The following is a 68,564-nucleotide window of genomic DNA, read 5'->3' as shown; positions in this document are numbered from 1 at the left end:
GTGCTGCATGTGAATTATCTCACTGAATCCTCATGATGCCACGAGCCTGCTGCTGCTAGTCACATTTCACAGGCGAGGAAATAAAAGTACGATAATGTTAGTGTATTGTTAAGTTCAAATAGGTATTGATTGCTAAAAATGAAAACAATCTAGCACTAAAATTCCATGTAGGATCAACATGGGAGGTTTGAGGGAGATGTGGAGAGTGGACAAGAGCAACATTATGTGATGGGTCTCATCTTGTTTGGAGAGTATCTTGATGCTGACAAATTCTTGACACTGTCGGAAAAATAGATGCTTAAGTGGCTATTTTCTAAATCTATAGGTAATCAAAAGGAATTGGAAATAGAATGTAACTATTTCAAAGACAGGTGAGGAGAAATGGAATAAAATAAACCTAATATCTAAAATAAGATGAGAAAGGGGAAAAACAAAAAACCCCAGGAAATACAAAGTAAGATTTTATTTGATCAGAAATCATAATAAATGTCAGTGGGCTAAACACATGTGTTAAAAGACAGAGACTCTCAGATTGAACAGAAACAAATAACAAATTCTAGCTGAAATGTTGCTTACAAAAGACATACTTAAAGTAACCTAGAAAGTTAAAAATTAAAGGCATAAAAAAGTCTATCAAAAATGCCAAAAAATGCAAGCAGTCCTAGCAATATTTATATAATATAAGATAAAATTTAAGGCAAAATGTTTAAAAGGGACAAAAGGGGATATTTCGTATTGACAAATGGAACAACTCATAAAGAATACATGAGGCCAAACGCAGTGGCTCATGCCTGTAATCCCAGCACTTTGGGAGGCCAAGGCAGGCAGATCCCCTGAGGTCAGGAGTTCGAGACCAGCCTGGCCAACATGATGAAACCCTGTCTCTACTAAAAATACAAAAATTAGCCAGCATGGTGGTACACACCTGTAGTACCAGCTATGTGGGATGCTGAGGTAGGAGAATTGCTTGAATCCAGGAGGCGGAGGCTGCAGTGAGCCAAGATCATGCCACTTGCGCACTAGCCTGGGTGACACAGTGAGACTCTGTCTCAAAGAAAAAAAAAAGAAAAGAAGAAGAGTCCATGAGGGTCATAAACTGAAATATATAACGAAAAAATACATTAGGCAGAAAAAGAAAATTATGAATCCATAGTCATGGTGAGAGACCTACCCCAGAAACTGAAGAATTTAATAGACTATAAATAAATATAAGCAATTAAAGCTAATACACACATAGAAATACATATTCAACAAATAAAAAAATTTTTTTTAGCACATCAAGAACATTAAAAAAAGTGTACTAGATGACTAAGAGAATTTTGACAATTTAAAAATTAACATGTAAGGCTAACTTCAGCAACCACAAAGCAATAATATTAGAAATCAATGGCAAAAAGAAAGTCCATCAAAATGTGTATAGCTGGAAATACACTGCTAGTTATTTTAGCAGGTGTTAAAGTAAAAATAGAAACTGTTAACTATCTGTAGCCAAATGGCTATGAGAACATTTCATGTCAAAACCTGTGGGATATGGCCAAAATGTTATCAAGAGGAAAATGTGTAGACTTAAATTGATTCATTAAAATTGAATATGAATAGGTTAAGATTTTAAACTGAAGAAGTTGGAAAAGCAACAGAATAAGCTCAGAGAAATAACGTGTTAATCATAAGGGGGCATGATCATCATAAAGACAGCCATGGGATCACAGAAAAAGGGAGACACTGTTGACCATGCCCTTCCCAGCACTGTCCAGGGAGAGGGAGCCACTGTTTTAGACATCAAGTGCCTGTAGTCACCTGGACAGGTGTATGTTATTGGGAGACGCAAGGCAGCTCCTCTTAGCTTGAGATCATTATAATGAAATAATCTTATTCCCCATCTGATTCCATGTTCTCTAGATGACTTCTAATGGTGCCTTCCCAGATAGCATTGCTGACAGCAAATGCAGTTTGAGTAGGGATGTTGGTGTTCTAGTCTTGTAAACAGTAACTTCTCAGGGTAAATCAGCACATCAACATTCTGATTTCCTATATCAGTGATCACCTTGCCAGAATCAGGCTGCTGGTATTTTCCAAAATATGGCTGTAAGGATTTGTTAATCATTCTTCACCCTTCATCTCTCCACTGACCAGTCCACCTACCCACCTACTCACACATTCATCAGTGTGTGAGTAATAAATCAATACATTTATTTATCCTTCATCCTTCATCCTCCCTGCCACCCTCCCATCCATCCATCCATCCAAACACCCATACATCCCTCCATCCACTTATCCATCCATCCATCCACTCAAACATCCACCAACCCACCCATCCATTCATCCATCCACCCACCCACTCATTCACTCATTCATCCATTGATCCACCTACCCATCCACCTACCCATCCACTCATCCATTCATCCACCTACCCATCCATCTACCCACCCACACATCCATCCACCCAACCATCCATCCACTCATCCATCTACCCACCCACACATCCATCCAATCCATCCATCCACCCAACCATCCATCCATCCATCCATTCATTTATCCATCCATCCATCCATACATCCACCCACCCCTTTATCCACCCACTCACTCATTCGTCCATTCATCTAACTACACATCCATCTACCCATAAATTCATCTATTTATCCACCCAAACGTTCATCCACACAACCATCCATCTATCCACCCATCCATCTCTCCATCCACCCAAACATCCAACCACCCATCCATCCACCCAAACATCCATCCATCCATTCATCCACCCACCCAAACATCCATCCATCCATGTATCTATCCATGCCTCCATCCATCCATCTATCCATCCATCCACCCATCTATCTATCCACCCCTCCATCCACCCACCCACTTATTCATGCATCCATCCATGCATCCATCTACCCACCCACTCGTCCATCCACCCATCCATTCATCCATTCATCCAACCAGTCACCTACCCACCCTCTCATCCATTTATCACTCTCCTACTGATGTATGAATTCATTTATTCATCCTCTTATCCCCCATGCAGCCAACCACCCTCCATCCATTCACCGCTCTGCAGGGGCCTTCATTTGGCAGTTCTTCTGGAGTGGTTGGCACCACTCATTTCTCTCCCATGCACGGAGGACTCCGTTGTGTCCTGCTCAGGTGGAGTGCAGTAAGTGAGATGAGGAACAGTGCCCCTCAGTCATCTTTCAGAGGGAGAGCAGTCTTCTTTATATGATCTTATGTTTGCCCTCAGTAGGAGCCAGGAAAATGGGGTGAAACATGAAGACATTAGATCTTTTGTGGTTTGCTTTCTGAATCTCCACTGACCCCTTCCCAGCCCCGATGTTTTTCAGCCTTGCTTCTTCCTCCAGCCACGTCCCTCTTCCCCTTCGACCAGAGGCCTTGCAGCGCCATCCATGGGCCCTGCCTCGAGTCCTAGGGCACTGCCTGCTGGCCTGGCTGTTCTACCTGATCCACAGCTTCCCTCACATGGGATGTGGTGGGGGTGAGGAAGTGCCTGCTGAGGAGACTCTTTCTGGAGTGTTCTATTTATACCCTCCTGCTTTAGAGAAGTTCCAGGTGCACCTGGGCCCTTTACTATGTATTTCTGGACTCTTTCCCACACCTGGCCAAAGCCAGCTGTCCTGGATCCTTCCAGGCCTCAGGCAACAGGACAGACAGGCCCTGACTGGGAGCTGGCAGGAAGGAGAAAAGCAAAGCATCCCTGAGGTAGGGGCGGCCCTGCAGCAGAGGACAAGGATAGGAGGGAGCTCTGCAGCCTGGGGGTCAGTGGGGGGAGCCATACCACCCCTGAAGTTCCAGGTGGACATCCCCTCCATAGAGGGAGCTGGGAGTGTCCTCCCCTAGCCCCAGTGATAGTGGCTGGAGCACAGCGTCTCTCTTCCCTCACACATGTATGCACATGGTAGTCACAAGCTGGTGAGGCTGTGGAGAAATAGGAACACTTTTACACTGTTGGTGGGAGTGTAAATTAGTTCAACCATTGTGGAAGACAGTGTGGTGATTCCTCAGGGATCTAGAATCAGAAATACCATTGGACCCAGCAATCCCATTACTGGGTATATACCCAAAGGATTGTAAATCATTCTATTATAAAGACACATGCACACATATGTTTATTGCAGCACTATTTACAATAGCAAAGACTTGGAACCAACTCAAATGCCCATCAGTGATAGACTGGATTAAGAAAATGTGGCACATACACACCATGGAATACCATGCAGTGATAAAGAAGACTGAGTTCATGTCCTTTGCAGGGACATGGATGAAGCTGGAAACCATCATCCTCAGCAAACTAACACAGGAACAGAAAACCAAACACCAGATGTTCTCACTCATAAGTGGGAGGTGAACAATGAGAACATATGGACACAGGGAGGGGAACATCACACACTGGGGCCTGTTGGGGGGTGGGGGGTAAGGGGAGGGAGAGCATTAGGACAAATACCTAATGCATGAGGGGCTTAAAACCTGGATGATGGGTTGATAGGTGCAGCAAACCACCATGGCACATGTATACGTATGTAACAAACCTGCACGTTCTGCACGTGTATCCCAGAACTTAAAGTAAAATAATAAAAAGAATTATATCAAAAAAGATGAAATGAATAGCCAATGTCCATATGAAAAAATGTGCTATTTGTATAATACACCAAAGACAAAAGGAAGAGCAGTTCCAGAAGCAAATCCACTTATATGTGAATTTAAAATATTTTAAAGTTAAAATTTTTAAAAAGTAAAAGAAGTTCAATATACAATTGCCACCAATATAAGAGGAAAAAGTTGATCACCTTTCACAATATCCAAAACATTGAATTGAAAATTATTTAAGCTTTAAAAGAGATTTTGTAAATAGCAAAAGTATTAAATTTTTAGACTATAAAAAATAAAATGGGATAATACAAACACATGACTTTACAATTTGCTTTTTTAAATATAGCACTAGACAGATAATCCTTCAAGCCAATACTCACAGACATGACTCCTGTTTAATAGCTCAAAGCTTTCCATTATAAGGAGGTGCCAGAATTTATTAAATTGCTCCCTGGTTTATAAACATTCTTGTTGTTTTCCATTTTTGGCTAGTACAAACCGTTGTAATAAACATTCATGTACACATGTCCTTATGAAATGAGGCTTTTCTGTTGAGCTCCTGTGTTTCAGAAGTGGTGGATCTGGGTCAAAGCATGTGCTGCGATCTTAGCTTCTACTGACTGTGCCAGTTCCCGCCAGAAGATCGTGGGGCTCCCTCCTCCCTGGGGTCCCCAGCTTTGGCAGGCCAGGAGTGGGCATTATCAGCCTTTTAAAGCTTTGGGATTTAATTTTGGAGGCAGCCTGCATCCAATGATGGGTCAGTGTGGGGGTACAAAAGTCCAGCTCCTGCTACTCTGTGGGGCCGCTCTGAAGGGGATTGCCTCTGTGTCACTGAGCATTTCTTCTTTGGCCCAGTCCTGCTGCTCTTGGTGGCTCACCGGTGTTTCTCCTGAGAGGAACCCGCACACTCAGTCCTCCTGTCTACAAACCTCGAGGTCCAGCATCTGTTCTCCTAAACTAGGGGTGGTCCTAGGAAGCAGACACACATGGGATTTGGGGCTAGACTAACCACTGGCAGTCACTGGATGTGGCCCCTGTTGCTGTGGCTGGTGCAGAAGTGATAGCCCTGCCGTGTCAGGGACCTTCTCACCATGGTGCCCCAGGAGGTGCTGTATTGGGTAGGGGAGGAACTGCACTGGTTGGTGCCTTATCTTAGAAGCATGAGAGGTGGAGGCAACGTAGGAATCACAGAGCCATGGATCAGATGGCTGTTGCTGGGTGCTACAAATTCCTGGAGAAAGATGATGGGAGCCGAGCTCGACTCATCTCCACTCAAGGCTGGGTGTAGAGGCAGTGGGCCTGCTTGGCAGCCTGTCCAGAGAGTCTCATCCCGTACCGTTGGAGGCAGGGACAGTTGGGGGTCCAGCCCAGGGCTTAATTCTAAGGGCAATATAGCTCCTGAGGTGATGGGACTCTCAGCCTTGGCAAGGCTGCCATGCCGACCTCAGGCCTCCATGGTGGGCCCTTTTAGGAGAGAACTTATTCCCCAAACTGCCATATGAACTGCCCTCGATGGCTCCTGGCTGCCAGCCTCTTCTGACGCTGCCTCATCCCAGGTCACTCCCTGTCCCAGGCCAGCTGCTTCCAGTGACTGATCAACATGTGCTTACAAAGGCCCAAGGCCCTTGACCCTGTGAGACTGTGTCTTGGCCAGCAGCCCCTCTGCCCTCTCCTGTTTTTGTCTTTTCTTCCCCATCTGTGCTCACAGAATCCTTCCAACAAACCTCTCTGGGTACTTCTCCACCTTAGAGTCTGCTTTCTAGGGAACCCCACCTGTGATGACATGCTCAGAGGTTGGGGCTCTCCCGTGCCTTCTGGAAGCCTCTGGGCCCACAGAAGGGGCTTGCTCCTCCCTGTCAGATACAGGCACTTCCTTGTGTATGAGTTTTCTGGGACTGCTGAGTCTAAGTGCCATAGATGGGGCAGCTTAAGCAACATTTATTTTCTCACAGTTCTGGAGGCTGGGAGTCCAATATCCAGGTGCCAGCATCTGCTGAGGGCCTTCTTGCTATGTCATCTCATGGTGAGGGCAGAAGGGCAGGAGAGCCTACACATGCAAGAGAAAGAGGGGTTCAATTCTTTCTTTATAGGGAATCCATTTCCAAGGTAAATAACCCACTTTCCCAATAACGGCAATAATCCATTAATGAGCCCTCCTGACCTAGTCACCTCTTGAAGGTCCCACCTCTCAGCACTGTCACACTGGGGACTGAATTTCCAACATATGAATTTTGGGGGACACATTAAAACCCTAGCTGGAAGCATCATCCCAATCTCCGCCTGCATCTTCTCATGGTGTTCTACTTCAATGCATATCTGTCACCAAGTTTTTTACGAGGTCATCAATTCCATTGGCTGAGGGCCCACCCTACTGACCTTCTTTTAACTTCATTACCTCTGTAAAGACCCTGTCTCCAAATAAGACCACATTATAACCTGCTGAGGGTCCAGACTTCAACATGTCTTTGTTGGGGTCACAGTCAACCCATAACACCTGTTGGAAGATGATTCACAGGTTTGCTTTGCAAGGAGAATGCATGGCCTCTAAGGAGGGGCTACTCCATCTCTCCTGCTGGTGACCAACGTCAAAGAATGAGCTCTGTTGAGAGAGGGAGGCCAGCATGCCCTGACGGCTCTGCAGGATCTGAAGACCATGTACCAACAGGCGGCAGGGATATGTGTGTGCCTGGACCAGAGCATGCTGGATCGGGGCAGGGGAGTAGAACATAAATGTTGGGTAAGAAAGAATTTATCCAGAAGGTAGAGGTGTCCTGGAATACAAAGGTTTAACACCAGGCAAGAGTCCTGGGAGGCAGGGCTAACTTGTTCCTAGGATGGTGGGGCAGACAGAATAATGCCCCGAAGATGTCCACATCCCAATTCCTGCAACCCATGAGTATGTTACCTTTTATGGAAAAAGGGACTCCGTGCATGTGATTAAGGTTGAGGACCTCAGGTTGCGGGGCATCCTGGATTTTCCAGATGGGTCTAATGTCAACATAGAGAGTCTTCTAGCTGCAGAGACCAGAGGGGTGGAGCATGAGAAGGGCTGGACTGGTGTTACTGGCTTTGAAGATGGAGCAAGGAGGCCAGTAGCCAAGGAACGCAGAAACCTCTAGAAACTGAAAAGGCGAGGAAACAGATTCTCCCCTGAAGCCTCCAGAGGGAACAAAGCCCTGCAGATGCCTTGATTTTAGACTTCTGACCCTGGGATGTTCTCATCTCCCAGAACTGTCAGATAATCCATTTGTGCCGTTGTGGCAATTTGTTGCAGCAGTGACAGAAAGCTCATCTAAGTGGCTCTAAGAAGCTTGGAAAGTGGATGCCCAACCCTGTAAAATAGAACAGCCAGGACAGATGGCGGGAGAGGGGGCAAGGACTCAGGGACAGGGGTGTGCTCAAGTGTCCTTGCTACAAAGGCTGCAGCACCCACCGAGGCCGCATTCCTGGGTGGATGCAGGGTGGCTGCAGAGGAGTCTCCATTTACCAGAGCAAGAAAGTTGCACTGGGGAGGGGGCAGAATCACTGAGAAGCTCAGCGGGATGATGGTCGGAGCTGTCGTCACAGGACTGGGTGCCCTGAGAACAATGCGGCTGGTGGGATCCCCAGATAAGACAGACCAGGTGGTGCCACCTAATCGTCGGGAGCAAGGTGAGCTCAGGTATCCTAATGAGCAGCAAAGTCAAAGAAGGAGCCAGTATGTCCTGACCAACAGAAAGTGGAGGAGATGGACAACAGGACTGGACATCCCTGGAGGAAAGGCAGAGGCATCGCTCACTCTGGTGCACTTGACACCATCATAGGACGTGAAGGGGAACCATCCTAAGGGCAGCCTGACAGGAGGCGTCATGACACCTGGCCCAGTTTCTGGACCTAAGCCAGGTTTTAGATCCAGAACAAAATTAACTTGCAAATTATAATATTTTTATAGAGTATCTTGAGATTTCTAGGTATAGAATCATATTATCCTCCAATAAAGATAGTTTTGCCTCTTTGTTTCCATAGTTATACTGCTTATTTTATCTTCTTGTCTTGGTTCATTAGGTATAATTGCCCCCAAAATGGCCAATAATAGTTGCAACAGTGAGCGTTCCTGTGTTGTTCCTGATTTGAACGGGTGCAGATGTATAATGTGGTTTAAGGTAGTCTTGACCACATTTAGGTATTTTTATTTTACATAGAGGTTTTTTTTTTTTAAATCAGGAGTGGATATTCAATGATAGGAAGTGCATTTTGATATTCCTTGATACAAAAAGGTGGGTTTGCCTCCTTTATTTGTTGATGTAGCATATCATTGATAGATTTCCTAAAGCAAAGCTATTCTCTCATTTGCAGACTAAAGTCTACCCATTCATGTTTTCTTACTTTCTTAATACATTGGGTTGTGTTCAATGTGCCAATATTTTATCTGAAAGTGTTCTGCATCCATATTTGTACATGAAATTTCCTATTTCTTTCTTTCCCCCACAATTTTGATAAGATTTTGGTATTAATGTAATGTTGGCTTTTAAAAGTGAATTTTGGAGTTTTCCATATTTTCTGTAGATTGGAATTTCTTCAATAAAGAGATGGTTAATTTTATGTGTTAACTTGGCTGGGCCAAGGTGCCAGGTATGTGGCCAAACATTATTCTGGATGTTCCTGTGGGGGTATTTTTGGACAAGGTTAACATTTAAATGGTGAACTTTGAGTAAAGCAGATTGCCCGCCATAATGTGGATGGGTGTCTTAGTCAGTTTTCTGTTGCTAAAACTGAATACTAGAGACTGGGTAATCTATAAAGGAAAGACGTTTATTTCTCACAGTGCTGGAGGCTGGGAAGTCCAAGGTTGAGGTGCTGCATCTGGTGAGGACCTTCTTGCTGGTGGAAACTCCCTGCAGAGTCCCAAGGTGGTGCAGGGCATCCATGGTGGGGAGGCTGAGTGTGCCAGCTCATCTCTCTTCCTCTTGTTATAAAGCCATCAGTCCCAGTCCTGGGACAACCCATTAATCCATTAGGCCACTAATCCATGAAAAGATTCATCTATTCATAAGGACAGGACCAAATCACCTCCTAAAGGCCCCACTGTCACATTGGGGATTAAGTTTCTACATGAATTTCAGAAGAGACAAACATTCAAACTATAGCAGTGACCTCATCCAACCAGTTGAAGGCCTGAATAGAACCAAAGACTGACCCCACCTCCCAATCCCCCTCCCCCTACCAGGAAGAGGGAATTCTGCAGCCACCACATTGAACCACAACATTGAATTTCCTGGGTCTCCAGCCTGCTGGCCCACCCTGCAGATTTGAGACTTACCAGTCACCAAAATCACATGAGCCAATTCTTTAAAATAAATCTCTTTCTTTCTCTCTTTCTCCATCTTATTGGTTCTGTTTCTCTGGAGAACCCTGACTAATACAAACAAGATAAGTCTTTGATTTTTGAAGGTTAAATAGAACTAATCACAGACATGCCAGAGTCTCGCACCTTTGACCTTTGAAAACGGCAGATACTAATCATCTTTCCAACCTAGTCTGCGGTTTCCAGTGCTGGCGGTTCCCTGTCGGTTGTCATGGTCTCCTTCATGTTGGCCAGAGTCTAGAAGTGTAACACCCCCAGATGTGTTCAAATTGGTCAAACTGCTGGATAATGAGTGGATGGGACTTCCACTCTTGCCCTAGTTAGGGGAGGGGGTGAATTTCCTGAGTGAGCTCCCTTTGGGGAGAATTGGGGATACTCCAAGAGTAGTAAAAACCCTGAGTGGATTCTCCAAGAGAAGAGTGGCCGTTGCTGACCTCGTGGCTGGCCTTCAAGGCCTGACTTTAAAGTGACTGCAAAATGAAATGCAATCCACAGAAGAGAAGTTGCAAATGGTAGCAAGCGTAAGAAGATATGCTCAGCCTCATGATGCCAAAGCAAGTCCAAGTTTACACAGCAACAAGCACATTCTGTGGAAACCGGCAGGATTTGAATACAACTGCTGTTTCTCAGCTGGGGAGGGGAGGGGGTCTACAACCCAGATATGAGGGTAAATTTGAACAACATTTTTATTTTTTATTTTTATTTTTATTTTTTTTGAGACTGAGTCTCGCTCTGTCACCCAAGCTGGAGTGCAGTGGTGCGATCTTGGCTCACTACAACCTCTGCCTCCCGGGTTCAAGCGATTCTCCTGTCTCGCCCTCCCGAGTAGCTGGGACTACAGGCACCCGCCACCACACCTGGCTGATTTTTTTTTTATTTTTAGTAGAGACGGGATTTCACCATGTTAGCCAGGATGGTCTCGATCTCCCGACCTCGTGATCCGCCCGCCTCGGCCTCCCAAAGTGCTGGGATTACAGGCGTGAGCCACCGCGCCCAGCTGAATAACATTTTTAAAGCCGGTTTGGCAATTTTTGTCAACATTTTAAATGTGCATACCCCATGACCCAGCAATTCCTCTTCTAAGAGTTTCTCTTATAAAAATGCCTGTGCAAGCACACAAACATATGTGTACAAGGATGTTCAAATGACAGCATTTGAGACAGGAAAAACTGGAGACACAAAACATCCACCTTAAGAGGAATAGTTATGCAAATTGTGGAATCATCATTATAATGGAGTCTTATGCAGTTATTAAAAAGAACAAAATAGGTGTATGTGTAGGCAGGGAATAATCTCCTTGACATTTTGTTGAATAAAAGAATCAGCCTTCAAAAAACTATGTATAGTATGAAGCATTTTTGTTAATTGTGTGTGTGTGTGCTTATGTGCTCAGCAAAATGTCTAGAAAAATAGATGCCAGGCTATTAAAGTTGTCACCCCTGGTAGTGTGATGGGGTAGGGGAGGGGGATGAGGAGAAGGCTTTCTATTTTATTGTATACATATCTCTATTACTTGACTTAAGAAATGAGCATATATTACTTAGCCAATAAAACAAAAAGATTTTTTAGTGCTTGCAACAAAAATGCCGATGTAATTTTAAACCAGGAGGAGCAATGTTAGGGCTTCCTCACTCTGGGAATTGGACTAAAGGTGACTTAGTCTTAAAGGCAACTAGAAAAGGCATTAATTCTATTAATTAATGCCTCAGCGATTTCCATCTCTGCAAAGATGTCTTAATGAGGCGCTGGGGCACCCATTATTTATCTTACAAATGCAGCTCCAGGGTCCTGCCCGTGTCAGGCAGTGTAACACACGTCCCCGCGGAGGGCTGGGGCTGCAGAAGCTCCCGGTCCACCCCCTCCTGCCCACACCTGGCCTCACCCTCCCCATCTCTTCGAGGATGACCTCTGTCCCAGTCCCTTGGACCCCGACTCCTCCACGATCTGGCCCCTCCCCTCATACATTGCATTCCGGGACCCCCGCAAAGGAATCACTTCAGCCTGGACTGCAAGCTGCACTCCTACACCTCACTATGGGCACCTTGGGGGTGTCCTCCAACACCCCCCGCCCCACCCGCTCTCTCCTGGCCTCCTTTCTTTCGAGCTGATGAGGAACTGGGGACGCAGAGTCGGCCTGTGTGAGGCCCGTACAGGTGGCTCCCGCAGTCTTTAGCGGCACAGGGTCGGTCTCCCCAGGCCGACCTGCTAAAATTCCCGCATGTCCCGCAGGCCGCCCTTCTCTGGCTTGGCCAGGACCAGCCCCTGGACCCCGGGCTCCTAGCCCGCGCGCACCAGGAGCTGTCCGCGGTGCTGACCGCAGGCACTTCCCGTGCTCTGCCGATGCGCACGCGTCCCGGGAGGGGCGCGCCGGACCCGCCGGCGCCGCCACTGCGCAGCCTCCCGCGGCCTCCCCGCTCGGCGCAGCTCCCCGCGGCCTCCCCGCCGCCGCTCTCGCCCGGGCCGGCCATGGCGCTCAACAATTTCCTTTTCGCGCAATGCGCCTGCTACTTCTTGGCCTTCCTGTTCAGCTTCGTGGTGGTGGTCCCGCTGTCCGAGAATGGCCACGACTTCCGCGGCCGCTGCCTGCTCTTCACCGAGGGCATGTGGCTGAGCGCCAACCTCACGGTGCAGGAGCGCGAGCGCTTCACGGTGCAGGAGTGGGGCCCGCCCGCCGCCTGCCGCTTCAGCCTGCTCGCCAGCCTCCTGTCTCTGCTGCTGGCCGCCGCGCACGCCTGGCGCACGCTCTTCTTCCTCTGCAAGGGACACGAGGGGTAAGTGGGGGCCGCTCCCGGCGCGGCGCCCCTTCCATGCCCACAGCGCCCCCAGACCCGCCTCCCCAGGGAGGCGCGCGAGTCCCTCCGTCTCTCCGGCAGCTCCGAGGCCCTCAAATGTCACCAATCGGCCCTCACCCCCTCCACGCAGACTGCCCTTTGTCCACACACACATCCAGGGACCATGACGACCACCGGTCCTGCGTACAAGGCCAGTGCCTCCCCTCTCCAAGTGCGCATCACCTCCCGCTTCCGGGCATCTGCCCCCTTGGGTTGCAGATGTTGCACCGTCATCACCCAGCAGGCCTGGACCTTCCTGGGTCGGCTCAGCCAGGGCACACTCGCCAGGACCGGCGACAACTCCCAGCCCAGTCTAGGGCTTGCACTGGGCTCTCCAGGCCCCAGTGACAGGGCGTACTGGGGAGCCCCACCCAGCACCATCGCCCTGGGAAAGGGACGGCAGACGGCTGTCTGGAGGGGAGCCACCCAGGCCCACCTCGAGCTCAGGCCTTGGATGGGGAGCGTGGAGAGAGACTGCAGGGCCAGGGCTGTGCCTTGTGGACTCAGCGCCTTCCTCCTCCTGGCCTGCATTTTCCTCTTTCTCTTTCCTGCTCCGGCTGGATACTGGAGCCCATACAACCTGGTTCACCTGGGGTGCGGTGACACCCTTAGCCAGTGGCGCCCTGGGGGCCCTCTGGGGGCCCCCCCACTCCCTCTGCAGGCGCTCTCTGTGAATCCACCCACCCCCTCTGTGAATCCACCCACCCCCTCTGTGAATCCACCCACCCCTCTGTGAATCCACCCACCCCCTCTGTGAATCCACCCACCCCCTCTGTGAGCCCACCCACCCCCTCTGTGAATCCACCCACCCCCTCTGTGAACCCTCCCACCCCCTCTGTGAACCCACCCACCCCCTCTGTGAATCCACCCACCCCCTCTGTGAACCCACCCACCCCTCTGTGAATCCACCCACCCCCTCTGTGGATCCACCCACCCCCTCTGTGGATCCACCCACCCCCTCTGTGGATCCACCCACCCCCTCTGTGGATCCACCCACCCCCTCTGTGGGCCCTCCCACCCCCTCTGTGAATCCACCCACCCCCTCTGTGGGCCCACCCACTCCCCTGGCTGAGGCCTGCTGTGCCCAGGAGCAGCCCGAGGTCCTGCAGAGGTTCCGGGAGAGCACTCATGAAACCCAGGCTCCTCCCAAACTCTGCCCTCACCGCCATCCTTTGTTGTAGGTTTTCACTTCCTGCTGCAGGTGGGAGATGAGAAGAGCTCAGAGGGGTGCGGGTGGCAGGAGTGGGAAGGCCCTCCTGTTGCCCACCCCCTGTGAGCCCACCGCTTGGTTTTGGCTGAGAGAGGGGCCAGAGAGGGGCCAGAGAGGGGAAGAAGAGGGGCTTCAGGGAGAAGGGAGGGAGCCAGGACTATGCCAAGTGGGGCTGCAAAATCTGGAGGAGGGGTGAGAATCCCAGCGCCTGTGGGTAGGAGTGCCCTGGGGCTGCTGCAGCACAGTTGCACCAAATGGACTTAAACCCACTTGTCCCACCACCCTCTGCCTCTGTCCTCACAGGGCGTCTTCTCTCTGCTTCTCTGTCCTCCCTCTGCTTCTCTGTCCTCCCTCTTTTTACAGGGACACCAGTCACTGGATTCAGGCCCACTCTAAACTCAGGGAGATATCCTGAGATCCAGAGCTTAATTACACCTTCAAAGATGCTATTTCCAAATAAAGTCACAGTCACGGGTACCAGGGGTGGGACTTGGGCATATCTTTCGGGGGACACCATTCAACCCACAACACTAAGGTTCTGGATGGGGGTCAGTAGCAAGCTGGCTGTCAGCCTGGGAGGACCCAGGTACCGTGGGGCCATGGGTCCAAATTGTGTGGCTGGAGTCCTGCTCACGATGGGGTCAGGCCGGGCGCAGGGTGGTGTCCTGCTCATTTGCAGCCGTCCTCCTTCCCTCAGCTCACTCCAGGGCTGGTGTCCCAAGAAGAGGCTTGAGATGTCATCTGCACCCATGTTGCCAAACCCGAGAGTTGCCCAGTCCATGCTGTGCATGCAGGGCAGGCGGGTGGAAGCCTCCCTGAATGAGACAGGTGTGAAGAGGGAGTGGGACAGCCAGCAAGTAGGGTCAGCCTCCCAACGCTTGAGGTCCCTTTAGTCTGGGAAGCTGAGGGTGAAGGGTGCAGGCCAGGTGGGGCCACAGTTGGTTCATTGCTCATGCACATCTTCCCCGCCTTCTGGGTGTCCCTCAGGGTGCCTGTGGTCCAGCTGGGGCTGACAGAGGGTGGCTCTCTAGATAGGACCCAGCTATGTTGTCAGAGTGATGCGAGATTTTATAGGGGGTTCCACCAGAAGCTGGGGGACAGGGAGAGGGGAGAAAAGAGCCCAGAGCTTGCAAGACAGGAGTCCAGGTCGCACAGGGTATGGTCTATTTCGCACACACTGGGCAGCAGACCCAGGGACGCCGTAACAGCAGCTCTGCCTCTCGCCGTCTCACGGAAGGTGTCTGTCTGTCAGCCGTGGCAAACTGCCAGCACCGTCTCCTTCCAAAGGCAGAAAACAGATTCCTGGGGAGTCTGCAGGCCTTCCCAGCACTCTTGGTGGTGTTCCATCCTCCCAAGGGGTGGAGCCGGCTGGGATGCAGGCCGGCTGTGTAGCCTCTGCTGCAGCCCTGCTGACCGGCCCATATGGGATTTAGGAAGCCTTAGATGACCTGGTGTGCTCAGGGCCTGTGGGGGTTAGGATGAGGGTTAGGGTTGTCGAGGGGGGCTGCATTGTGGAGGCTCATCATGGCCTTGACCCCACTGGAGGTCAGGTCCGGGCAGCTCCTGCTGTCAGGGAGGGGCCTGTGGTGGAGCACTTCAGGTTCAGCCCCTTTGCTTCAGTTCAGGGGTTCACCAATCCTCCCACCACTGACCTCCGCCCAGCCTGCTCTTTTCCAGGGACATCTGGTGCCCGTGTCCTTCTTGACCATCAGGAATCAGTGGCTCAGTTCACATGGTCATGTGGCCACCTGTCCCCAACCTCATGCACTGCACAGTCCATTGGCAGACAGCTTGTGCGTTGACATCTGTCAATCATGTCAGCACTCCATTGAGTTCTGATTGTAGGTGAAGGTTAACGCTCTCAAGAGCCATCTCAGGCCATGGGTCCCCACCCTAGCGGACCCTACCCTAGGGGACCCATGGCTGGGTGAAGCCAAGGCAGACATGCACCTTATTCATCTCTGTGTCATTAGGGTTGAGCACAGGGGATGGTGCATAGGAGTCCCCAGATAATGTTTGTTGAATGACTGACAGAAAGATGCCTGGGGCCTGAGGCCTGCTGCCTTGTGGTCACTCACCTGGCCCTGCTACCTGTGGAGACTCAGTTATCTGGCCAACGGGTCCACCCTTCAGACTTGCCATGTCAGGAAGTTCTGGACCCCTGGGAAGATTGGGTCTGCAGGGTCCAGCGATAGAGCAGCCAATTCCAACTCAATTGTTGGTCCAGCTGCATAGACTAGGTGAGCAAGTGCCGGGTAGGTAAAGGGGACTCAGGACCAGCCAAGGGGCTGAGACAGGCCTTTACGGGGAGCTCATGTGGTGGACAAGGGCTCCCAGGGCCATCGACGGCCACTGGACGTCCAGCCCATGGAGGATCCCGCTGACCCCATCAGACTCTGGCTGCTAGAGGTCTGGGCCTGGTTAGGACAGCACATGCTCTAATCCTCTAAAGGGGACTCCACCTTCAGGGGCCACCCAGCTGCTCTCCCACCAGTGTGAGGGCAGGGCCTGTTTGAGGTCTGCTTGAGGGGCACATGGCAGGTCCAGAGCCTGTGGAGCAGAGGCCGTGTGTCTCAGGTGCCAGCTTCCTCTTCCTACAGGGGTGTCTTTCGTGCAGAGTCCGGGCCCTGAGAGCTCGTGCCCAGAAGTGTGAAAATTAGTCTGGGGGGTAGCTTTTTGCAGAGGGGTGTCATCTTGATGCTCCATTATTGGCTGCTGAGTGAATGAGTGAATGAATGAATGAATGAATGAATGGATGAATGAATGAATGGATGAATGAATGAATGGAATGGCACCTGTGCTTCAGAAGGGCTTGCCATTTCGGGGCAGAAGCTTTTGCTGAGGCAGCCGTGGGCCTGGGGCAGCTGTACCGAGGGAGCATTGAGCACGTGGGCTGGCAGCAGTTTGTGGTTGGCGGGCCAGAGGGGTGCTGCGTTAAACGCATCTGCCTGCCCGTGCCGGCGCTGAGCCTTCACATTGCTGGGCTTTCCAGGACAGCGGTCACCATGGAGATGGCACATCCTGGCAGGGCACCCTGAGCGGCAGTGAAGAGAGACAGGGTTAACCCTGTGTGTGCCGAGCTCCTGTTCCTTACCACTGGCCTGGCCTGGCCTTGGTGAGGGAGGGGCTGGGTGGCCCTGTGACCTCTGGGGAGCTGGATCCGGGGATGCTCTGGACACATCCAATTCTTCAACGACCTGGACAGCCTGGGCAGGATCCCTGGAAACCGACCAGAAAGGAATGAGAGGAGCAGACCGAGGCTGTCAGCTGGCAGCGGCCCCAGCCTGGGGTCCCTTCCCTATCTCGTGGGGAACCCCTCGATCTGGTCATGGGAGAAGACTCCAAAATCGGGCCCATTTCATAGGGATGAGGCTGGATGTTTGAAGTCTCCAGATAATTGGCTTTTCTGTCTGTTGGAGGTTGTGTTGTGGCCCACACTAAGCAGTGGGAAGGGGACAGTGGGTCACCTGGGCCCAGAGCCTCTGCCGTATCTCAGGTGCACTGGGCCAGGTATTTGCAGGCACCAGGGTCTTTCGGGGAGACCTTGCCCTTAGGGAGCCCGGCCACACAGGGAAGCTTAGGCCGTGCACGTGCCTGTCTAGAATTCGGTATACTATAGATGTGGAGGGTGCTGCCCCACCCTCCCGAGGGGGATTAGGATGTGGCACTGGGTAACGGGCCCTAGCCCAGCCTCCTCTCTGCACTGTGGTCAGCCTGGCCCTCCAGGGAGGTCTCTGGGATGGCCTGTCAGGGAAGTCTAGGAATGCCAGGTGCCGGAGGGTGCTCCTGCCAGACCGGGTCCCTGGGAGGACCGCAGGAGGGTTGTCCAGCAGGTGGAGGGGTGGATGTGCCCCGTGGGAGCCTGGCAAGGGGCTGTCCCCTGCCCCTACTCCAGCACCATCCAGTGGGCCAGGTTTGGTGAGTCTCAGAGCTGTCATACATGGCACTGGCTCCATCCACCCTGCCCAAGCCTGAATCATCGTGTGCTAGTGTCTCCCGCCTGCTCTTCAGAGTGCATCTCCTTCTCCATTCTCTGTCTGGAGGCTGAAAGGGGTGGACCATGGCAATGGCCCCTTGCTTCCTTGCCTCTGGCTGTGGAGCTGACCCTGGCCACGCCTCACCACCACTTCCTCCTTGGCTGGGGCGGAGCAGCTGGTCCAAGACTGCAGAGGTGGGGCGGGCTTACTGTGCTCCGCTCTGTGGCTATAGGCCCCTGGCCCCTCATTTGTACCCCCAGGCCAGATGGATTTTGGGGTTCAGAACTGTGTCCTCAGGGTCCCAGCAGCAGCAGATGGCTCACCCAAGGAAGGGTAATTGAAGGAGGGCTGGTTGACAACAGATGAAGTTGTGGGGTTCCTGGGGTCAGTGGAGGTGGTGCTGTTCCCATCCCTGGCTAACGGGACCTGGACGGGTGGGTCACCTGGAGAGGAGCAGTGACTTTCAGTGGAGGGACCTGGTAGCAAATCCCTACCTTGCTGTCTCGCCCTCCCACCCCATTGCCCAAACCCAGCCGGAAGCCAGAGGGCATGGGGTCATTGGCATGGTCCACCCCTTTCAGCCTCCAGACAGAGAATGGAGAAGGAGACGCACTCTGAAGAGCAGGCGGGAGACACTGGCACACGGTGATTCAGGCTTGGGCAGGGCGGATGGAGCCAGTCCCATGTATGGCAGCTCTGAGACTCACAGCACACTGGGCCGGAGAGGGACTGAGAATGGCCCCACGCCCATCCGGGCAAACTTTTGCCGCTGCTCTTTCTGTCTTCAGAGAGCTTTGGATGTGGCACTGAGATGGGGGTTGTGGCTTGTCTACTGGCACACGGTACCCACCCTCCAGCCATCTTTGGCCATGAGGCCTGGGCAGAGGCTCGGTCACCCCCCACGCGTACGTGTGTGAGTCCTGCTGGTCCCGCCCTCGTTGTTGTGATTGTTGGGATCACAGCCTATGGCTTTAAGAGTGTCCCTGTGTCCTCTCCCCTTGTCTGGGACTCCTTGGGGTGGCTCAAGCCCTCCCGTTCCTGGGGGGTCGTTCTGCTGTCAGCCCAGCAGTCACCAACACAGTGTGGCCGGGACTGGGGCCAGTGGACGGGTTCCTTGGAGGCACCAGATGTTACAAAGCAGCCTGGTGCCACCTGCTCTGAGTTGGGCGCTGTGGCCTGGGTTTATCCTCAGCGCGTTGGCTGGGGCACCTCCCGGGGCCAGGACTTTGTCTTTTGTATCACTCTGCCCTCTGTGCCCAGCACAGGGTGAGCAGGTGCTCAGAAAGTGCCTGCTGAATGAATGAACAGACAATGCGCTGGCCTCCACTTTGCCTCATCAGCAGCTGCCAAGTTCGGATGATGGTGGCGTTGATGTTTTCTTGGCTGAGATTCCAGGGAGACCTTGTTTATTAAATGATCACTGTGAAGCTGTTTCCGTGGGTCACCTCCCTTAGATCCAGTGTGCTGACAGCACGCAGGCTAACATCAAGCCTGCTGGCAGGTGAGAGGCGGGAGCAGCCCCTTCTCAGCCATCCTGCTAGTGCTGGTGTCTGCCCGTGAGGGAGTCCCCCCTCGGGGCTCCCACTGGAGGGACAGTCCCTATCCCTACTCCCTGTCCCTACCCCCCGGAGCCTCTGTGTGCATTCTAGGCTGAGCCCACCCCAGGCCCATTCGAGGGACTTTGAATCTTGATGGAGCAATTCAGAGATGGTGGATGTTTGCAGGCCAGGCAGGAGGGCCAGGTGGGGTGGGTGTCCCGACCACGTGCCCGGTATCCTCAGAAGAGGAAACACGAGCATCCTCTGAAAGCCATGGCCGTGTGTGCCCTGGCAGAGGCCTCAGACCCCTGGGGCAGTGTGGCCCAGCCCGAAGCGAGATCCTTCCTCATGGCCCTGCCTCCTGTGCTCCCCATGCTCTGGCCCTGGTTGGATGGGCCCAGTCACAGCCTGGCCTTTTAAGTTTAAATGGATGAACCAGAGCCGGCCCATCAAGCAAGCCCTACCAGGGGTCCAGGCCACGCGCTGATGACCTGCGGGTGAATGGATGCTCTCGGCACCACAGGCTGGGGGCTTGTAAACAACGGGCATTTACTGCTCACACTTCTGGAGGCTGGAGGTCTGGGATCCAGGCTGGGATCCAGGTTCGATGCCTGCTGAGGGCCCGTTCCTCTTGCTGTGTCCTTATCTTCTGGGAGCTCGGTGGGGTCTCTTCTAGGAGGGCACTCATTTCATTCATGAGGCTTCACCCTCATGACCTCCTCTCATCCCAGAGGCCCCCCTTTCTAACCCCTCAGCAGACTGCAACATATGGATTTGGGGGGACACAAGCACCTGGGCCAGAGCTGCTGGTGACTGTGGCTGGGCGGCTTTGGAAGGATGTCATTCATTTCCACCCTGGGTGCAGCCTCTTTTATGAAATGGTGGGGACCAGGGTTCCAGGTCCTGGGTCTTTGGGAAGGTGTGACCTGCAGCCCAGGGGGGCACACGGAGCTGCCCTAGGGACCACAGGAAGGGGGAACAACTCCTTGAGGCCCCACAGGGCCCAACCCAGGAATCCTGAGGGTCTGGGGGGTGCTGCTGGTGGGGGTCGCCCGGGAGGTGGTGTCCAGTGAGCCTGCCCCTCCTGTCTCTGGCTGCAGCTTGGTGGAGGTCGCCCAGGAGGTGGCATCCAGTGAGCCTGCCCCTCCTGTTTCTGGCTGCAGCCTGGGGGCGGGGGTCGCCTGGTAGGTGGTGTCCAGTGAGCCTGCCCCTCCTGTCTCTGGCTGCAGCTTTGTTGGGGGGTCGCCTAGGAGATGGTGTCCAGTGAGCCTGCCCCTCTTGTCTCTGGCTGCAGCTCCTTCTTCTCCGCCTTCCTGAACCTCCTGGTGAGCGCCTTCGTGGTCTTCGTGGTCTTCATTGCCAGCACCATCGTGAGTGTGGGCTTCACCATGTGGTGCGACACCATCACCGAGAAGGGCACCGTGCCCCACAGGTGTGCCCGCCCCACCCACCTCGGCCTCGGCCCACCTCCCCGGAAGATCCCTTGACACCCTGCCCTGCTCTGGGTGATCTTCCCACCTGCTCTGGGTGACTTCCAGGAGTCTGCGGTCCCTGGTCCCACTGTGCCCCTGCCTGTGCATACCTGGGCAGCCCCTTCCCTGAGACCCACCCCGCAATGTCAGACACCTTCCCGCTCTAGGAGCCAGCAGCATCACACGTCACACACGAGCGATCATCCCTAGGGCTGGATACGGCTGGGGGTGGCTCCAGGTGGTCAGACTCCAGATGCCCTGTCCTTGCCACCAGGGCTTGGATGACAGATCCCATGCAGCATGGCCCCGGGCCATGGTGGGGGGCTCGGTGTGGCCACACGGCTGGAGACCCTAGGGCTCTGTCCTGTGCTGGCTGCATGGGAGAGCCCAGGGAGCATTAGGCTCAGGGCTTTGGTTCCTATGGTGGGGGGTTTGGAAGATGGTGGAGGGGACGGGGATGGTGAAGAACAAGAGCAGAGGAAGCTTCTGGTAGGGTGAGGGTCAGCTCCCAGGCGGGTTGGGGATGGAGGCCTTTGAGCCATGGTGGTCCCTCTGGGATCTTAGCAGGGGCATCATCTGGCTTGTGGAGGGCCCCAGAGTGGAGCACGGTGACTGCCTGCCCCCCACAGTGGGATGCCCAGCCCTGAGGGGCACCATCCAGTGCCCCAGGCCAAAACCCTGGAAGACAGGAACCCTCCAGAGTTTCCACGTTCTTCCTTTAAGCAAACCCAGACCTGAAACCCCAGCATCTGCAATAGATGCAGCAAAGCCGAAGGGGCTCCCTGCCTGTCTGTTCCGTGCCTCCACCCTGGGGTACCTGGAGCACAAACCAGAGGAAAGCAGGAGCACCTGGGTGTGTGGCCCTGCAGGGCCTCCTGTGCTGGGCTGTGCCCTGTGCCTCATCCTGCACTGTCCCAGTTCTGCCTGCTGGCTCGGGCCACCTTCTTCCCGAGAGTATGGGCAACCCCTCGTACACACGCAAAGTTTCCTTGGCCTCATGGACACTGTTTCCAGCCCTTCAGCCCCTCCAGGGATTTGGGGCCGCTGGGCCCCCTCTTTCTGGCACCCTGCTCCTGTCAATGTGTCCTGGTTTCATGTTTTATGTTGGGGGTGCAGGACACCTACCGGGAGCCCAGGCCTGGCTCACTCCCAGGCCCTCCAATGCCCACTGCTTCCTCAGATGCCTCTGTGATGGGGGCAGAGCTTCTGGGCAGCGTTGGTGGGGACGCCACCTCCATCTCTGTCTGGCTGAGGCAGCCGTGCATCTCCTACCTCTGAGACCCCGTGATCCTCAGAGTGTGAAGCATGGGGGGCAGAGGGTCTAGGAGGGCAGAGGCGGAGCTGGCATCTTCCGGTCGTCCAGGGCCAGGACAGGGAGGGGCCTGGAGGTTTCCTTCCCCCAAGGCTGTCCTGCTCCATGGAGGAGGCATCGAGGCTAACCCTCTGTGCTGTCCCCAGAGACTCCTTGCTGCCCCCCAACCATTGTAGGGCAAAGCTCGTGGCTCTCTGGCCAGCGGCTCAGCCATGTCCTGCACTGGCTGTCCTGGTGGTCACCTTCCACCCTACGTCCTTCTGTTTTAGCTGTGAAGAGCTCCAGGACATCGACTTGGAGCTGGGCGTGGACAACTCTGCCTTCTATGATCAGTTTGCAATTGCCCAGGTAGGGGGCTCTGGGCAAGAAGGGAGGCTTGCAGTGCTGGGAGGGGGCCATTTACTGCTGGACGTTTGCTGAGCTCTCCCCCATCCAGAGGAGGAGGCAGGCTCCTGTGTAGATAAGGTAGTTAGCAACGGGACTAGGCAGTGGGAGCAGTCGGGAAGGCTTCCTGCAGGAGGTGGGGGAGAGCTGGGCTTTTGTAGGTGGGTTTGGGGAGGAGATGGCCACAGTGAGTTAGAATCAGGAAGTGGCAAGGCCCTGGGGTCTGGGGTGGGAAGTGTGGGGGTGTGGGGGGAGGTGGTGCTAGAAACGAAACCAGGAATCAGATCCCGGGGGTCCAGTGTAGGGACAAGGGCTTTGGACTTTGGTGCTGGTGCTAGGTGGGCCTGTTCAGATCAGTGCTGGAGGTTTAGAGATGTCCCCTAGCCAGGGGGAAGCTGATACAGAGTCCAAGGAAGGAGGCAGAGGATCCCACTTGTGAATTCAGATTTGCCACCCTGCCCTTGTATAAGCTGCTTCCCCCGCCCCCCAGGAGACTTGGTGGGGGGCCATGGTGGCCCCCACTCTGAGGGACGCTATTAGCTGAAATGCAGACATGTGGGGACACATCAGTGGTCTGTGAGGGCTGCAGGGGGAACCCTGGAATTGGGTTTGCCCCTTGAAATCTGCAGGTTTGCCCCAGACGGAGATGATGCAGATGAGGGGTGCCGGGTAGGGGTGGCTGAGACCAGACACCTGGCTCCTGCCAGCACTGATCAGGGCCTGCCAGCTTCAGGTCCAATTCTGGACCCCAGACTGGCCTCTGAAGGCCCTTGCTGGCCGTGGCTGGCCTGAGAACGCTTCTCCTGGCCAGGAGCCCTCCAAGGGTGCTGGACATGGGTGGGCCTGAATGCTCTTTGCCGAGATGAACTGGATCTGTCAAAGACACCTTCGTGCAAATTTAGTGAGTGGAAGAGGCCTCAGGCCTAATTTGTGCCAGTTGGATTAAGATGTGAGTGCAGTCTGATGACAAACACGCTCAAATGAGAATCAGCTTAATGTGGCTCAGGCCTGGTTCTGATTAAATTGTTTCTCCTTCAACTGTTTGGAAACAGCGGCTAAAGGTCAATTTATTCCGGTGGTTGGAGGAGCCTCCGCTGTTTACCTGCCCTCCTTAGAGCCGACAGGCCCGAGCTGCTGGAGGAGAAAGCACTCGCCACTGGCCACTGCCCCTCCCCAGGGCCTCTGGCCGGCCTGGAGTGAGGGTCGGTCTGAGTGCCCGGGGCTTTTGCACCAGAGTGGGTTCCGGGAGGGCCACAGGTGCTGGAAAACGATGCTGGCTGCAGGAAGGAACTCAGAAGCTTGATCTTGGGCAGGGTCTTCAGGAGCTGGCCCTGCCCCGTGTCCCCGGCCTCCTCCTTCCTCTGAGTCCCGTCCTTTCCCTGCAGAGCAGAGCTTGGAGGCCGGTGGGAGGGGGTTGTGCTGACAGTGGCCCCCCAACGGCCTCTGACCCTGCCCCTGCCCTCTGTGCAGTTTGGCCTGTGGGCCTCATGGCTGGCCTGGCTGGCCATCACCACGCTGGCCTTCCTGAAGGTCTACCACAACTACCGTCAGGAGGACCTGCTGGACAGCCTGATCCACGAGAAGGAGCTGCTGCTGGCCCGGCCGTCCCCACGCACCTCCTTCCAAGAGGAGAAGAGCGCCGTCATTTAGGCACAGCGCAGGCAGGGGGAGCTGGCCCCTGACCTCCCTGCTGCGCTTGGGGGCACGGGCCTGCCTGGGGAAGCAGCTGGGGGGCTCTGCCTGGGCCCTGACCACATGCAGCCCTGCGTGTGTCCCCTCGACACCACGTGTAGTGAGGTGAGCGCCCCAGTGCCCACCTGTGAGCCTAGCAGTGGACTGGGTGAGTGCCGGCTCCCTGATGAGGATGGTGCAGAGAGACTATGGGTGTGGGGCGGAGGAGGGGGGCACCTCCAGGCCTCACACAGGGCCCCATGGCTGTCCCAGTAGGACCTGACTGGCCAGCCTATGTGGAGGGCATCCAGATTATCTCCCCCAACCCTGGCCGGATGCTGTCTCCATGCCAGCTGGCCCAGGGGTGGCCAGACGTCACTCAGCCCTGAACGAATTCTGCATGAATTCTGCCATCCAGGCAGAGGCTACGTGTGGGGAGAAGCTCACGGCGCCTTCCAGCCTCTGGCCCCAGGTTGGCCCCCTTCCCAGCTGAGTCCCCCTCCTGGATGGGTGCCATAGGACTGGGAGACCCTGTGGCCAGGCTCAGGGAGGCTTCTGAGGCCTGTGAGCTCACCCCACTGTGTGTGGGTCCTGTCTGTGCTTCGCTGAGGGTCAGGAAAGTGGTCATCTGGGCTCCACAGAGTCGGGGGTATCATCTGGTTGGGGATTTTGGGGGCACACGTACAACACAGAGGATTGGGCCAGGAGCCATGGCAGGGGTCTGTGTGTGGGTGAGTATGGGAGGATGTGATTGTGAGTGCCTTTGTGCATGGGAGGGTGTGATTGTGTATGTGAGAGATGTGACTGAGTGTGCATGTGCAGGTGTGACTGAGTGCATGTGAGAGTGTGTGCATGTGAGGGTGTGACTGTGTGCATGTGAGAGTGACTGTGCATGTGAGGGTGTGACTGTGCATGTGAGGGTGTGACTGAGTGTGCATGTGCAGGTGTGACTGAGTGCATGTGAGAGTGACTGTGGGCATGTGAGGGTGTGACAGAGTGTGCATGTGAGGGTGTGACTGTGCATGTGAGGGTGTGACTGAGTGTGCATGTGAGGGTGTGACTGAGTGTGCATGTGAGGGTGTGAGTGCATGTGAGGGTGTGACTGTGCATGTGAGGGTGTGACTGAGTGTGCATGTGAGGGTGTGACTGAGTGTGCATGTGAGGGTGTGACTGTGCATGTGAAGGTGTGACTGACTCTGCATGTGAAGGTGTGACTGCATGTGAGGGTGTGACTGAGTGTGCATGTGAAGGTGTGACTGAGTGTGCATGTGAGGGTGTGAGTGTGCATGTGAGGGTGTGACTGTGCATGTGAGGGTGTGACTGAGTGTGCATGTGAGGGTGTGACTGAGTGTGCATGTGAGGGTGTGACTGTGTGCATGTGAGGGTGTGACTGAGTGTGCATGTGCGGGTGTGACTGAGTGTGCATGTGAGGGTGTGACTGAGTGTGCATGTGAGGGTGTGACTGTGTGCATGTGAGGGTGTGACTGAGTGTGCATGTGCGGGTGTGACTGAGTGCATGTGAGGGTGTGACTGTGCATGTGAGGGTGTGACTGTGCATGTGAGGGTGTGACTGAGTGTGCATGTGAAGGTGTGACTGTGTGCATGTGAGGGTGTGACTGAGTATGCATGTGCGGGTGTGACTGAGTGCATGTGAGGGTGTGACTGTGCATGTGAGGGTGTGACTGCATGTGAGGGTGTGACTGAGTGTGCATGTGAAGGTGTGACTGTGTGCATGTGAGGGTGTGAGTGTGCATGTGAGGGTGTGACTGTGCATGTGAGGGTGTGACTGAGTGTGCATGTGAAGGTGTGACTGTGTGCATGTGAGGGTGTGACTGAGTGTGCATGTGAGGGTGTGACTGTGCATGTGAGGGTGTGACTGAGTGTGCATGTGAGGGTGTGACTGTGCATGTGAGGGTGTGACTGAGTGTGCATGTGAGGGTGTGACTGAGTGTGCATGTGAGGGTGTGACTGTGTGCATGTGAGGGTGTGACTGAGTGTGCATGTGCGGGTGTGACTGAGTGTGCATGTGAGGGTGTGACTGAGTGTGCATGTGAGGGTGTGACTGTGTGCATGTGAGGGTGTGACTGAGTGTGCATGTGCGGGTGTGACTGAGTGCATGTGAGGGTGTGACTGTGCATGTGAGGGTGTGACTGTGCATGTGAGGGTGTGACTGAGTGTGCATGTGAAGGTGTGACTGTGTGCATGTGAGGGTGTGACTGAGTATGCATGTGCGGGTGTGACTGAGTGCATGTGAGGGTGTGACTGTGCATGTGAGGGTGTGACTGCATGTGAGGGTGTGACTGAGTGTGCATGTGAAGGTGTGACTGTGTGCATGTGAGGGTGTGAGTGTGCATGTGAGGGTGTGACTGTGCATGTGAGGGTGTGACTGAGTGTGCATGTGAAGGTGTGACTGTGTGCATGTGAGGGTGTGACTGAGTGTGCATGTGAGGGTGTGACTGTGCATGTGAGGGTGTGACTGAGTGTGCATGTGAGGGTGTGACTGTGCATGTGAGGGTGTGACTGAGTGTGCATGTGAGGGTGTAACTGAGTGTGCATGTGAGGGTGTGACTGTTGTGCATGTGAAGGCTTGATTGTGAGTGTGCCTGGGAGGATGTGAGTGAGTGTGAGGGTGTGACTGCCTGTGACATGAGCATGCATGTATGTGAGTGTGAGGAGGAATGTGTAGGTGTGAGGGCCTAGGCAGGTGTGTCTGCAGTTTGTGCAGCATGTGGGTGTGTAAGTGCATGTGAATGTGCATTTGTTGCATGTGAGCATGTGCACGCCTGTGCGTGTGCATGTGCGTGTGAGCATTGTGTGCATGATGGGTGCCTTGGGTGCTGTGTGGACAGCCCCTCTGCCCCTCCCATGGGCTCCCGCGCCCAGCATTTACCTGAGAGAGGAGGGAGCTGCCTTCCCATTCTGCAGAGTCTGTGTGCTGAGGCCCCACAGAGGCAAGTGGAGGAGCTGGGATGTGAACCTGGGACGCCAGGGTAGGGGGCTGCTTGGCTGTGGACCCTGCCCCTCAGGAAAGCCCAGGGTACACCTCCAGAGGACTCGTTCCGGGGCGGGGGCAGGGGCGGGGGGCCTCCCCACCCAGGGCTCGATGAGGGGCTGTCCGTTTCTTGGCTCGAGTGCTGCCAAGTGCTCCCTGCTGCTGCGCTCACCTTCCCAGGGAGAGGCGAGCCCCTGGCTCCCTGTGTTTGTGACCCACCCTGTCCACCATCAGCAGCTGGCTTGTGTCACTGGGTGGCTGGGCACCAGCCTCCTGGAGGCCACGTGCCTGGGTCCACATGGAGGGTCCTGGTGGGGGCATCATCCTGGGTCCCGGGAGTGAGGCTGGCAGGTGACCAGTCAGGCTGTGGCGAGGGCAGGTGCCCATCAGGGGTGTCAAGGCCAGGGGGATCGAGGCTCTGGAAGCTCAAGGGGGCTCTGGCCTTGGGGACCAGCTGAATTTCCAGCTGGCAGCCAGGTCCTTGAGGGAAGGAGTTTGGACAGAATCCGAGGCCCCTTAAGCTGATGGGGTCCCCTGTCTCCCCTGCCAGCCCTGACCCACTGGACATGGGGACTCTTTCCAGTCCGAAGAGCTCCTTGTCTGTGTCCCCAGCAGAAGGTGGGGTGGCTCCTGCCTCACCCTCTGCCCAGCCCTGATCCAGGCCACAGCCATCTAGGGCCCTGGAAGGAGGGGCAGGAGGCAGGGGTGGCTTCTGGAACCTGAGGGTTGGCCCCGGTTGGGTCTGTCCTTGGGGGCTGCACTGCTGGATCCCAGGAGCTGGTCTGGAACAGCCCCATGGCCAGGGTGACGGAAATCCTCGTGCGGCATGCAGACACAGACCCACCCCGGACTGGGCTGTCCCCGGAGCCCAGACACATCGCTCTGGGAAGGGGCAGCTGGGCCTGGAGTGTGCTGGGCAGGGGCTGCGGGCCCTGATCGTGGGCTCTCCAGGGTCCCTCAGGGGGTTGGGCCTCTCCCCAGGCAGGAAGGTGGGAAGTGCAGGCATGACCCGGGGTTCCTGAGGCATGTCCACCAAGTTGCTTCTGAGACGCCTTCGCTTCTCTCCTGGTTGTCTGTTAATGATATCCCTGTTCTAATTCCACGCTGGCTAAACTGAAAGTAAAGATCCTTAAGCTTACGTGTGTCTATTCCTCAAAATCAAAATAAAAACAAAAGCACCCGAGTCTCCAACAGGGATGAGGAGGAGCGTGTGGGGCTTCTGTCTGCTCTCTCTGCCGTCGGCTGGCCTGGCTCGTGGTTCTAACTGTCTGTAATTTGTGGGTCACACACAGTGCGCTCAGGCTTTGAGCCTTTCATGTCCGAAGCTTTTAGGAATTAGAAGTTGGCCTTCCCAAGATTCTGCCTTCCTCTCTGTACATTTTCTAGTGGCTTTGAGTCTCACTGCTTCCCACGCAGCTTCCCCAGGCGGGAGGATCCGTTTTGAAGGATTTCTTGGGGTTGTGGTGCCCATCTTTGAGCAACGTTTATTCAAAAACACCTGAGGTCGTAGCGTGGGACCCTGCAAAGCCAGGCACGTCCTTGCGTTGCCTTTGCTGTGGACAGGCAGCAGCGGCTGGGGGAGATCGGCCTGGGCTGCATCCCCGGTCAGAACCAAGGCTGGAGGGGTGGCCCAAGCGCACAGAGGGCTGAGCCTGCACCTATGACTGCCCTGAGAGACTCAAACTCTGGGAGGCGCTGCTTCTGCATCCAGAATATGGGGCAGGAACCTGCCCATCCTCCTTCCTGGGGTGGGGTGGGATGGGCTGGGCCTGGGTGGGTGGGGCTTGGTGACCATGGGGAGAGATGCTAGAAGGTCCCCTGGGGAGCCCTTACCATGGTCCCTTCTGGGCCACTTCTGGAAACAGCCCCTTTTGTTACCTCCACCCGCAACTCTGGGCTCCCTGGATTCCAAAGCTGGAAGCGACCCTGGAGACCACTTTGCCTGTTCCCTGGCACCTGGAGCTGTGGGGACACACCCTGACTGCAGGGCGAAGGGAGCCGGCCGGGCATCCCTCAAGACCTGCTTGGTCAGCCCCCTGCCTGAGCGGACACATCCACTCCCAGGCCTGCAGGAGACGGGGAGGTTCCAGGCGCCCAGGACATCCACTCTGGCCACTGAGGCCGATTCCTTAGCAAATCGGTTCTGGCTTCTCTAGTTTCTATAAAAACACCAAGACTGAAGGAAGCCACGGTGTGTTTTAATAGAACAGTGTCTCCCAGTTAAGTGGTGGGACAAACAGAGAGGAACCACCAGCTGGATCGTCGGCCGTGCCCCCCCGCCTCAGGCTAGCCTCGAGGACACTGGTCTGATTGTCCCTGTGTCTCTCCTGGGCAGTTCTGCCTGGTGTCTAACTGTGGGCCTCCCTGCTTTGTTCACCCCTCCCCCCACGTAGGGTCTGGAGAGGCCCCTGGTGTTTGTCACCCACAGGGCTCCCTTCAGCTCTGCAATCTGGTGACAAAGCCACAACCACAGACGGTCTCCGGGACCCACAGGCCCCAGCTGGTGGGTGGTGCTGGCTGGCCCCGGGCTTGGCTGGGCGCGCCTGGCCTGCAGAGCTGGGCACAGATGGCTGTTCTGAAGGCCGGGGGTGTCTGGGCCCCTTGCTGTCCCCTCGGCTTCTACACCTGAAGCCGCCCCCGATGAGGGGTCCTTCCCTGGGGCCTCTCCAGACTCATGGGGCTGGGTAGGGGGTCAGACCTGGGCTCAGAGGATGGCACCTCACATCAAAGGGACCCACCTTGACAACCAGACCCTTCCCTCCCCATGGGGTTTTGAGGTCTGGATTCCCCACAAGCCATAATCGCAAAAGGCTGGGTCTTCCTCCGCCGAGCAGCCCCTCGAACACAGGCCGTGTGTCTCCCTCCTCAAGAGGGTGCACACGGCGATGGCCGGGCCAGACCCTAGCAGCAGCAGGAGTTCCTGCTGGGACGAGGGAGGGGTCTTTGGGTGAGCCTGGGGAGCCCCAACTGTTAGTAGTCGAATCCTCTTTCTAATAAAATCTCACACGGACCCAACACAGGAGACAGGAGGGCTGTGCTGACTAGTGTGGCAGGGCCGCCCGCTGTGCCCCCCATGTCCGGTCTCACGCCACGGGGTCCCCCTTTTCCTAGTCAGCCCTCAGGCAGCAGCCCCTCTTGGTCCCCATGATTCACCAAGCAGCAGGGCCAGGGCTCAGGCTGTCTCGGAGCCCCCAGAGTGCTTGAGCTCTCCTGGAAGCCCTGCCCTTCCTGCCGTCAGAGCCGCAGGAGGCCGCGCCAGCAGGTGAGGGCCACGTGCCGCAGGTGCAGGACAAGGCCGAGGAGCCAGGCCCGCAGGTCCTCCAGTGCCGTTGCCACGGGCTTGGCCCGGCCGCAGTATAGGCCCAGGGTCAGCACGAGCAGGACGCACACACACAGCTGCAGGAGCAGGGAGCCGCCGTGTGGCCTGGGCCGGCCGGGCACTGCGGCCAGAGGGCAGGCAGGGTCAGCGCCAGCCAGCGCGACCCTTCCCTGGAGGACTGGGGCTGGTGGGGAAGGGATGGGGAGATTCCACCCTGTCCCTGCCCATGGCCCCTCTCTAGCCTCTTGGGGTCTTCTTGCAACAAGAGCCCCCCAACTGGGGACTCCTTAGAGGCCCTGGCCCTGTGACACCTCCCTCGGGGAGGGAGTGAGGGTGGGTGCACCCACGGAGGGGGCAGTGGGGTACAGGGATGTGGGCTCAGAACTCACCCCTGGCAGTGGCCGTGGCGTTCCTGTCCGCAATGTCTGGGAAAGAGAATGGAGAGTCGGCTGGGGGCGCCCGCCTCAGTCCATCGGGCGCCCCCGCCCTCTCGCCTCACCCTGCACCACCGAAGGACCCTGAAACTATTCATCAGTGAGAGACCCCGGCCCAGCTGAGTCCTGACACTTCCTCAAGGGGACAATCATGATTTGAGAATCTGCCCTCACGTTTTCCTCCAGTTGCTGTTTCACGGACCGGGACTGTGTGTCCAGATGACCCCAGGGGCCCAGGTCTTACTGGGGTTCTGCCACTGTAGACAGGTGGCCATGGCCCCCCCATGTCCTGGGCCCTGCCAGAGCAGTGTGGGTGTGGCCGGAGTCCCCGCCTCCCTCTGCCTGACCCCACCCTCTCCCAGTTGCTTGCTGCAGGTGCCCTCTTACAGTGGACGGTCACCGCTGGGGGTTCTCGGAACCGCACGCGCCTCGAGGTCCTCTGGGGCTTGGCCTCTGGGCGGTGGTGCTCCGGCCGGCTGCATTTCAGGATGGAGGGGGGGCACTTCCTGTTGTCCTCCTGGGGCGGAGGCGGGAAGCAGACTGGTGAGTCCCTGGCAGGAGGCTGGCTGGGACCCAGGTCTGAGCCGTGTGGGGCCCAGCAGCGCCGTCCTGGAACCTGTACCCTGTCCTGGCTGGTGCGCCATGCTGGGCCTGTCACTTGCTGTAGGGTGAGGGGCAGCTCCTGGACAGGGACTGCCGGGCAGCCAGACTCAGCCTCAGGGGCCCAGGCAAGACAGGAGCCCCTCCTGCCCCCGTCTCTTCACGCAAGGCCCCACCGAGCCTCTCTTCCTCTGCCCGCTGTCTTGGATTCAGGCTGCTGGACAGGGTCCCCAGGACGTGTGGACAGCAGGAGGGGGCTGCAATGGCAGAGGGGCTCTGGCTAAGGGACCAGAGTTTGCAAGCTCCATGGGGCAGGGGCAGGGGCCGGGCCAGGGCCATGAGGAGGGCTGGTTGGCGGCCTCGGTCTCCTTTTCCCTGGGGCTGAGCCTCCCAGGCTGCAGGCGGGGGCAGCTCCTGCACATTCGCCTACCTGGGCCCTTTCCGTGCTGTTCTGCTCACGTGTATGGGCCCAGCCTGAGTCTGGAAGATGGAGCGAGAGTTTTGGGCTGCTGTGAACCTCAGCATCCTTGTCTGTGACATGGTGACAACTGGGGCTGAGGCACCCTGGGAGCCAGGCCAGCTCTGAGGTTGTTCCTGGCTGGGGCATTGCTCGCTGCACACAGCCTGCTGCTCGGCGTCTGGCGAGGCTGCCCTGCGAGGGCGTGAGGCCTGCCCATTCTTAGCCTGGCCCAGCTCCTGCTGTGCTTGTGGCCTGCCCCAGCCTGGCAGTGCCTCAGAGGCTGGATGGAGCCTCAGGGTCTGAGGTCTGGGCCCCTAACCCTAACACTGACCCTTGGTGAGAGTCTTGACCTGTCCTCTCTCCACCCTCTTCCCTCCTCCAACACCCTTTTCCCTGGGCTGCCTCTTCCACAGCCCTCCATGGCTCCCACTTCCTCTGCCAAGCTGTGCCCCATCTGGGGGCCTCCAACCCCCTCTGCCAGACCAAATCCTTCAAGGCACCCATTGCCCTCCGCTGCTCCCCCCAGCCCTCAGTGATCCCGCTGCCCTCCTCCTATCACCCCGATTCCTGGGGTGGAGGACGGCCTTTCCACCTCTGCTGCTCCCTGCCCCCTCCAGCCCCCAGTGGAAGGCCAGCTTGCAGAACCTGCGTCCCAGCGGCCCGCCTTACCCTCTCTGCCCTGCACACCCGCGGGCCCCACGCGGCCTCCTCATTCTTTCTGGTCTGATGTCGTGTCTCTGGCCGGGAGTCAGGGCTCACGGCTCCTGCTGCAGTCCTCATTTACTGGAACATGGTCCTAAGATAAGCAGAGACGTTATTTGTTATTTACTGCACAAGTGGCACTCCGAGGAATGAAAATAAGAGGAGGAGAAAATTCTTCCCTGGAAGCCAGGCTGGCTTCCTGGGCCTGTGACCGGCTACGCTGTTGAGCAGACACCACTTTTCCTCTGTGGTGTCCCCAGCGCAGGTAAATCCTGTTCCCTGCTCGTTCAGAAATGCCATTGCAAGCAATTTCCTTTGCTGCCATGGTCTTCATAATTATCGTCTTTAATGGCTGCATAATATTCCACTGGGCCGAGGTCCTGTCACTGAAAGTCACCCTCGATGATTGGGTATTCATGAGGGTTTCATTTTAGTGTTGTCATTTGCAGTGTTTGGAGGTCATGAATAAGGCGGCAAGAAACATCTTCGCTTTGTCTCCTTTCGGTAGCGGGAAGCCCTGCTGGGGCTGGGGACTGGGAGTTGTCAGGCCTCTGAGGCTGGGCCCACAGAAAGGCTTCCCAGAGGGTCATGCCCACCTTTTTGGGCTGGGGCTTGTGGGGCACCCCTGGGCTCCTGGGGGCCCACCCCTCAGCATGGCTCACACTCCCTCTCTGTGTCTCTCTCTGCACCCCCCGCCCCGATTCTGTGTCTCTATCTCTCTGTCTCCATCTCTCTGTTCCTCTGCCTCTCTCTCATTCTCTCTCTCTCTCTCTACCTCTATCTCTGTCTGTCTGTCCCCTCCTCTGTTGCGCTGGTTGCTTCCTAGCTGTTAATGGCACCTCCTCACCTCCACCCCCGTGTCTTTGGCGGCAGAAGCTGTGCTCTCCTCATTCTTGCTCACCGGTGGAGCCCCCCAAGTGTGAATTTTCTCTCACAGCCTTGGCAGGGCTCTTGACTTTTGGGCACTCCTCCCTACAGAAGGGTGCAGTGCCTACCGGGCATCTGTGCAGGTGCACGTGTCTGTCTTTCAAGGGCTCTGGGGGTGATAAGCCTGCCTCTCTTGCTGCAGGTGGGGAAACTGAGGCCAGAAGGGGCTGGGGCTTCCCTGGGAGCTGATGCCAGGCCAGGTCTTCCCTGCCCTGCTCCCAGCTGGATAGGGGGCAGTGTGGGGGCCTCCTGCTACCCTTCAGGTTCTCCCCTGCTCTGGGGTCCTTGGAAGGTACTGCTGCCCCTGCCCCTCACAGGGCAGGTGTTTGCATTTCCTGAGGTGCTTCCTGGCTCCCCGTGGTCCTCCAAGGACCCTGCGCCTAAGGGCTGAGAAGGGGGAGGGTGAGAGTGAGGGGCCTACATGGTCCTCAAGGACAACTCCTCCAGGGTCCCCCAAAGGGATAGATGCCTCAGAGGTGCAGGGCAGGCCTGTGGGAGGAGCTGGTTTGGGTGGATAGTGCAGTGACTCCAGCAGCCGTGTGCCGTCCTCTACAGGAGATAACAGGGTGGCCGTGACTGCATCCCCAAGTGGGCATAAATACTGCAGACAAGCAGAGTGCCCTGTTAATGATGTCTGGGAGGACACTGTCTGGACGGGTTCAATTATTTCAAAAGAGAGCAATTTTCTGCTATCTCAGGATCAGGTTTTTATTGCAAATAGGGTTGTGGCAAGAGCCGGCTGTCCAGGGGGATGGCGGGAGGGGCGGCTTATCTTCAGGACCTGCTCTCAGAGAGTGGCTGTGGTAGAGGCTGTGCTTGCAGGCCCAGCCGAGCTGGGGCCCTGTCTCCTGGGGCCAGGTCACCTGAAATGTGGGCTCTGCGTGGTCCCCAGGGTTAGGGAAGCTGCAGAGTGCCAGGCCTGTCCTGGTGTTTTGGGGATGCTGCCTGGCAGGGCAACCTTGACCGCCTGTCCATAGCAGGGCTGGGGCTGGAAGGGCTCTCTGGATGCCCTTGACTCAGTTTCCACCCTGGGTGGGACAGAAACTCTGCTAAAGCCTGGGGTGGGGTTGGGGGTGGAGCAGAGCCCCACTGTGACCTCTTGGACCCAGAGCCTGGGCTCTCCCACTGCCCGGCAGAAGGAGGCTTGTGCATTCGGGGTCATTTCCTGGGGCTGCACAGCCTGGGGCTGGCTGGTGTGCCCGGGGCCACAGCCCCTTGCCAGGCGACCCTGCAGCAGCATTCCAGGGGGCCCAGCCAGGTTCACTCCTCATGGGGAAACAGGCCTGGAGAGGCTTGGGCCAACGGAGTCACGCAGGGATGCAGGGCTGGACGCAGTCTCCCCCAGCTCCTGCCAGCAGCAATCGCTATTCACCCCTCCCTGGCCTGGGGTCTGTCCAAGGGATGGTGGGACAACAACGTGTGTGTGCACATGTGTGTGAGTGAGTGCACACATGTGTGAGTATGCCCCTGAGTGTGCAAGTGTGTTTGCATGCAACAGAGTGTGCATGCATGTGTGAACATGCACATGTGTGAGTGTGCAAGTATGAGAGTGGGCACGTGTGTCAGAGGGCGTGAGTGTGCACGTGTGGGTGTCTGTGTGTGCGAATGTGTGCATGGAGGCGTGGCTATGTGTGCGTATGTGTACTTATATTTGTGTGCATGCATGTGAATGTACGTGTGTGTGGGTGCCCATGCATGTGCCCGTGTGCATGTGTGTGTGAGTGTATCTGCATATGTGTGGGTGAATGTGTGTGTGTTTGTGTAGCGTGTATGTGAATGTACATGCGTGGGCAGTGTGTTTGTGAGGGTGCCTGGCTGTGGCATTAACCGTCTGTTGCTGAGCAGCATAACTTGGAGAGGACGCGACTTCGCCTTCTGGGGCACAGAGTTCTGCCAGAGTGTGGACAATCAGGACTTCCTATGGGACAGCACCTCCCCCTCTTCTGGTGCAGGCTCCAGAGCACCTTGTGTGACCATGTGTGACCTTAGGCAAGTCTCCTAATCTGCCTGGGCCTTGGTCTGCTCAGCTGTGAAATGGGGGTGAGGAGAGCAGCAGCCTCTGCGGGCTCGCGTGAGGGTGGGAGTCAGTGCGCAGACCCGAGTCCGCACCATGCCTGTGTTCTGTGCCATCTGCCACTGTTGGCATCACTTGGAGAGGGGATGTGCCCAGGAACAGAGCTCAGGTGGCTCTGGCTGTGTCTGGACAGTCAGGACTTCCTATGGGATGATACCTCCCCTCCGGGAGCCCTGGGGCCCTCTCCAGAGATGCACCTTCCCTTGGGACACGCTCTGCTCCCAGGCAGCCTCCCTGAGCCCTGCGGTCCCCTCTCCAGAGATGCACCTTCACGTGGGCCACGCTCTGCTCCCAGACAGCCTCCCTGAGCCCTGCCATCCCCTCCCTAACTGGGCTTCACGCTTCCCCTTCTGGAAGGGAGGCCTGGCTCAAGTCCTGGGCTCTGTCCTTCTTTGGCTCTGTGACCTCGGGTAAGTGGTGTGACCTCCCTGGGCCTCATTTTCCCCAGTGGAAGCAGGGAAGGAGTGGCTCTGGCACGCTCGGCAGGTGGGGGCGGGGAGGCCTGGGGCCTCTGGCAGGGACAGTGTGTAACTGGAGGCCTCGTGACAGATGGGAGATAAAGGGCGGAAAATAGCTTCAGAGCCTGGACCTGTAAGTGTCTCGCTAGGCCCGCTGCTGGGGAGGGCGCGTCCACCCGAGGGGACTCTACCCCCACTCTGGGAACAGGAACCCCCTGGCGCCTCCCTTGGTGCTGGGGGGCTGGGGGGTTCTTACCAGCTCCTCTACTGAGAGGGGGCACCAAGCTCCCTGGCGGAGGGGAAACTGAGGCCCAGAGAGGGAGAACAGCCTGCCAGTTTTCAGAGCCTGGGTTGGGACAGAGGCTGGAGTCAGGGCCCGGAGCTCCCAGTTGTGGGCATGCCCAGCCCGTACTGCTGGTGGGAGTTGGGGCCATGAGGGCTGAGGCCCAGGACCTTGGTCTGGGATGTTACCCTCCAACAGTCTTTGGGGGTCTAGTCCAGTACCCCAAAGACCCCACCTCATCTTGAAGCTGTTGAGGGACGTGAGGGCACTGATGGAGCCCAGCTGCCCTGGCCGTGCCGAGTCCTTCCCCCTCAAGACCAGCCTGCAGTGGGGCGTGGGGGCGGGCCAGTGGTTCTCGCCTGGTTCGGTGGCTTGGATAACGCCAAGCTCTGGGGCCCAGCCACTGCTGCTCCCTCCCACTCCTGCTCTGTCCTCCAGGATGCCGCCCACCAGCTTCCCACCTCCTCCCAGGGTGCTGCCTCTGCCTGCCCCGTGCCGCCCGCCCTTTCACCCACAGCCCACCTCCTAATGTTTCTCTGTCCTCCCTGAGGATTCCTCGGGGCAGGCAGGGCCCCCCATGTAGCAGCTGGCTCGTGAGAAATCCTGACACCCCACCCACCCCACGTGGGAGGGCCCTTCCTCGGCTCTGAGCGTGTGGCCCCACACTCCCGGTACCCCACCCACCCCACATGGGAGGGCCCTTCCTCGGCTCTGAGCGTGCGGCCCCACACTCCTGGTATCCACCCCACAAAGGAGGTCCCTTCCTTGGCTCTGAGCGTGCTGCCCCACACTCCCGGCTCACCCCTCGCCTGGCACTGCACCCATTCACACGGCAGCCTCACAGCCTTCCAGGGGCAGAGGGTCCCGGGGCCTGAGTGAGTGCAGGCTGGGGCCGGGCTCCCTGCTTCCCTGTTGCAGGTGCAGCCTCCTCCAGGGCAACTCACCTGGGGGCTGGAGACAGGGGGCCAGGCTCCCGGGAAGCCAGAGACCTCCCTGGGAGAAGCTGGAGACTCACAGCCCCCACCCCCACCACTTACACACACACACATACATACACTCTGTCTCTCTCTCTCTCTCTCTCTCTGCCCACCTGGACTCCTGCTGGTGCTGTACCTCCAGGGTGGCTCACCCGCCTGACCGGCCCCGAGATCCACTGGCGGTCAGAGCCTCGCTGTCGCAGGGTGTGAACCAGAGCTGCTGCGGCTCACAACCAGCTGAGAAATTTCCATTACGGCGACACTGAGCAGTGGCCTCAGCGGCCCTGAGGGCCCTGGCTGACTTGCTGCTCTCGGGACAGCCCGGTCCATGGGGAGGCCGTCAACCATGGGCTTGGTGGCCTCCTCAGTCTCCCAGCACCTTAGTAGTTTGGCCACAGGCCTAACCCAATGGCCCTGGGGCTGCAGATGCAGGTTGTGCCTTCTTCCAGTGGAATAAGACCGGGATCATGGACACTGCCTTGCTGGCCTTTCCTCTGCAGGGCGGAGGCAGAGCACGGCCAGGCGGGGCGGCTGGGCTCCTGGGAAAAGCCGCGGCTCCCAGCCCAACGCTCACCACTGGAACCACGCTGGCAGCTCCCCAGACAACATGCGTTCTCGACTTAAGTAAGAGGGAGAACTTGTGGGGAGGCCCCTGGCTGGGCTGACCGCCCGCTGGGCTTGCTCAGGTGCCTGCAGGCCCTACCGGGTAGGAACAGGAGCAGGAGCTGCCTGGTGGCCCCCTGAGGCCCCTCTCCATGCCTAGATGGGCCCTCACATCCCGAGGTGCAGTTAGGGCTCGGGGTAGCAGCAGTACCGGGTGATGGCTGCTCATCTGCTGGGTGCAGGGGCCACCCTAGGCCTTGAGAGCTCCAGACAGACAGGGCGGGGGATCCCCCAGGCCCTCCCTCCCATATGTGGAATGGGGGTTGTTTGCCAACTGTCCAGGGCACTGTAAAGCTCAGTAGTGCCCAAGAAATGGCGTCCAGTGCTGGGTGGGGGTCCCATGGCCACACAGGGCAGGACAGGGATTCCTTCTGACTGACTCGGCTCAGAAAAGAGCCAGTTCTCAGGGATTCCCAAATGCTGAGAACTAGGCTCCAGTTACTGGAGTAACGAATCCATTCCTGCTAGGCTGGGCCTGCGTAGACTTGCCCTCGGAGGATGCCCCCCACCAGAGCCCTTCGGGGAAGGCTGGCTGGATTCATGCCTGACACAGCTCCCTGCATTCCCCTGAGAGTGAAGCCCCTTCTCCCACTGCCCAGGCTGTGTCGCTCAACATCAGGTGCCCTTTGGAGGCTCCTGTGTGGCCAGAGGCCCGCACCCCCGCTGCTAGGTTTGAAGTGGCCACGTTCCCTGCTTCTCCCAGGGGCAGCCCAGCCTCAGTGTGGACACAAGGCCGGCCTGGGACTCTCCGTTTTAGGGAAACCATCAGTCCCAGGAGAAGGGGGAAGGGTGGCCACCCTGGAGCTTGTCCAGGTCACTCAGGGTCATCAGCGTGTGCTCTGCCCAGTCTGCCCACACCTGCTGCCCAACTGGGGCAGGTTCCCCACCTGCGCCTGCCTTTGGCAATCTCTCTGCTCTGGCATCTTCACACCTAAGCAGGAAGTGAGCTCCCTCTCCCTGGGGCTGGAACTCACCTGGCTCCCTCCTGGCTCCCCGAGGGACAGAAACAGGCTCTTCGGGATCTCCCTGTGGGGCACAGTCCAGTGAGGTCCTGGACCCTCTTGGCCGGCAGCACCCCTCCCAGGCCCTTGAGAGATGAGCCTCGGGCAGAACTGCAGGGCACACAGGTGAACGGGCCAGGCCCGCCCAGGCCTCCTTCCCGAGGGCTCTGATCTGGAGGCGCCACCGCCCGCTGGCAGGGCCAGGTCTGTTGTGGCCTTCGTCTTGTCTCCAGCCCTCTCTGCTGGATCGCAAAGCTGGGCCAGCTGGCAGCGGCCAGGCTATAATTACCTCTCCCCTTTGGCAGAAATAGCAGTGACCCCGAGGACAGGCTGCTGGCCCCGGAGCAGAAGAGGGTAGCTGTTTCCCAGGCCCCCGGTGGACAACAGACCACGATTTCAGATAAGACCAGAGTTTGCTGCTGTTTCTACCCCTCCCGGCCCGAATGTGCCCCCTCCCAGGCCAATTCCAGAGCTGTGCAGCTCTTGGAAAAACCTATGGACCGGAATTCGGGGCAGAGTGGGAGAGGGAGGGGACTGTGGGGCTGCGGGAGGTGAGGTGATCACAGAGTCCAGCCTCCAGTAAGACCCTGACCTAGTATGGGGCCTCTGCAGTGGAGAAGGTGCCTGCCCTGCCCCAGGCCCCTGTGCCCCTGTGCCCCTGTGCCCCTGTGAGTCCTGACCTGGGGTTGCCAGAGGGAGAGGCAAAGAATGGGTCCCACGCTGCTGTTTTGGGGCACAATGGCCGAGCCTGGATATTGCCCTGGCAGGAAGGGGCAATGTGTGGGTCAGTGAGGGATGGCAGGGGCGAGGGATCAGCCTTTCTCAGGATCTGTCCTGGGTGGGCGTCCAACTGCCCTGCCTGGCAGCTGCTGAGTCTGCCCCTCATTTGTAGGTGAAAGTGCAGCTCAGAGAGTTGAGGCACCCTGTCCAGAGTCACGCAGCCTGGAGGTGGCAGCCTGGCTCAGGCTTGGCGGCCCATCCTCACCAGCCCCCCTGTCTGCTGGTGCACATAAAGGCAGGTCTGAAAGAGGCTGGTGAGGGCATCACCGGTGCAGGGCACCACCACATGTGGGCAGACTCCTGCCTGGTTTGTGGGGCTTTGACCTATTTGACGGGACTGCTGAAGGAGGTGTGGAGAGACCTGTGTTTCTCCATTAGGAGTGGGGGTGCATCTCCCTTGGGTAAAGTTACAGGACCCCCAGGAGCCCAGGGTGTGCCGGGCTGGGGGACAGTGTGCACAGACGGTGACTGCTCAGGGCCAGCCATGGGGCTGCCTGGACACAGTGGCCTGGAACCCACCGTCAGAGCATGCGCAATGCGGCCACTGGGATGGGGTTCAGCGGACCGGCCCTCCCCTCGCTGCCGTCTTCAGTACAGGGCACGGGGGAGCAAACTTTTCTCTTAGAGGGCCATATGGCACACAGTGCGCTCTGTGTCTACACAAACGGGGTGGGCCAGATTGGCAGGAGGGCCGTGGCTCACTGACCGTTGTCCAGGGACAGCACTGAGGAAGGCTGGGTGGTCCTGCTGGCAGTCTGGCTTCCTCGGAAGAGTGAGGTCCTGGAGCCAGACAAGACCCCTCTCCCGCCTGTGCCCGATCTGGGCGCCTCTCCTTGGCTTCCCAGGGCTGGAGCTGCTCCTCCCAGATTTCAGAGGTCAGGCTGCACTGCCCGAGGTTGGGGGGCTCCAGGACAACTCCTTCCTGACGCTTCTCGTTGATGGAGGGGAGGGAACAGTCAGCCCACAGACCTTGGGTGCCGCCCCCTCTCTGTGCTCCCTGGAAAGGCGATGCGGGCTGACCCTGTGGACATTCGCTCTGGGTAATTTATTAGTGAGCTGATGGCTTGGCTCGGGGCTCAGGTCCCAGCAGGGTCGTATTTCCGGCCTTATCTGATAAGGCTCGGCTGCACCCGCCTCGCCTCCATCCATTGAGCCTTTCTCCAGCCTGGGCTCTGCAGGGCAAGATAAGGCCGGCCCAGGGGAGTGCTGAGCTGCCAGGTCCACAGAGGGTCCCCGGTGCCTGTGCCAGGCAGTGCCAGGGAGGAGCCTGGTTGTGTCAGGCCTGCCTGCAACTGGCAGGTGGGCCCATGTGCCCACGGGCAGTGGTGCCAACGACATGGAGCCCAGGTTTTGGCCCGGCTCTGTCACTGTTCAGCCAGGTGACCTCCACCACACCCTCCTCTCTCCCCGGGAGCTGGGAATGATTGGATGCCCCACCCTCCCCAGATCTTTGTGGTGTACCCACCCTGAGGAGTGTTCCAGGGACACAGCGACGGAGGCCAGCTGTCATTCAGTGGGAGAGCGGAGCATGTCCAGTGGCTGGGCGCTCCTACGTGCTGGGAAAGTCCAGTGAGCTGGCTGGGCTGGGTTGTTTTCCTTGGGGTGGTCCTGGAAGGTGGCGGGGGTCGAGTAGGGTGGCACGTGGGAGCAGAGGCTGCAGGGGCTGGAGATTGTGGCTGCTCTGGTCATGGCCATGTGGTGCTGGTCTAGATTCCCAGCCCTCCCTGGACCACGGTCTGGCTGGAGTGTGGAGAGCCCTGGGCCTCAGCATGGCCTCATACATGGCTCCAGGCAGGGTCGGGGGTGGGGCTGGAGGGTGTGGAGGCCCTAGGCTGACCTGGGCCAGAGAAGAAAGGGCCGGTGGGTGGGGGAGATGGGGGTGGGGTCCACAGCTGGTTGAAGCAGAAGGACCCCAGGCACAAGAGAGGCCAGCGTTGGCCCAGGGGGTGGGAGTTGGCTGTGGCCCTCTTGCGCAGAGGCCTGGAGGCTGGCCCTTCCCCTGTCTGGCATACAGCCCTGGGGGAAATCGTGCAGGCTGTGCCGACTGCAGCACCAGGGCTTGTGGTGGAAATGGGTCCAAAGGTTCTCCAGGCGTCTCCGGGGCTCAGGGTTGCACCCCTGTCAGCTGAGGCCGTCCTGAGCCCAGCTCCCTCTGCGGCAGTGAAAACGCCCGGCTGAGGCCGTCCTGATCCCAGCTCCCTCTGCTGCAGTGGGAACGCGTCTTTGTAGCGCTCGTCTCTGCAGTGGGTAGTCAGCTGCTTCATGACCACAGGAAACCACCTGAGACGGCTTGGTCAAGGGTCTCCAGCTGGGTGGGGACGGTGGCTGATGGGGTCATGAGAGGCCCCATAAGCCATGACCACGGTGAGAGGGCCCTGGAGAGGACTACGGGAGAGGGCAGGCAGGGGTGGCGGTGGTGGGTGAGTCCAGGGCCGGTGGAGGCCGCATGAGCAGGTCTTTGCTGCTGGCACACTCAGAGCCAGTGCTAGGTCAGGAGGGACAAGGAGTGAAGTCCCCACAGGACTTGCCACGTGGTGGTCACAGGTGGGCTCGGCCTGGGCACCCTGGGGGTTGGTGGGAGTGAAGCCTGAGGGTGGGGTCCAGGAGAAGAGGAGAGGAAATGGGGGAAATGAGGGAGGAGTATGGGTTTGGGGTTAGAGGGGCTGACGCATGCTCTGGGTGAGAGCTGGAACCTGGGCTGGGGTTCCAGAGGCACAGGCTGCTCTGCGCAGGGGCTGGTGGGGAGAACTCCCACCAGGCAGAGCTGTCCACGGGGGGAACAGCCGACAGTAAGGTAGTGAGTTCCCCGTCACTGGAGGCAAGCAAAGGAGGATTTTTGCCTTTGGGGACTCTTCAGGGCCCCACAGACCGCAGGTGGGGAGGGAGGTGAGAGGACAGGGGAGCAGAGTCTGGGCATGTGGGGGTGACCTGTGACGCTCTGGCCCCCGTGTCTGCTCACTGGCCCCTGACATATGGCTGCCGGGAGAGATGCTGCTCTTCCGGCTTGCGGATGCAGCTAGAGTCCTGCCCCGGGTCACAGCCCAGAGTGGGAGGTCCAGGCCCTTACCATGGAGCCTGCAGCTTGTCATTCTCAGACTGAGGCAGGGCCCTTTGGCAGGGCCATGTATGGTCACCCCGTCGCCAAGTCAGAGCCCTTATTAAGAATACAGGACGCATGGGCACTGCCCCCAGCCCCGAGTGTGGCGGGGGCCCTGGGTGATGACCACACTGGTCTCCAGGAGTGAGAACCGTAGGCTGCTGGGGCCCCCGCCGCTCCCATCAGCCGAGATAATGGGGGCCTCTGGGCCCCGCGGAACACTAACCAAAGCGGCCCCTTTCCTTCTCCTCCATTATTCATGACCTCCAAGAGGCTGTAAAAGTCCTCTTCTCTCTACAGGAGCCATCGTTACGATGATGAATTTTATTTATGAAGTTGGTCCCTCCCTGAAAGCCAGTTGGCTGGGGGGCTGTACATAAGCCATAACCGAGCTGGGGCTCCTGGAGCTGCCTGCCACAGCTGTTTTTCCAGCAGCATCTTAAGGGCTGGCTGGAGGGGCCGGGAGATCCTTCCACCACCCCGCCTGACCTGCTGAAGGTTCTGGGCTCTGAGGGGAGGCCGTGTGGGGGTCTGTCTGGGCTTCAGTGGGGCGATTGCAGGCGTGGGCCCCGGGGGCAGCCGGTCAGCCCAGGTTCCCACTGTGGGTGCCATCCCTGGTCTCCAGGCCTGAGGACCCACCGCAGGGACCTGGCTGTGGCCGGCCCGGGGCCGGGCATTCACACATCACACACAGCCTCATTCTCACACTAGAAGCGTGCATTCTCTGTGGTGCAGGCATGCCACACATCTGTGGACATGTGCGCAGAACTGTGCAGGCCACACTGTCCGTGTGCAAAAGTGCTGCGTGCTGTAAAATAAAAATAAAACCCTAAGACCCCAACCGACTGAACAGGCCCCTCTTGGCCAAAGGGACTCCAGAGAAACCAGAACAACTGAGTTCCCAGTCATGATGGGAGGGGAGGGCAGACGCGCCTCGCTCTCCCCCTTCCCTGCAGGAGTTCAGGCAGGGCTGACCAGTAGTGACGTTAACCTAGTGATCAGAAGACTGTGACCCTAAGACACGAATTATAAACAGGACCGAAGGCCGCCAGCCCAGGGTCAAGTCACGCACCCCACAAACCACTGTGACCCGGTGTATCGGTTAAAAGACTTCTTAATCTTAACTTAAAACATTCCTTTCTGATGACTCCACATTTATAGACAAAGCTTTACTTCTTTAACTAATTGCAAATGAAAGAATCTCTGGCCCCACTGATGACCTGTCAGCCTCCTGTTTCAAGACACCCTGCCTTTCTGGGCTAAACCGATGTAGAAGCTCCTTGAATTATGACTTCCTACAATTCTCTCATGCTAAGGTTGGTGGGAAGCAGAGCTGGGGTCTGGCTGCCTCGGGACCACCCACTCAGGGCTCCCTGGGTGTGTGCACTTTTTCCTGGGCCGCGGTCACTCATGTTGGCTCAGAAGAAAGCTCCGTGTTCTACGGAGTTGGGTCTTTCCATTAACCGTGCCCTCCAAGCGCTAGATGGGCAGAATGCATGCTTGTGTGCAACGGCTTAGCTCCTCACAGGGCTTAGCTCCTCTTCCCTCCCCACCCCCTGAGCCCCAGGCCTGGCCCCATTGGCAGATAAGGACAGGGGCTCTGTAGGGGGAAGCTCCTTGCCAGGCCGTGAGGCGGCAGCTTACGGAGTGGGCTCAGAGCCAGGGTACTGGGTGCCGCACTTGGTCATGACTCCCCTGCACACAGCTGCTGGGACATGGGGCACAGGACACTGGGAAGAGCTTGGCACCAGAGCCGGGGGGAGGGAGGGCCCCACCCACACCCTGTCCTGGCCCTGCGACCTTGGGCAGTCAGCGGCCGAGAGCTGTTGCCTCCTGCCCCAGGGGAATTCTCTCCTTGCAGGGCCGTGGCAGGTTCTGAGGGGCTACTGTGTGCCTCCTTGTGAAAGCGGCAAGGTCGGGCTGGCCGGGCAGGCACACAATTCTGGTCCACGTGGGTGCCCGCCTGGCAGTGGCTGAGTGGCCCAGAGCCTGGGTGCCCAAAGTTCCCTCGGCCCAGATGTGCCTGTCACTGGTGCACCCTCTCTGGTGCCGCCTGGAGCCCTCTGGCCCACCAGGGAGGGCAGCTTTTCCTGATCTTTCTGCCTTGTCAAGAGCAGCTGGCCTGAAAGGGCAGAAATCAGTGTCCAGGGCCCAGAGAAACTATATGCTGGGCAGGAGACTCTGCCGATCTTTTGAGAGCTGTGGGTACGGGCTCTGAGCTGGCAGTGATATCAGGGGACACAGAACCCCGCCGTGGGTAGAGTAAGGGCTCCCGGAGACCTGGAGGCAAGCCCGCCCTGCAGTGGCCCTGGGACCCTCAGCCTCTCGTGCCTACGGAAAGGGGCTGCCTGTGCCCTGCAGGTGGCAGAGCCCGCCCATTGATTACTTGACCTAATGATTATGAGCCATTTTGGCAGGAAAAAAACCCAAACAAACAAGTGGAAGCTTCTAAGACCCTGGCCAAGAGAGTCGTTCCACACATCCTGAGCATCTGCAGAAATTAGGACCATCCCCAAAGACTCAAAAGATACAGGGATGGTCAGTCCCACTGTCCCCACTGTTCCCACCCTGTTCACCCATACGGTCCGCAAAAACCAGCAGCATCATGGCCGATGGTGATGGATGAACCCAACCCAACCCAGAGTCAGCCCACATGGAAAATGCGCCGCCGGATGCGGTGCCTTGACTGGACCAAGTCACCACATCCTCTGGCGCTGGGTGTGTGCTGTGTGTCTAGCAAGTGTGTCCTTCTCAACCACCTCAGTAGAGACGGGCCCACCGAGCTGCCTGTGAGAGACAGCAGTGCTCCAGCCACTGGCACTTTCTTGCTACTCTTGCAATCCAGTGCTCTGGGACACTCCTGGTCTGCGGAAAATGATGCTGATCAGCTACATTCATGACATCATGCTTAGTACATCACATGGCAGGTGGTCCAGACCTCCAGGAACCCATGGTAGCCATGATTAGTGGACAATGGAGGAAAAATTCTAGCCCCGGTCCCCAGGCATTTGGCTGGGGAAGTCAGTGCAACATAACATGACTGGCTGTGGCACTGGTGACCCCTCGGGCGGCCCTGAGGGAAGGGATGAGCTGTGAGCACCGCCTTGGGTGTCACTGTGGCCGAGGGAATGATGGATGCAGGCTCCTGGGCCGTGGCAGCTGGCCTGGATGACCAGGTAGGGGCCTATGGGAAGCATAGGCTCGAGGACCAGGAGGTATGGGGGGAGGGGTGTGGGTGGGTGTGCAGGGTGGGCACACAGCTTGTGGCTCTCCGGTCTTGTGCCTGCTGGAGAGCATTGATGGACAGGCTGGCTAGGGGAGGGGCTGCTGCAGGACACCCTGGGCAGCAGCCAAGGCCCTGTCTTGGGACACAGAGGGAAGGGATGGGCGAGGCTCCTCTGCGGGGCAGTGCCTGCCTTCCCCTTGCCCCGTTCTGGGGCACATGCACCAGCAGCTCTGAGTGGAGGAAGCTGGGCAGGGCCAAGGAGGCTTGGCGGGGTCTGCTCAGCCCAGGGCCTTGGGGACTCAAGAGTGGCCCCTCCCTCGTTCCTGGGGCTTGACCTTGCTCAGAGCCCGCAGGAGGCCAGCCGGGGTGGCAGGAGGGCTCCCAGAGGTGGGGCAGCCAGGTAGGGACCTGTTGACCATGCCCTGTGGCCGGGGGTGGGGATCTCGGGCCTGGACTCCAGGGGCCGCTGCATGGGCTGACAGAGGCTTTCCCTGCCCTTTCCAGAGCCCGAGGGGAGAAGCCTTGTTCCTGAAACTGGCTTTTCCTTGCCACATCCTGTTTCCATTTCTTACGAACGACAAAATCGATTGGATGTGCCGGAAGTGCCATGGCTTGCGATTTAATGCCACCTTCTCTGGGGCTCTCGGGTCTTTCTGCAATCCCACGATAAAGCCAGCCACAAGAAGTTCAGAGAAAGTCACTAAAAGAGGGCCCGAGAAAAACCCTCTCAGGCGCTGGGCCTGAGTAGCCTCTGGTGGCAGCAGCGATGGGCTCACGATGGGGCCTCTCTACCCAGCACAGGGTGGGCATGAGGGGCCAGGCTGGGGCGCCAGGCAGGGGGCATAGGACAGTGGGCACTGGAAAGTCCAGCCAGGCCCATCCCACCACTGCACCGGGGCTGCTGCAGCTTCTGCTGGGGAGGGGCCTGAAGCCAGGGCCTCAGCAGAGGAGTGCGGGGATAGGAAAAAAAAGACCGAGAGACGGAGGGCTGGGGAGGGCTGGGGAGGGAGGCCAGGGTCAGACTGAGGAGTGGGAGGTGGAGCTTAGCTCCAAGAGGAGCCACCAACCCAGTCCACAGCTTTACGGTCTCGGATGAGAGCGGAGGTCTTTGTACAATCAGAAGCAGGGGGCTTCACGCAGCTCAAGTGTGCCACAGAAATTCCGCTGGACCGACGCCTGTCTGTGTTTCATACGCACGCAGTCACGTGCACAACCAGGCACACCGAGTCTCACACGTGCACACACACACACACACCCCCCTTCTCTCTCTGTCTCACATCCGCTGCAGGGCCCCAGCGAGCTCTGACCCCGAGAGGCTTTGTGCGGCCCCAGGCTTCAGCAGAGGTGGGCAAATGCACCACGTGAGCCCCACTCTCCCAGTTCCCCGGCACTCGAGGTGCACGCAGCCATGGTGTCTCCTCGCTTATAAGGGGAGGACCGCGACATATGCACGTCCGGGGCCCCCAGAGGCTGAGTGTGGCCAAGTGCTGCCACTGCCTTTGTCACCAGTGCCCAGCGCCTGCCCATCACTTTGACTAGGCCCAGCCTGTAGAACCCACTGGGGTAAACGCAGGGAGAAGGCACTGTTACAAAGCCGTTCTGCGACTCCTCAGGGCCCATGGGGAGAGGGGAGTCTGCAAATAGCCATTTAGGCCGAGAATTGCCCCAGACCCCTGCAGGAGTGCCCCTCATGCTACAGATATTGAACGAGGTATCTGAGTACGCAGGGAGGTTTCGGGGCCCCACGCGTGAGCCCTGTGTACACACCCCACAGCTGTGCTCATGCCCAGGCAGGTGTGCACATGCGCCCGGCCCACGGGTGCCTGTTCTCCTAGCATCTAGGGTGCTGTGAGGTTACTCTTGTCTCACCTGACCCTCCCACCTCCCTTGCTCTTTCGTCTGGGGGAGAAGGCGTGTGAGTAAGTGCCCGGCATCAGGTGGGAGCAGCAGGGGCATGTGTGTGCTGCGTGTGTGCCGTGTGTGTGTCATGTGTAAGCTGCAGTTCCTCGCCTAGCACCACACAGGGAAGCCAGGCTCTGGCCTCCGATTTACAAGGCAGTTTGTTGGGACCCCTGAGTGTTGGCCATGTACAGTTGTCCAGGTTGCACAATAAGGAACTAATTTAGGTTTACTGGAGGAGGGGTCAGATGTGCCGTGGGGGCCCCTCGATGTGGAGCACCCAGGAGAGATGTTGGAGATCAAAGGGCACAAGCAGGCTCTCGTAGGAGGAACTGTGTCTGACCCTGCTCACCATGTCCGTCGTCTGGCCTCACCTGCCCTGGCTCTGTCCCTCACTTGTGCTCCCAGCCCCCCGCAGCTGTCCCCATTCCCACGTATGGTGCTGCTGTTGCATCCTCGGCATCTCTTCTTCCCACTGGAGTTGGAGCAGACCCACCGTGAGCCGGCACATGCGCCCACCCTGGGGCCTGGAAAACCGTGGAGGGCGGCACCCTCTCCAGCAGGGTTTGCACAGTCGCCTGGGCTTCCCCAGGAGCCCACATGGAGGTCATTCCCGAGACCGCCAGCTCCCTGCTGGGGATCACGTTTGCTTGTGAGGGATGTGTGTGTCCCGGTGGGAGAGCCATCAGGGAGCTGGGGATTAATAACCTGCACCCACTTGCCAGGTGGGACGCCAGGAGCCCTCTGGGGTCCTGAGTGCTTCATGTTTGGGGCATGCTGACCATGCCAGCCACAGGGACGCTGCCTCGAGACGGTCGGTGACTTCGTCATGGTGTGTGGTCTGCGGGTGCACGAACACACCCACTCCATAGCAGCCCGAGGAGCTGACGGTGGCTAATTAAGTTCTAGACTTTATATTACACGAAATGGGGGAAACTTCTATAAAATCACCACTAAATGAGAGCCAAGTGCTGTGTGTGTGCAGAGCCGCCTATAAAGGATTCCCTGCCTGGCAGATACCCGAGAGGCTGAGGCTGTCTGGCAGACATGGGGAGGGAGTTTATTGCTCACCATATGATAAAATAATGGAGTCATTAAGATAAAATACTTTTCAGAGCATTAAAATTAGAGGTGAATTGATTCAGTGGTAAAACAGTCCCATTTTCCTTTTTGGGGTTTATTTAGAGCTTTTATGCGGCGTTCTCGCTATGATCCTGTTTGAAAGCCGCACTGTGACGCGTCAGCTTCCCCGTGCTGGCTCTGGCCGCCCCGAGGCAGGATGGCTGCTGTGGGTGGGAGGGTGGCAGCCTCCAGAGACCCTGCGCACACCTTCCTGCTGAAGGTTTTGGGGAGGCTGAGGGCAGGAGGGGCTTTCTGGGGATGCAGGGACCCCCCTTTGCTGCACAGATCCTGTCACTGTTCATGTAGCACACTTGAACCCTGTGTCCAGTGCGCTGTGGCCCCAGGACCAACCGTGAGTGATGTCCAGGCAGGGCCTGCAGCTGAGGTGTGGCTAGGGGCAGGGCAGGGGTTTTATAGGGCTCAGGGGCGCTGGGAGGGTCTGGTGCTGGGGGTGGCAGTGGGAGCAGGACAGAAGGGGCAGCTCGCCAAGTTGGGGTTGGAGGGGCTGAGTGCAGGAGCCCTGGGGAAGGGCTGGAGCAGAGAAATGGGGTGGATGAGCTGGAAAGGCAGCGAGCTGGCCTCATAGCCCCCGGAGTGCACCCAGCACCCAGCACCACTGCAGAGCTGCACGTGACCTCCCGCGTGGACCGCGGCAGCAGCACGTGCCTGACTGAGGCCTCTGTGCTCCAGTTCCCTGTGCGCTTCACAAGTAGTGGCCCAAGCTCATGGCTCCCAAGGAGCTGTATGTCCCCTCTACAAGGGAGAAACTGAGGCTGAAGGTAGAGCAGGTGACCCTGTGGCCACAGGCAGCGTCGCTGAGCTCCTGGGCAGAGTGACTGACCCCTTAGGGTGGCCAGACAGGGCCTGAACGACCTCAGTTCCTCCTGCCCTGGCCCCAGCCTGGGTTCTGTCCTCACCTTGGTGTGGTGAAGGTGGAACAGCCCTGCCCCTGGCCAGCTCCATCTTTTTTTTTTTTTTTTGAGACGGAGTTTTGCTCTTGTTGCCCAGGCTGGAGTGCAATGGCACGATCTCGGCTCAGTGCAACCTCCGCCTCCTGGGTTCAAGCAATTCTCCTGCCTCAGCCTCCCGAGTAGCTGGGATTACAGGCATGCACCACCACGCCCGGCTAATTTTGTATTTTTACTAGAGACGGGGCTTCTCCATGTTGGCCAGGCTGGTTTCAAACTCCCGACCTCAGGTGATCCGCCCGTCTTGGCCTCTTAAAGTGCTGGGATTACAGCCGTGAACCACCGTGCCCAGCCGAATGCCCCGTCCTTTTATGGACGAGGATGCCAGGCTTGGCAAAGGCCTTTGAGACATGTCATGGCCATCTGGCCCTGTCCCCGGGGTCCCCGAGCTGCAGCAGGTGCCCCTCAGGGGCCACCTCAGTTCATTGTCTAGCCTCCCGCCCCCATTGGACCCAAGCGTTAGGGAGTGGGGGGCCTGTGTAGGGGGCCGGGGTCCTCTAGAACCCCTGCTCCCCAGGCTGTCCTGGGGCTGGGAGTGGGGAGGATGCCCAGGGCTGCCAGCACTCTAGAGCTGCTGGGTGTTTATCTGGGAGGCGATCTCCCTGCTTCTGGGCTGAGTTACAGTTCCATTTCTGTGGCTGAGGAGCGCCGGCCTCATGGGCCCCCATAACAGAGGACTGCATTTTAATCCCGGCAGGGTCCGGAGAGGGTGCGTGGCTCTAAAAGCCAGCGTGATGGATTTCTCTGGTCTTATCTTCGTCTTGCCTGCCTCCTCAAAGATGGTGTGGCTCAGCCTCCTGCACACCACTATCTGGAAGCTGCTTTTAAAAGTGGGAATATTTGGATTCCGGACAATGCGGGGAGAATATTGGAAACGGAACTCTGAGAGGTGGAGCGAGCGACGGAGCTGCTGTCTAGAAGTGCTGGCCTCTCCTGGTTCCCACCTCAGGCCCCAGAGGGCCCCTCCCTGCTGCACAGCCGGCCGTGGCTCCTCCCGTCCCAGGCTGGGTGCCACACCCACTCCCACCTCCGGCCCTTCCTCCCCCAGGGGCCTCCTTAGGTGCTTGCGGGCCTGGGCCTCCTGTGCCAGCGTTTGCCCCGCCTCGCTCCTGAGCCTCCTTCTTTGGCAAGTCTTGCTTGACAGGTCTCAGGTGTGCCCCCTTCCCATCTGCACCCCCAGGCCAGGGCAGCCCTGGCTCCCAGGACCCGGTTGGCAGTGTCTGGGGCGCTGAGGGGTTGTGTGCGCAAATGCCTTCCCGTGGGCTCCATCTTGCAGTGTGGGTGGAGGCAAGGAACCCGGGTGCGGGGAGGCTGGTGAGGTGCAATCTCTTCCCTCTGTCATTACTTCTGCCAGCCCCGGGTCCTCCGCTTCCGAGGGGCTTCCCTACCATCCCCCACACAGACCTCAACGAGCACAGGAGAAACCAAGGCCCTCACGAGTCAGGCAGGCGAGGAGTCACCCCCAGATTGTCCTCTGCCCTTTCTGACTTTTGCAGCGGCTTGAGCCTCCAGTGATGGGTCACTCCTGGGGAACCCTGCCCCCGGCTTCTCCTTAAACCACAGACCGGCCTCTCCAAAGCCTGAGGCAAGGCCTGGGTCTCACAGGTGGGCATTTCTGACAAATTTTCTCTCTGCTGTGGTCGGCAAGTTCAGGTCACGTTCACACAATTCAAAGGGAGAGAATTTGGGGTTCTCGCCATTCAGAGTCTCCGGAGCCCCGAGCCACCTGGTCAGTGCTCACCTGCAGAGCCCGTACCTGTGTCTCTCTGAGCACCTGCTCGCTCACACCTTGTACACCGGTGGTGAGTCAGAGACCCTCTTGACAGGGTCAGTCAAATGGCATGGGGGTGCAAGAAAGCCCTGGGGAACAGTCTCCAAGGCAGGGAGGTGGGCCTGTCTGTCACCAACGAGCTGCGGCCTCCGCAGAGCCGAGACAGCAAACTGAAAAAGCTGCACGGCCAGGAGCCCTGGACCCCAGCAAGGCCGTCCTTCCAGCCCACTTGGGCGTGTAACTGACATCCAGGGGGCACTCTGGGAAGCTCGGGAATCACCCCTAGAAAGAGCCTGTGTTAAGTGCATCCCCGTCTCTCCTTCCCAGAGAGCCTTGGGCTTGCCTCCATTGGGTGTGCACTAACCCTGCGGTCCCCGGCGGCCCCGGGTTGAGCAGGGACTTCACACTGTCTTCTGGTCTCATCCATCCCGCCCAGCTCTGCTGCCCGGGAGCCTGAGTGTGCCAGGGCAGAGCCCCACCAGGGAGTCAAAGGTGTGTGGAGGACAGGAGGCTGGGGTGGCCGTGGGAGGGAGCTCTGCCCAGCAGGGATGCTGCTCTCAGGCTGAGATGGCTCTGCCCATGGGGTAAGCATCTGCCATCTGTCCTCCCCTTCATGGTGCCCTTCAGCCTGAGGGTGGGCCGGGTGGAGGCTGAGCAGAAAGGTCAGGCGGTGGCAGGGACAGACCCCGGGCAGGAGCTAGCTGGCTGGAGCCCCACCGTTACTTTCGCACAGACCCCTGCGGGTGGTCGGAGGTGCCCAGGGGCGAGGGTGGGGGTGCTCTGAGGTTGTGAGCCAGTTAGCCAGGGAACCCACGTGGGCTGGGACATGTGTCTGGGTGGGGTGGGGGTGCCTGCCTGGGCCCCCCCTTTCTCAGTGCAGTGGGTGTGCAGCAAATCGCATCTTGGCCCCTCTCTGGGGAAGGAGAGGGTGCGGCCACTGCTGCAGTGGAGGCCTGAGGGCCCTGAGGGGCTGAGCACCGACTGCCCTGCTGGTTCTGTCTCCATGGCCCTGGCACTTGTCCTTGTCCTTGGGGCTGGGCTCTTGCCCTTGGGCCAAATCTGGGGGTGGTTCAGGAGCCAACAGCCAGTGTGACCTCCATGGGGACACTGGCCAGAACTTGCAACTGGAGGGAACGGGGAAAGGCAAGCTGCCTTGGAGATGTGTCCAGGGAGGGGCACTGAGGGGCCAGGCCCCCCACAGCTTGCACACTCATGGTGACAAAACTGCCTGCTTCCCCCAGCTCACACGCTCCTCCTGGGGACAAGCTCCTTGGAAGCCCTGGGGCCCAGAGCTGGCTCGGCAGCCTCCCGCTGGAGGCCCCCAGCTCGTAAGGAGTCGACTCCCCAGAGGATGACTAAGGAGCCCAGAGGATGACTAAGGCACTGGGTGCTCTGTCCCCAAAGGCTCTCCCTGAGCCCGTGGGCTGCTCCCTCTGGGCTCTGAGGGTGAGGGGTGCTCGGGTCACTCATGGTGCGTGGCTGAGAGTGACTCCAACCTGACTTCGAGACGGTGCTAATCCTGGAGCACCAGGTGGGGAGACTCGCCCCTGAGAGGCTGACCTGATAAGGTCCACAGGGTGGTAGTGCTGCGGGCCTGGGGCCGGTGCGCTCCAGCTCTGTGCATGCCTGGATGTGGCCCTGGCCACAGGCATCGCTGCCGTGTGCAGGGCTGGATGGTGGCCTTGAAAGCAGCTGCCTGGGGCCTCAGACGCCCCGTCCTGCCGGCAGGTCAGCCTTGCTTCCCACTGTGCTGGTGAGGCAGGCGCCATGCATTGTCGAGACAGAGGGTGCAGCGGAAAGCGGTGACGTCTTGGAGGCTTCTTGGGTCTGGCGGGCTGGGGACAACCATGTATGCCCACGACAGGACCCCCAACCTTTCAGCGCCACCCTGGCTGCCAGAGACACTCACGTGGTAGATAACGATGTTAATAAATAAATTTTGAGTTACAAAACCATTGCTATCGCTATGATGGGTGACAAAAGCCCCATGGTTGATGGGCAGCCGCGGGGCGTGAAATGGCTCGTAAATGTTCCTCCCACCAGCCCCACGAAGCTGCGGAGGCAGCGCTGGGTGCTGAGACATTGCGGTTTAAGACCAATGTTGATTAGAAATTTTTAGAAGTTTTTTTTTATAAGAGTAATAACAGCTCTTTTGAGACAATCATATGGCTCAGGAAGGGTTTTAAAGACCTTCAGGAATGAGAATTGGATTCGCAATCAGGAAGCCCCTCCCCTGGGTCGCTCTAAGGCCGCCTGTTTGTGTCTTTTTATTGCCATTTGCCCTCCAGGGATGGAGCCCCTTTGATGACTGAAGCTCCTTTTCAAGATTAAGGGCGCTGCTCCAGCAATGCCCGGACCAGGGCGCCTCCCCATCCAGGACGGGCGCTGGAGACCCCTGAACCCTGCCTTCTGCCAAAGTCTGGCGAGTTCAGGCCAAGGACAGCTGCCCAGTGTCCACCCAGGAGGTGCCAGTGCCTGGAGGAGCTCGGGTCGGGCGGGTTGGCGGTCGCGGCAGTCGTGGGGCAATGGCCACCAGGTGGCGATGGAGGACTGGCCAGTGAAGAGGGATGCAGGAGGCAGGGCCTGACCCCAGGGGGTGGGGATTGGCGGACCGGGGGCCTGTGCTGCGGGGCTGTCCCACACTACCCTCAGGCCCAGGAGCCTGGCTACCCAGGGGAACCCAGAGACAGCAACGCATTTCCTAAGGGCAGGAGCACCAAGGCCGGAATCTCAGGCCGGGAGGACCCCCGTGGGTGTCTGGGCTCAGGGCAGCTTTGTTATTGGGACAAACTGCAAACTCGTGGGCCCTGCAGTGTGCGGTGGCCTCAGGACACCCGGGGGAGTCCCAGCCCAGTGGGGCCATGTGGCTCCCCAGTGGCATCCTCATGCATGGGCTGGCTCCACTTTGTGGGCACCAGGGCCCCCTCTTCCCCCACACACAGCCTTACCTGGGTCAGGAGTCCCCACAGGCAAGAGGGCTGCAGACAGTTCTGGGGAGGGGCTCCCAGCCTCGGGGGCCTGGCCATTGGCCCTGGTGCTCGGTGCTCAGGGAGGCAGCACACACCTGTGCCCCTTGAGGGCTTGTGGGCTGGCTGGCTCAGCCCTGGCTTTGGGGGTGGGGTTGTGCAGTGGGCCACGCCCACACTCGGCTTTCTTTGTTGTGCCAGGAGGCAGGCTGTGTTCTGGGGAGGGGCCGGGGCTCCTCCTCATGGTCACAGCCCCGGATCAGGGTGGGTGTGCAGTCCGTCCCCAAACACCTGGGATCCCTCGGCAGGGCTGCTAGGCTGTGTGAGTCGGTGCGGCCTCCCCAGAGCGTCTGGCAGCCGTGGGGGTGTTGGTGTCCTGATGGCTGTTTCCTCTGTCGGGGGTGGGGTTTCCCACTGGGAGTTCTCCTATGGGACAGGAAGATGGCTGAGGGTCCTCTGCCTCTGCTCTCAAGTTCGAGTTCGGGGATAGTGATGGCAGCCTGCGCTGGGCTGAGGGACCAGGGGCCTCAGTTCCCCCGCAGCACAGGAGGAGGGGTCTGTGATGAGCCTTTCCTTGGAAGGCAGCCCCAAGGCTCACCCTACAGGCCCTTGCTCTGTGCAGCCACCCGCTCCTGGCTGGGACAACGTGCCCAGAGGCGGCCTTGCTCTCCCTCACTCCCTTCCTCCTTCCCTCCCTCCCTTCCTCCTTCCCTCCCTCCCTTCCTCCTTCCCTCCCTCCCTTCCTCCCTCAGGGAGCAGCCTGGGCTCATCAGGGAGATCCTCTCCCTCTGGCTGCCAGGGAGTGGTGAGGTAGTTTCCAAGCCGTCCTTCCTGGGGCACGTGGGTCTGAGCCTCAGGGTGTCTGCCCAGCGTCCTTCCATGTACTTGGACCCCGTGTGCTGTGCAGGTCCCGGGGGACCCTGGCCACCCCTTTCATTGTCCAGACAGCTGTGTCCATAGAGCTCTGAGGGACTCACACCCCAGACATGGGCTGCAAGGGGGGTGGGCAGCTTCTCCTGCAGGTGGGGAAGAGCAATGGGGCCTGAGCCTCATGGACCCAGGAGCTCCACCAGCACCTGTCGCCTGCTGTGTGACCATGAGCAAGTCCAGCCACCTCTGTGAGGCCATGCCAGAGCATTTTGACTCAGCCCCAAACTGAGCCCAGATCCTAGCCCACATGGAGCCCTGATCCACCTCACACAGAGGCCTGACATTAGCTCACACTGAGCCCTGATTCCAGACACATGGAGCCCTGATTCCAGCCCACCCTGAGTCTTGATCTCAGCCCACCCTGGACCCAGATTCTAACCCACCCTGAGTTTTGATCTCAGCCCACCCTAGACCCGGATTCTAGCCCACCCTGAGCTCTGATCCCAGCCCACCCCAGACCTGGATTCTAGCCCACCCTGAGCTCTGATCCCAGCCCACCCTGGACCCTGATTCCAGCCCACCCTGAGTCTTGATCTCAGCCCACCCTGGACCCGGATTCTAGCTCACTGTGAGCTCCGATCCCAGTCCACCCTGGGCCCTGATTCCAGCCCACCCTGAGCTCTGATCCCAGCCCACCCTGGACCCTGATTCCAGCCCACCCTGAGTCTTGATCTCAGCCCACCCTGGACCCGGATTCTAGCTCACTGTGAGCTGTGATCCCAGTCCACCCTGGGCCCTGATTCCAGCCCACCCTGAGCTCTGATCCCAGCCCGCCCTGGACCCTGATTCCAGCCCACCTTGAGTCTTGATCTCAGTCCACCCTGGGCCCTGATTCTAGCCCATCCTGAGCTCTGATCCCAGCCCACCCTGGACCCGGATTCTAGCCCACTCTGATCCCAGCCCACTCTGGACCCTGATTCTAGCCCACCCTGAGCTCTGATTCCAGCCCACCCTGGACTTGGATTCTAGCCCACCCTGAGCTCTGATCCCAGCCCACCCTGGACCCAGATTCTAGCTCACTCTGAGCTCTGATCCCGGCCCACCGTGGGCCTTGATTCCTGCCACGCAGAGTCCTGACCGCCACCCGCACAGTCTGACCCAGACAGGGCTCTGAGAGTCCGTGCTGGCTGGAGGATCATCAAAGTGGAGGAGACACATGGCGGGGGGCATACCTCCTTCTGCTATGGGGTGGGAGTGGTCTTGGAAAATGTCTCAGGAAGTATTTGACTCCTTTTTTTGATCCTCCTCGTTGTGGTTCTGGGGCCCGCATGACTTGTGTGGGGCAGAGCCTGTTTGTGGCCGTTTCTCTTGGTGTGGATTCTCCTGTTAGCACTTCTTTTCCATGGAGCAAGCCTTGCTCTTAACCAGCAAGCCCCAGAGGGAGGAACTCCCCATCCCTGGGCAGGCCCTGGAGGCTCTTTGTTGGAGGGCTGCAGGCTGGGTGGGGTCCCAGCCACGGGGTGGGCATCAAGGCAGGGGCTGAGCAGAGGTGACGACATCAGCGGGGCAGGAGGAGCAGCCTCCGTGGGCCCTCTAACCCGAGCCTGGGTGCCCGGCCGAGCTGGAGCCGAGCTGGAGCCGAGCTGGAGCTGGACGCACGGGTAGCCCAGTCTCCCACTCCGTAAACTTCCCTGGTGATGCCGCCTGTCAGGCTCCCAGCCCCGTGTCAGTTCATTCTCTCTTCCACTCCACCCAGGATCCTGATCCTGCGTAACCACACTGCCTGCGTGTGAGTAGGGCGGGGAGGGGGGAGTTCTGAAAGATTACCTGCCACCAGCGCTTATGTAAATCCCAGGTGATTTATGAGCATGGACAGTTTTAAGGCCACCGTCGTGCAGAGCAGGTAGTCGGCCAGACTGCTGAACCAACAGTTTCCAAAGTGAGCGTGAAAGCATGAACCCGGCGCCTGCCCCAGCCTCCGTGCTGCTCAGGGCAGCTGCCTGTGTCTCTGCTGGGTCCTTGCAGAGGACGCTGGGGGCGTTCTGTGGAGCCTCAGGCCCTGTGGGCTGTTGAGGGGAAGGGCGGTGGCTCGGCCTGAGCATGTGAGGCTCACAAGAGCGGAGGGGCAGGTCCTGGTGGGTGCGCTGGAGTCCGGGTGTCTGGTGGGGCCCGAGGCAGGGAATGGGGACCCATTTCTCCTGGGATGAGGAGGGTGACAGCAGGCTGGGTGGCCCAGGAAGCAGAGCTGAACATCTCTTGCTTTGTAAGTGGATGCTGGCCAGGCATGGTGGGGCAGGCAGCTGGGGCAGGGAGGAAGGAGTCCAGCCCCTACCCAACCCCACCTGGCTAGGGAGGGCACCCCAGCCCGCTGGCCTCTGGGGGCTGCGATGGGAAGCTGGTGAGGGAGGAGGGCAGAAGGTGAGGGGGAGACCTGCCTGGTGGAGGGAAGCAGGTGAGACTACAGAGAGGCTGAGTCCCCACTACCAGCCAGGCTGGACAGGGGACACAGATATGGAACCTCCTAAATACTGAACGCTGGTGCCCAGCTCAGACCCTGTGGAGGGGGCCATGTTGCCTGCTGAAGAGTGTGGCTAGGCCCAGCTATGGCGAGGACAGGTGTGAAGGGCTGTGGGCTCAGGAGGAAGTGGACACAGTCACTAGTGGGGCCAATGGGAGTCACAGGGCTGGGGCAGGGGGGTGAGGGCGGCTGGGGAAGGCACTGCCAGGAACCCAAGCTTGCAGAGCTTCCCAGCCAGTGGCCACTGGGTGACCCTGAACCAGGCCTCTTCCCTTTCTTGGCCTCAGCTCCTCTGTGCCTGAAAGAGGGGCGCTAAGAATGGTCCCTGTTGGCCAGTGGCTCCTCAGCTGGTCCCCAAGGACAAAGCACAAGGTGGCACCACTCAGTGGCTTTGGGAGCTTGCTCCTGGCTGTGTGCATGTGTGAGCATGCAAGCTTGTGCCTGTGTACAATGCACGCATGTGCGTGTATATGGGTGTGTGTGTGTGGCATGTATATATCTGTGTCCGTGTATGTGGGTGTGGACATACGCATACATGCATGCATGGAAGTGTGTGCATTTGTGTGCGTGTGTGTGTGCACCGGGGAGCAGGGCTGACTCTCCTGGAGGAGGAGGAGCCAGGCCTGCACGCATGAAGCCGCAGGCTTTGGAGGCTGAGTGAGACGTGCTTCTCCCCGTCACAGTGGGGCAGGCTGTGGATTGGCACGGCTGCCATGTCCTTTTCAGTCCTCTTAATGTGAAGTTAATTAGGCGGAACATTCAAGAAAGACATTTGGAAGTTGATCTCAAATCAGGAGAGCCCTCAGTGTGAGGAGAGGGAGGGCGAGGAGAGCCCCTGCAGCTGGGGAGCCTGTCTGTGTGAAGCAGGGTGGGAGCACAGAGGGACTGGGCTGGGCAGCCTGGGTCCTGCGCTGGGTGGCACTGTTGCTGGGGGGCCCCTGGGTGGGGCATTCCTTCCTGCCTGGCTTCCCCTTTCCCATCTGCCAAGGGTGGAAACAGTGAATGCGGGGCGCCCAGGCAGCCTGGGGGGAGTAGGGGTGAGTTCAGGGGACAGCCTGGCTGTCGAGTCTGGGGGAAGAGGAGGGAGGGGCTTCTCTAGTGGCCCCACTAGGGTTACAGGTCCTCCCAGGGCTCAGCTCCCTCTAGTTGGCCCTGGGGGTGAATCCCGCCCAGGTGTCTCCGCTGTCCAGGGAGTCCGGGCCACAGCTCTGGCAGCCTAGGGACCTGCCTCAAGAAGAATGGGAGCGCTGGATGCCTGGGTGCCCTCCTGGTCTCCCACCCGCTGAACGCCCATGGTCGGGGAACATGACCGCGTCTCTGCGGGCGAGGCAGACTCTGCCTGTGGGGCCAGTGTGGAGAAGCTGGTCGGGAACTGGAGGCCTGAAACTCGGGTCAGGAAAACCCCATGTCTGTCCCTGGGTGTGCATCAGACCAGGAAGAGGGACAAAGGCCACGGCAGCTCCAGGGAGATGCCAGTGGGTGAGTGTGCCTGGAGGTGGGGATGGAGGGAGGCCGGGTGGCAAGGAGGGCTCGCATGCCAAGGCTATGGCGCGGCCCGGAAGGCTGGTGAGGGGATGTGGGCTCTGCCTGCACCGAGGGCAGCCCTGGGCAGGCAGAGGTGAGCTGTGGCCATGGTCAGGGAAGGTGGCACCGCTGGGCCGTCACCTTGCACGGTGGTCCCAAGGCCAGCATCCCCGGGTGCTGGGACAGCATGGGCACCACAGCCAGCCCACATAGAAATGAAATGAGGCAACGGGTCACAAGTGCAAACCTACAGCTAGTGAATATTTAACGCCTAACAAAAGTGCATGCATAATTAACCAGGCGCTGGTGAAGGAGCTGGAATAATTTGTCTTCTTAAAGGGGATTTGGTAATTTGTTAAGCTATTTTGAAATCTGCAGTTTAGCTGTGGGAGTCGCTCCGATTTCTAAATTAATTTGTGTGATTTAGAAAGTGGAAGCCTTTGGTTCTGCAGGGGCCGCGGGCAGCAGGGCGGCCTCGCAGGCTCCTAGGTGTGCTCTGCATTTGTTGATTGTCCCATCCATGGAGATCCTGCTGAGGAGGTCGGCCCTGTGCACCCCGCCTCTCCCACTACCCTTGTTTCCATGTGTGGAACCCAGTGGTCCCCCACCTCTCAGATGAGTTAGTTTATGAGCAGGTGCCACGGGAAGGTGGTCTCTGGAGGCTCAGTTTAACCCCCCTCCTCAGAGGATGCTCTTGGGCTGGAGGTGGGTGAGGCCATCTGGCTTGGAGGTGCTGGACCTGGCTCTGAGATTGGCTGACCCATCTGCAGTTCAAGGACCAGGCTGTGAGAGTCAAAGGGTGAGTTGTAACTATCACAGAGGTGACCACAGGAAAAGCCCCAATCTCCAGCCCCAGATCCCCAGACTGTGAGTCCCAGCTGTGGGTCACTGACTGGGAGCCTGCACTGCATCCTTCAGGGCCCTGGCAGGACCCACAGGGCATCGCCACCCAGCTGGCGCCATCCCTGAGTCTCCGAAGGCCACGCTGCCGGACAGTGGGGACGTCAGACCAGTGGGTTCTGTGAGGTTGAGTCCATTGCAGCTCGAAGGGAGAGCCTTGGCTAACAGCAATGTTGTGCGGAAGGCCAGGCTGTTGGGGAAATATGGTCATAATTGCAGAAGCCTTGTGGCCAGGAAAGACCAGTCCATATTCAGATTAAGTGTCTCTTCTAGTAAGAACTAAGCGCTGCCTCTTTCATACAAAAGCAGTCCAATGTCATCACCTGTCACGGCTGCCCCGGTGATGGTGCTTCAACCTGTACTGAGCCTCGGTTTACCTCCCTAGCCAAACCTAAGTCCACCTCCCAGCTGAGACTGGGTCCATCACCCCAGCTGAGCCTGACTCCACCTCCCAGCTGAGTCTGGGGCTACCTTCCAGCTGAGCCCGAGTTCACCTCCCAGCTGAGCCTGGGTCCATCTCCCAGCTGAGCCTGACTCCACCTCCCAGCTGAGCCTGGGACCACCTTCCAGCTGAGCGTGAGTTCACCGCCCAGCTGAGTCTGGGTCTGCCTCCCAGCTGAGCCTGGTTCCTCCTCCTAACTGAGCCTGATGCCACCTCCCAGCTGAGTCTGAGTCCACCTCCCAGCTGAACCTGGGTCTATCACTCCAGCTGAGCCTGAGTCCACCGCCCAGCTGAGCCTGGGGCCACTTTCCAGCTGAGCCTGAGTTCACCTCCTGGCTGAGCCTGAGTCTGTCATCCCAGCTGAGCCTGAGTCCACCTCCCAGCTGAGCCTGACTCCACCTCCCAGCTGAGCCTGGGGCCACCTTCCAGCTGAGCCTGAGTTCACCTCCCAGCTGAGTCTGGGTCTGCCTCCCAGCTGAGCCTGGTTCCTCCTCCTAACTGAGCCTGATGCCACCTCCCAGCTGAGTCTGGGTCCACCTCCCAGCTGAACCTGGGTCTATCACTCCAGCTGAGCCTGAGTCCACCTCCCAGCTGAGCCTGGGGCCACTTTACAGCTGAGCCTGAGTCCACCTCCCAGCTGAGCCTGGGGCCACTTTCCAGCTGAGCCTGAGTTCACCTCCTGGCTGAGCCTGAGTCTGTCATCCCAGCTGAGCCTGAGTCCACCTCCCAGCTGAGCCTGGGTCCATCACCTCAGCTGAGCCTGGGGCCATCATCCCAGCTGAGTCTGAGTTCATCTTCCAGTTGAGCCTCGGTCTACCACCCGGCCAAGTCTGAGTTCACCTCCCAGCCGAGCCTGGGTCTACCTTCCCAGCTGAGAGGGTCTCTTGTGATTTGAGCCTACATCCCTATGGAATCATGTTCACCATGAGTGATTTTGGTGGTCCCTTCACTTGGTGACTTCTGGGTGTCAAGCACAGAGAGTTAAGTGAATCCCACCTGGATTGGCTGGGGGTCCCCAGCCAAGCGTGCCCGTCCTCTTAGTGGCCCAATCCTCACAAGCCTGGGACATCAGACTCTTGGGCAGCTCCTGAGCCTGACACACAGGGTCTGCTGGTGTGTCCTGGAATGGTGGGGAGGTGGTCCCTGGAAGAAGAGTAGGGAGAGATCTGGCACACTGCTCTCTCCACGAGCCGTGGCCCATCAGAGCCTGAGCACCTCAGGGAAGGACCCCATGGCCTTTGCCAGGCCTCTCAGCACTGGAGCTGCTTCTCTCTGTGAGGCACCTGCTGCTGGCTTCAGAGGGGGGTCTAGACAGGGGAGCAGAAGCCTCTCCAGCCTTGCCCTCAGATGGGCTGTGCGGAGGAGGGTCTCCTGCTCCCTGGGGACTGGAAGCCGTGGCAGAGAAGTCTGTGGTTTCCTTTGATTCTGGAAGGTTCTGGGGCAACTGGGGAAGGGTCAGGTTAGAGACTCTTCCTAGGGAGGAGTGGCCAGCCGGGAGTGGACACAGTGACCATTTCCTGCAGGGCCTGGGGGCCTGGCTGGGGGCTGGCTGTGGGGGCTCAGGGCATCACTCCCTGGGTGGGTGAGGGGGCCTGGGGGGCTCCTGCAGACCCTGCCTTCCCTGACTCCCTGTCTTTTCTCAGCTCCCCGGGACCTTTGGCCATAATTTGGTTTGGGCATCCTCAGTCTGTGTGGGCTGGGAGTCCCTGGGATCCCTGAGGGGATCTCCTTTTGGGCTCCTCTCCTTGGGCTGCAGGACGAGGGGGTGACCCTCTAGCCCATGTGAGCCTGTTTGGCTGGGCCAGCCCATTGCCAGTGTCCACTGGGACAGGATTTGAGGGGCATGATGGCCGCTTCCTCTGAGCTCCAGGTTGGACAAGGCTGCACGGGGGGCTTGGGTGCTCTGAGCCAGAGGAGAGCCTTGGACCCCAGGGGACCAGCCCAGGCACGGTGTCACCGCAGCCCTCTTGTCTACTCCTGAGTGCCCCACCTGCTCCTGAGCGGCCCCCTAGTCCCTCGTCCCTCCAGGGATGCATGATGCAGAGCTTCATGCAGGAGGCTGGGAGCCTGGGGTGAGGGGCAGGGCTGGCATGTCTTCGAAGCCCTGTGCTCCAGCAAAGCCCAAGCAGGGGCTCCAGCAAAGCCCAAGCAGGGGCTCCAGCTGCCACAGCCTCTGGCTTTGAAGATGGCAGCCCCAATGGCTTCTCTCCCACCTATAGTGCCTTTTTCAAGCTCTGGGCTTCAAAGCCAGCCTGGTGGCTCCTGGAGAGGCTCAGCCCCTGCTGGATATGACTGGGGTGGGGTGGGGATGGGAGATGGGGGAAGAAGAGCTGTGTCCCCAGGGACAGCGCTGGCGGCCTCAAGCCACTGAGATTGAACTTGAGGGAAGCTGTGACCCCAGGGCAGATGGCAGGTGCTTGGTTGGGTGTTTGCTCCTGGGAAAGGAGCAGAGATGACCGTGGATGGCCATCTCCACAACCCTCTCCCCGGCTCTGCAGAGCAGCCGCTTTCCTAGGAGCTCATCCAGTCCTTGCTGTACAGGTAGGGAAACTGAGGCTCAGAGAGACTCGCCCACAGCTGCACAGCAGGCGGGTGAAGGTCTGGGCCCCCTCCTGGGTCCTTCTTTCTGGCAGGGCTCACGTGGCTCTGATTTTGGGCTGCTGATCCCCACCTGGAGACCCACTAGGTGGTGAGCCTGCCCCTGGTCCCACAAGCCCAGAATCTCTCCACAGGGCTCTTCAGCGAGGCTGCCGAGCCTCCAGCCTCCTCTTTGTTCTGCCCAGCGCAGGCCCTCAGCAGCTCTCTCCATGGCTGGATGCGTCCTGAAATTCTCTTTCCATTAAAAATAAATGCCCCATTTTATCTGCCTGAAATGGCCCTGCTCTCTGATTGTCTTTTCCGTGCCGCTGTATATGGAGAACTATAAAATCATAATACAACTATTAATCCCCTGTATCTGCTTGTACCTAATTTTTATTAAAAATATCCTGTGCTCCAGCTGCCTTGTAAATTATAGTGAGGTTGAAAAGTCTCCAGCTGGATTAGCCAGGAAGGAGAGCGTATCGGATCGGAGACAGGCTCACTCTGGAGCACAGAGCCTGGCAGTGTGGGTTAGGAACACGGCAAAGCGATGCTGGGGCTGCCCCGTGCCCTGGGCAGCTGGGGAAAACCGGTCTCCATGGCTCGGTGGCAGCCTGCCTCCCCCTTCCAGCCTGGGCTCCTTGGGCCTGGGATGGGCTCAGTGGGTCTGGTGCAGAGGAGCTCAGGGCCACCAGAAGTCCTGGCTCTCCTGCTCCTGGTGTCACCCCATGCAGACTCAGGCTTTGAGTCCAGCCGCCATGATCATGGGCCATGGGACTCTTCTGAGGTGCAGTTTGCCCCCTGCACAGAAGAGTCCCAGCAGTGCTGAGGGAAGGGCGGGGAGCAGAGTCCGGGGGTCTCTGCCTTCCAAGGTGGGCATACCCCCACCCCTCCGAGGCCTAGCGTGGCTCCTGCCCTTCTCACCCATTGAAAGGTTGCCGCAGCCACTCTAAGGGCTTCCTGGGTGGCCGTTGAGGCTCCGAGCTCCAGCAGAATGAGCTTCTCTGACATCATTCAATGAAGCCGGGACACTGCCCAGGCCCTCACAGTCCAGGCAGACGAAGGGGAGCCCAGGGCCTCTTCCTCCCAGCCTGAGCCCTGCCTGGCTTGTTGTGTGGGGACAGGAGATGCTGTGGGGGCTTGGGTGACAGCTGGACGTTCGCTGGCAGCCACCCACAGCCAGCATTGCAGGAGGGAAGCCCCGGCCTGCAGGAGGGCAGCGAGGCTGAGGATAGAAGCATGCCTTCGGCAGGCTGCGGGTGCTGGGGGCCATTGCGGCTGGGTTGTGGGGGGTCCCGAGAGTCCAGCTCTGCAGGCTTGCCTCTGAGTTGGGCTGACCTCCCAAAGTAGGCCTTTCAGAGGGAGGAAGGCAGGAGGCTGCCCGATGGTGTCTGCAAGGCTGATGGTGGCACAGTGAGGGGTTCAGGGATGTGTGTGAGTGCTGGGGCTTAGGGAACAGCAGGACAGAGGTGGCCCCTCCTCTTGGGGGTCCTCCTTCACTGAGGAGGGGTGTTGGCCAAATCCACAGGTGCCACAGACACTGGCCATGGAGTGCCCCACCTCTGAACTTGGGACCTCCAGTCAGCTCCAGCCCCCTCCTTCCCTCCTGTCCCCTCACCCCAGGCAGCCTTGGCTTTCCCTGCTCGGCTCCCCGCCCTCCACTCGGGAGACCTGGATCCTTGTGCCTCAGGGAGTGTTTGGCTCACAATGGGGGGGGGGTCCCAGGCTGAGGACTGGAGGGGCTGCATGGAGGAAGGGCCCCTTCCCAGAGTGGGTGAGTTGGGCAGTGGGGCCCTGTTGCCCCTGACACCCCAGAGTGGCCAGGCCCCTCTGCAGGTCTCTATGTGAGCTCCTTCCTCAAAAGGTGGTTTTGGAGAATTCCAAGCACACTACTGGGAGGGGACAGTGCCGTGGACTCCGTCTCCCTCTGCCAGCCTCCCAGTGCCGACCCGCAGTCTCCTCTCTCCTCTCCAGCACCTGCATGTCCACACCTGGGAGGTTTGGAGCAAATCCCCAGCGTTGGATTCGTGTATCTGTAAATATCGCTAAACAATAAGGCTGCCTTGAAAAGTAGCCACAGTGTGGTTATACCTAACAATGAAAAACAATGTCTTCACATTATTGCATACTTGGCTACTGTTCGCATCTCCCCGGTGTCCTGTGTCTGTTTCTACAGGGTTGCGCCTCTGCTGGTCTCTTCCCCTGTGCAGTTTGTGTTTTGCAGAGGCTGGCTGTTTGTCCCAGAGCGTGCCCAGGGTCTGTGGCGGTGGCACCATGCCCGCTGTCCTTAGTCCCCTGCATGGCCTGGCATTGGTCAATGTAGCTAGAGGTGGGACCCATGGGGGTGCTGCTGTGACCCCCACCCGGCTGTGTGCCCCTTCTGCTGGCCTCTCTTTTCTGGCAGTCAGCAGCTGTGGGTGTCCTTGCCCCGGCAGTGGCCAGTTGGTTATTTTGCTCCGCTTCCTTCTTGGTTCCTTTGCTGATGGGGCTTCCGCAGAGATGCCTTCTCCACCAGGCCCTGTGCATCATCCGTGGAGGAAGCCAAGTGGAGGAGGCACACGCCCTTGGGCCCTGCGGTGGGGGGTGGGGGGGTGGGGGAGGGGCTGGCACCCCCTGAGAGGGCTTCCTTGAGTTTTGTGCCAGATGCCTCCCGTGGTCTGGCCCTACCCACCACCCCGAGTCCAGGCTCCTGAAGTTAGCCTGACACAGGCCTGGTTCTGCACACAGCCTGTCTCCTACTGGGTGGATACTTCGGCCAGTGGCTTAACCTGGTGCTCCTATAAAATAGGTGATGCCGCCTGTCTCATTGCAAGATGTCATAGGTTAGATCGCCCAGATTTGGCGGAGACGGGTGGAGGGCGTCTGGTGAGGAGGGGTGGGTGAGAAGTTTCCTTTCCCGCTCTGTCCTTCCAGCCTCCTTCACTCCCTTGTCCTCGCCCTCCCCAGCCTTCCCTCTAGTCCTGTCCCGCTGGTTCCCAGAGGGAGGTTACCCAGGGGCAGCTGTTTGGGGTCCAGGTCTGGGGAGCAGAGGTTCTTTGGGCAATTCCAGACTTTCTCTGGCCAGGCGCAGCTCCCTGTGATGCTGCTGAGGCCCAGCATCTGCTTCTGCAAGACACACAGGGACATCAAAACCGATTCCCCACGGAGACAGAGCCTTTAATCGACATTTCACTTTTATGAACAGGTTTCATTACAAAGTAGATTTCCTACAGCCAATTCCCTGTGAAGGGGAGAGGATGAGCCACAGCAGGACAACACGGCAGCCGCCCGGGCACGGACGCTGCGCACTGGAGTTATACTGGAGGTTGGCGCCTGCCCACCTCCTGCTCCAGGTCTCGCGGGTGCCCCCAGGATCTGACCTACTGGGACTGCCGTCAGGTCTGTCCTCAGCAGTAACAGGCCACGAGACAGGGGCTAGGACAGGTTCCCGGGATTGAGCTGCTCACCCAGGGGGAGGGAGAGCTGAGGGAGTCGAGCTCTGCAGTCAGGCGGGAGCAAAGCCACCCTCACAGCGGCACCCCAAAACCACCCTCACAGCACACCCCAAAACCACCCTCACAGCGGCACCCCAAAACCACCCTCACAGCAGCACCCAAAACCGCCCTCACCGTGGCACCCCAAAACCGCCCTCACAGCGGCACCCCAAAACCGCCCTCACCGCGGCACCCCAAAACCATCCTCACAGCAGCACCCAAAACCGCCCTCACAGCGGCACCCCAAAACCGCCCTCACAGCGGCACCTCAAAACCGCCCTCACAGCGGCACCCAAAACCACCCTCACAGAGGCACCCCAAAACCACCTTCACAGCGGCACCCAAAACCACCCTCACAGTGGCACCCCCAAACCTCCCTCACAGCGGCACCCCAAAACCGCCCTCACAGTGGCACCCAAAACCAGCCTCACAGTGGCACCCCAAAACCACCCTCACAGCGGCACCCAAAACCAGCCTCACAGCGGCACCCCAAAACCACCCTCACAGCGGCACCCCAAAACCACCCTCACCGTGGCACCCAAAACCACCCTCACCGCGGCACCCAAAACCACCCTCGCCGTGGCACCCAAAACCACCCTCACCGCGGCACCCCAAAACCACCCTCACAGCGGCACCCCAAAACCACCCTCACAGCAGCACCCAAAACCGCCCTCACCGTGGCACCCCAAAACCGCCCTCACAGCGGCACCCCAAAACCGCCCTCACAGCGGCACCCCAAAACCACCCTCACAGAGGCACCCAAAACCGCCCTCACAGCGGCACCCCAAAACCGTCCTCACAGCGGCACCTCAAAACCGCCCTCACAGCGGCACCCAAAACCACCCTCACAGAGGCACCCCAAAACCACCTTCACAGCGGCACCCAAAACCACCCTCACAGTGGCACCCCCAAACCTCCCTCACAGCGGCACCCCAAAACCGCCCTCACAGTGGCACCCAAAACCAGCCTCACAGCGGCACCCCAAAACCACCCTCACAGCGGCACCCAAAACCAGCCTCACAGCGGCACCCCAAAACCACCCTCACCGTGGCACCCAAAACCACCCTCACCGCGGCACCCAAAACCACCCTCGCCGTGGCACCCAAAACCACCCTCACCGCGGCACCCCAAAACCACCCTCACAGCGGCACCCCAAAACCACCCTCACAGCAGCACCCAAAACCGCCCTCACCGTGGCAC

The 68,564-nt window shown here is 58.4% G+C and overlaps 2 protein-coding genes and 1 long non-coding RNA gene across 4 annotated transcripts; 1 reads left to right on the top strand and 2 right to left on the bottom strand.

The window, feature by feature from the left end:
• Nucleotides 1–12,358: 12,358 nt before the first annotated feature.
• Nucleotides 12,359–25,417, top strand: TMEM179 (transmembrane protein 179). 2 transcript variants are annotated; one of them, XM_024231576.3, is made up of 4 exons: nucleotides 12,359–12,714; nucleotides 20,794–20,931; nucleotides 22,553–22,631; nucleotides 24,138–25,417. In XM_024231576.3, exons 1-4 carry the CDS (start codon nucleotides 12,410–12,412, stop codon nucleotides 24,315–24,317), a joined length of 702 nt encoding a protein of 233 aa, XP_024087344.1. In that variant the 5' UTR covers nucleotides 12,359–12,409; the 3' UTR covers nucleotides 24,318–25,417. The 2 variants fall into 2 exon arrangements, with proteins under 2 accessions (XP_024087344.1, XP_024087345.1); XM_024231577.3 differs by lacking the exon at nucleotides 24,138–25,417 and adding an exon at nucleotides 23,401–24,131.
• A 3,399-nt stretch (nucleotides 25,418–28,816) lies between these two features.
• On the bottom strand, nucleotides 28,817–32,997 carry C15H14orf180 (chromosome 15 C14orf180 homolog). Its single transcript, XM_002825154.4, has 4 exons — nucleotides 32,813–32,997; nucleotides 31,471–31,600; nucleotides 31,039–31,074; nucleotides 28,817–30,770 (listed from the first exon to the last, which is right to left on the bottom strand). The coding sequence occupies exons 1-4, from the start codon at nucleotides 32,921–32,923 to the stop codon at nucleotides 30,565–30,567; spliced, it is 483 nt and encodes a 160-aa protein (XP_002825200.1). The 5' UTR covers nucleotides 32,924–32,997; the 3' UTR covers nucleotides 28,817–30,564.
• A 27,213-nt stretch (nucleotides 32,998–60,210) lies between these two features.
• On the bottom strand, nucleotides 60,211–66,176 carry LOC129049860 (uncharacterized). Its single transcript, XR_008513238.2, has 3 exons — nucleotides 64,816–66,176; nucleotides 62,308–62,454; nucleotides 60,211–61,059 (listed from the first exon to the last, which is right to left on the bottom strand). It is a non-coding gene; the product is annotated as an uncharacterized LOC129049860 (long non-coding RNA).
• Nucleotides 66,177–68,564: the final 2,388 nt, after the last annotated feature.

This window comes from Pongo abelii, chromosome 15, assembly GCF_028885655.2.
Source record: "Pongo abelii isolate AG06213 chromosome 15, NHGRI_mPonAbe1-v2.0_pri, whole genome shotgun sequence".
NCBI classification, from domain to species: domain Eukaryota; kingdom Metazoa; phylum Chordata; class Mammalia; order Primates; family Hominidae; genus Pongo; species Pongo abelii.
This window is presented reverse-complemented; position numbering and strand designations above follow the sequence as displayed.

Excerpts from the sequence above, each read along its gene's own strand:
- TMEM179 (XM_024231576.3), top strand. The coding sequence starts at position 12,410 with ATGGCGCTCAACAATTTCCTTTTCGCGCAATGCGCCTGCTACTTCTTG. Across the intron at positions 20,932-22,552 it reads AAGGGCACCGTGCCCCACAG|CTGTGAAGAGCTCCAGGACA; the intron begins GTGTGCCCGCCC and ends CTTCTGTTTTAG. Across the intron at positions 22,632-24,137 it reads ATCAGTTTGCAATTGCCCAG|TTTGGCCTGTGGGCCTCATG; the intron begins GTAGGGGGCTCT and ends CCCTCTGTGCAG.
- C15H14orf180 (XM_002825154.4), bottom strand. The coding sequence starts at position 32,923 with ATGAGGACTGCAGCAGGAGCCGTGAGCCCTGACTCCCGGCCAGAGACA. Across the intron at positions 31,075-31,470 it reads CCCAGCGGTGACCGTCCACT|ACATTGCGGACAGGAACGCC; the intron begins GTAAGAGGGCAC and ends TCTCTTTCCCAG. Across the intron at positions 30,771-31,038 it reads CGCCACGGCCACTGCCAGGG|TGCCCGGCCGGCCCAGGCCA; the intron begins GTGAGTTCTGAG and ends CTCTGGCCGCAG.